A 54,882-nucleotide genomic window follows, 5' to 3' on the forward strand; every position below is an offset into this window, starting at 1 on the left:
TGGCCTAAGCCCCAGACAATGAGGGCATAAGCCTCGAGGTTTAACAATGGCCGAAGCCTCAGAAAACATTGAACATAAGCAAGTATACAACATTGCAAGCATGCCAATATTTCAATCAAATGACAATCAAATTAAACACCTTCATCTCAAACGCAAGCTGTGCAATTAAAGCATGCAAGACTCAAAGACACTCTATACTGAGTTACCCTTACCTTCGTGAGTAGAAGTAGTGCATGAAAGTTACAAGCCTAGAACCAAGAACAAAGTCTCATCAATACAAGCTCCATAAGAAGCAACCAGTCGTAAAACTAAACCTAGTTCATGCATTGTTCCGACCAAGAACATAAAGATATGGTATAGTTCCTATAGTGAAGGGATTGCTATGAGAGAGAATCTAGAGAGGGAATGTGTAACTACCTAGAGAGAGAAAATAACCTCTTAGAGAGAGAGAGTAACTGAATTTAGATTTTGTTATTAAGAAATGAGCTAAGAGTCCCTTACATGTGGTAACTGCTCTCTATTTATAGGTTGAGGGTTGGGCCTTGTGAGTTTACCTACTCCTATTGGGCTGGTTGGGCCTCGCGAGGGAGGCCCAACTCTGAGCCTGTGTGACCGCCACGAGGCGGGCAACCCTGGGCGAGGCCCCTTGGGGAGCTCGCTCAGTCCACAAGACACCGAGCTTGAAGCATGAGAGCTAAGTGAGTCTTTAAGAACGAAGTTACAAATATTAAATAAAAGTTAGCCTAAGTCAAATCTACTAAGGAATATAGTAGGTCGCCAACCTGGCATGAAGCGAATATAAATTTCCCCAAGTCCACAAGTTTACTTGTGGCGATGAAGATAAGCCCTCTCGTCTCATAGCGTGGGTGGGCGCCAGTTAGTTGGGTGTCTCGGCACGTGAGTATCACGCGTGATGTGTCAGTTGAATCGCAAAGGTCATCGAATCTTTCAACCGCCAGAACTCCCCTTGCAAACTTAAACATTTCAAGATCCCAAACACTCCTTAGTATGAGAGTCAGTGAATTGTTCATCCTTCCCAATCCCTCCTTCAGCTCTTTCTCATATCGGCCCGCTCTGCACCTACTGTTCCTCGTACTAGCCAACTGCCCCTGTCTGCTTGCTCTGCCCCGGTCCGGCTCTTGAACGTCCCCTTAAACATCAATTTCGTGACACATGTGACCTGCAACAGCCCCTTTCTTTCCATACAGACTCAAACAATTGTTGTAACATTCTCTTGCTCGCCGCTGATCAACTTCTATCTTTCCTATCATGTCACCGTTTAGCGGGAATTTTACCGCCAGGTGAGCTGTTGAAATCATTGCGCACAGGCGATTTAGTGTGTTCCGACCAATGATGACGTTGTATCACGCCACCACGTGCAAAACCAAATACCTTACTCACAGAACCTTTGCGTTGTCATCAATAGCAAAAATGGTATCCAGATCCAAGTAGTCGCACACCCAAACTTGTTCTCACGAGAATCTCACCAAGGTTCCTGTGTACAACGTCAAATCTTGATCTGTCAGCCCCAGTTTGTCGAACGCGTCGCCGTAGAATATATCTGCCGAGCTGCCCTGATCCAGGAGTATTCGCCTCACGTTGAAACTATTGATCCTTACCATGACCACTATGGGATCATCCTTATGGGTCTTGATCCCTTCAAAATCAGCCGACGACACTACTATATCCGGATGCTGAAAACCAAACATAATCTCTTGTACTGAACTTATCGCTTTGACGTGCCTTCGCCTCGCCGCCTGAGAGTCACCCGCGCCGCCGAAGCCTCCGACGATCGTATTGATGGTTCCAACTGGCGGCTCTAACTCCTTGTTAAAGGTCTCCTCAGCTCCCTTCTTTCCAGTCGCTAATGTATCCTTCCGGTCTCTCGTCGGGGTCAAGCGACGGTTGTCTTGTCGGCGCTCCTCTCGTTGGCGGTTCCCTTGCTGGCGATCACCCTGCTGACGATCGCCTCGATCGTACTGCTGTGAGCGTCCCGCCTTGATCAACCTTCCAATTTCCTTCTTCAAAGTGAAGCAGTCATCATTGTCATGGCCTGCCGAGCGGTGGTACTCGCACCATTTAGTCTTGTCCACCGCCACTCGGGGCGGGCGCGCCTCTTTCTCGACCTCCGCCACTGCATGCATTGCCTTTACCTCGCGAAGCACGTTTGTCAAATGTGCACTCAAGTCCTTGGTTGCTTCCTCTCACTGACGCGACCCCTGTTGCAGCCAAGGGCGACGCCGCTCAAAACTCTCTTTCTTCGGATACAGCTGCTCCTTAGCATATTTCTCCGATGACTTACCTTTCTTCTCCCTTCGCTTGCTGCTTTCACCTTTTTCCCGGCCTTACCCATCCTTTCTCAGTTGTTCCACTTGTCCGCCATCTTTCTCCTTCTTCGCGCACTTTCTTTTGAACGTGTCATCCTCCTCGTCCAAAATGTAGGTGTTTTCCCACACACGACTCGCACGCGTCAGCCTCCTCGATCTTGACAGACGCTGCGTTGTACCTCGCCACATACTACTTCAGAGTCTCTCCTTCCATCTGGCGAACGTTGTACAGGTCATCAATCGTGATTTGCTTGAGCTTGCTCGCATAAAACTGAACAAGAAACTTCAAGGAGAAATCACGGAAATTTGTGATAGATCCACGAGGCAGAGTCGTGAACCACGCCATCATTGTGCCTTTGAACGTTGACAGAAACATTATGCACTTCACCACATCAGAAGTCGGGCTTATCACCATCTTCATGTTGAAATACAAAAGGTGATCCTTCGGATCCGTCTTTCCACTGTAAGATTCCAGGATGAGGTTCTTCATGTTGTCCGAGATTGCTACCTCTCTCACCACCACAGAGAAAGGCTCAAATTCTGCTACAGCCTCCGCCTCTCGCAATCCTTTGTCTTGTTGCTCATGGCGAAAGTAGTCAAGCTGCTCTTGCAAATAGTCATTCCGCTGTCGAATGTTGTCACCGTTACGGATCAAACGCCGCCAATCTCTGCGAGTAACCGGCCTCTGAGGTTGCGGTGATCCATTTTCTGCAAGAATCGGGGAGTTCTTCAGAGTTCCTTGCTGCGAAGGTGAGGATGGCGGAGAAGGTAGCAGAGGCGTTGAAGAAGGAGGAGGAGGTGGTGGAGGTGGAGGAGGTGTCAGTTGCTCAGCCGGCTCGGGACGAACCTCCTCACGACACAGTCTCCCCCTCACACAACGCGGTGGTGAACCACGCCTCTGCTCCTGAGTCTTACTGCGTCGACGACGAGGAGTTTCCATCGAAAATCAACCGTAAGCCAGAAAAGCAAACCGAAAACAAGTAAAACTCAAGGAATTCAACGGAATTCCAAACTTCTCTCGATCGTGCAAGCAATCCACGTAGTCTGGGAATCGAAATTCACCGGTCCTCACAGACGGCACCAAATGTTCCAACCAAGAAAACAAAGATAGGGTATCGTGTCTATAGTGAAGGGATTGCAATGAGAGAGAATATAGAGAGGGAATGTGTAACTACCTAGAGAGAGAAACTAACCGCTTAGAGAGAGAGAGAGTAACTGAATTTAGATTTTGTTATTAAGAAATGAGCTAAGAGTCCCATACATGTGGTAACTGCTCCCTATTTATAGGTTGGGGGCTAGGCCTTGTGAGTTTACCTACTCCTATTGGGCTGGTTGGGCCTCACGAGGGAGGCCCAACTCTGAGCCTGTGTGACAGCCACGAGGCGGGCCGCCCTGGGCGAGGCCCCCTAGGGAGCTCGCCCAGACCATGCATCCTCTATACGGGTTCGAAGAGAAAAAGATTTTCTCCCCCCCTCCCCCACGTTGGTGCTCTCGGTCGTAGCCAAAAAATTAGGTTTTCCGGACTTTTTCTTCGATTTAATTCAATTCCCAGGTAATATCAGGTGATATCTAGGGCAGGGAAACTCTCGGAAAAATTAAAGGACTCGGAATGCGAATTAGGGGTATTTTGGTCAAGATTTCATGCAAAAAACTCAAAGTCAATATTTTTCGAAACAGATTTTGAATAGCGATAAACAAGACCTTTATCAAAAACTAATCTCAAAGGTACTAAGCAAGATTAAGACTTTTTGAATAAAAAATAAAGTCGGGGTAAAAAAAGGTTTTGAGCTCAGATTTCAGATCTACGGCGACTCGATGAAAATCCGAGGGCACATATCATGAATATAGCATGTTGGGTTAGTAAGGAAAATATTTGAAAATAAAAATCAAAGCTATGAGACATTTTGAAATTTTGCTCCAAACTTTGAGCACAGAAAGACATAGAAAAAGACATCAGAACAAGGAAACAGAGGTAAGGATGTTGAAGGTTACCTCTCTGCCGATCCAAAGAAACTGAAATAACGACGATCGACAAGAATTGAAGAAAAGCTCTTCCTCTCTCTCCCTCTAAATCACTCTCAGCCACAACAAGGAGAAATTTAGTTTTTTTCCTTTTTATAGGAGGGAGGAAAATGCGAAAAAGAAAGATTCGCGGGTTCGGGCGTTTTTCTACTTTCATCTGCTGATTTTAAGTAAGTATTCGGCGACATAATTCCAAAACTTAATTCGAGGTTCATTTAATTGAAGAAAAGGATTCAAACGTAGTACGAGTGGAAAAACGCCGAAAAACTACTTTATGCAATCGACGTCGGATGAAGAAACTTCTTTCTGAAAAAAGATCACAAACGTCGAAAGAAATGACGACCCGCGGATGTAAACTTTATTAGAAGCTCCGAATAGAAAAACTATTTATTCAGGATCTTAATTAAAGTCACCAAGAAGATAAAGTCAAGCTTCGACAGACTTCTGGGAAGCAAATTAAAACCTAACGTCTGTATAGTCCAGAGTTCCGTATCGGAATACTGGTCATGGGAAAAATACAATGAGGTTATTATATTTCCTTTAATTCAAAAATTCTTTAAAGCAGTGCTCTAGGAGCGGGAATAACCTTTTTCGAAGACTCTCGACCTTAGTCGGGTGCGAATATGGCTCGTGCTATCACTCAAAATGACTATAGTGTCATCCTTAAGCATACTCTGAACTTTCTTCTTCATAACACTTGTCAAAACATCAAATACATAATCAAGTTCCTCTCACGCTTACACGGAATCCTTTGCGTGAGTTGGAAATTAAGTAATTAATTAATTTCTAAAATCCTAGGTCTTACATTCAACATCGAACCAGAACCCCAAAACCCAGAACCACCACCCACAAAACCAAGAACACAAATCGAAACCCATAACACAGAGAAAATGCAGATTGAAACATAACCATCTTCATCTCAATAGCCGCACCACCATCGATGTTTCGTTTTCAACGAAAAAACAAATCTGAAAATGAAAATGAATCAACGATAACCAATGTGCGAAACCAGTTCCCAGCCCATTGAAACACAACCAAAACCTAGAAACCCCATCCACCGAAACCCAGAACCAAGAACCCCCACTCATCACAACCCCACCCAAAACTGCACCCCCATCGCTCGCAACCCCAACCCCCACCTCCCCACCCCCATCTAACCCCCACCGCTCGCAACCTCCACCCCCACTGCTCGCAAATCTCAACCAATCTCTCACCTCCTAACCTCCATCAAATCAGAAAAGTTAAAACTCCAAACCTAAGAAGATGAAGAAGAAAGAGTTGGAGATTGAGGCTTACCAAGCCTAAAGCTCTAATTTTCAGTCATATACCTTCATCGGCATGGCTCGGATCCAAGTTGTTTCCTCTTCTCTATGGAGTTTTGGGTTGTGGAGGTATTGGATCTTGGAGATCTGAGTTTTTAGGGGTTTAGGTTCAATTTAAAGATGGATAATGAAGAAGAGGAGATGGATGATGAAGAAGAGGAGAGGATGAAGAAAGATTAACAGTTTTGAAGAAGAAGAGATGCAGAACAACGTCATAAAAAAATGATTAAGGAGAGAGGATGAAGAATGAAAAATTGATAGTTAACGTATTTAGGGTTTAGTTTTATGTTTTAATTACAATGAAATTGTTTTTTTTTTAATTAATCATAATCTGGAATTAAAAAAATTAAGGAAAAAAAAGAAAATCCAACTATGCTTTATTAATTGACGTGACACTGCCACATAAGCTTCCCATGACATGTGGCCACGGTTGTCACGCCACCACTCCGGGAGGGATGAAAACCAACTATTTTCCTTATGTTCAAGGGCTAAAATAAGCTTTTACGCCGGCGAGGGACGAAAACCAAATCTCGCTAAAAGTCAAGGGACAAAAAAACATATTTAACCCAAACAATTATGAAAGGATGCATGTACGAACTGTGAACTATGAACGGAATTTCAAGTTCTTTTCGAAATAATAGAGAACTGTTATCTTATGTGATTGTTACTGAATCCTTGTTGGTGGGTGAGTGATCATTGTTTTCTTTCCTGTGGTCCCTATCTTTAATTTAGAGTTTTGACGGTAATTCCTTTAGTTTAGAGTTTACGGTGATGCCTTTGGAGTTTTGATTTATTTGATTTTTATGGTGATATGCATTTAGAGTTTTAATTTATTTGGTCCCTATCTGTTGTGGTTCTTATGGTGATGCTTATAAACTTTTTTTTTTTGAAGAAAACCCTGTATGAATTGTATGAATGCATCAGTAACCTTCTTTTAATTGTAATTATTTTCTTGCACCAGTTCCAGTTAGATAGAAAGTATTCATATTTCAAAACGGATTATTCTTTTAGTCATGTGTTACAAAGCACAGAGAGCATAAGCATTCATTCACTTTTATGAAAATGAAATACTCTTATTTAGAAATATATGGATTCATTCCATGTACATGATCTAAAAGCGGAGGCCAAAGCATTTTTTTCAAACCAAAGCCTCTTTTTATGTACTATTAAATTTCATTAGTACTACATGTTATTCCTTTGTTTACAAATTGTTGAGCCAAGATTACAATCATTTTAGCACCAAGGGATGTACCCCATCAGCCACCATCCTTTGATTCTCACTGTTTACGAAGACCGTCGCCGCCACCTCCATACCATACGCTCCCCTCAGTTCCTTAGTCTCTGCAACTAGCAAGATCTCTAGTCTAAGTCCGACTATGGCTCTGATATCATCCTCGGAGCCTTCGACATCAGAATCTGGACTGACCGCCGGAGCTACTCCGATTTGAATTTGGGTCCTCTTCCTGATCAATTGTGGTGGGAGGTAGAGTGGAGAGGGGGATGATGTTTTACCCATTATAAGAGATAACAAAAGTGTTAAACGATGTTAAGATTATCAAAATTAAATATTGGTGAGGTGTAACTAATAATCCATATGTCACATTTTAATTAGTGAAGACTAAAAATGTACCATGTAAAAGATCAAGGACTTGAACTGGAATAAAGTAGAAACTACAAGGACTGTTCTGTAATAATTAGTTAGTTAGTTTCTAGTTTGTTAGTCAGTTATCTTAGCTGGCATACAGCTGGCAAGTTTGTTAGAGTCTAATCATAGTTTGTTAGACACTAAGCATAGTATAAATAAGAAACTCAGTGTATTATGATGATTGATTGAATACAATTGAACAATCCAGTTTTATCATCATCTTCTTCTTCTCTGAAGCTCTCTGAAGCTCTAAGGAGTTTTCAATTCTTTGATGGTATCAGAGCCTATCCTAGATCCATTTGTTGTTTGTTGTGGGACTTCCCATATTCGGGGCACCCGTTGTTGTTGATCCCACGTTCCAGGTTGTTCAGTCCTGGACGTGAGGGGGTGTGTTAGAAGTCCCACATTGGCTAGAGATAGAGCATAGATAGCCTTTATAAGGGTAGTGCAAACCTCAACTCTTGAGCTAGCTTTTGTGGTTGAGTATAGGCCTCCTAATTTCTAATATGGTATATACTTGTGATGATGTACCGCCTCTCAGTGGCAAGAATTACAACGCTTGGGCGATGTCGATGAAGCGAGCCCTAGTAGCGAAGAACAAGTTCAAGTTCATCAATGGCGAAATTCCAGTCGCAGTACCTGGCGATGCAAACTATGAAGCGTGGGAACGCTGCAACAGCCTAATCCACTCTTGGATTCTCAATTCGGTAACATCCTCAATTGCTAATAGCATAGTTTTTGTGGAAAATGCATGCGATGCTTGGAAAGATTTGCGTGATAGATTCTCTCAAGGAGATTTGGTTCGAATTGCTGAGTTACAAAATGAGATAAGCACTTTGAAGCAGAACACTCTTTTAGTGAATGATTATTACACTGAAATCAAAACTCTTTGGGAAGAGTTGGAGAATTATAGGTCTGTTCCACAGTGCAGGTGTGCAGTGCCTTGTAGGTGTGAGGCCATAACAAGTCAAATTGTTCCGAGAACAAGATAATGCTATAAGATTTCTTCTAGGTCTAAATGAAAATTTCAGTGTTGTGAAGTCACAAATTTTGATGTCAAATCCATTGCCTCCAATAGCAAAAGTGGTTTCCTTAGCTATACAACATGAAAGACAATCTGATGTTGAAGAGAATGAAGAATCAAAGGTTCTAATCAATGCAGTGGAAGGGAAGAAGCCTTATGGAAGAGGAAAAGCTACTAGTTCTAGTTACAAGAATACAGGGAAATTCTGTACTCATTGCAAGAAGCCAGGACACACAGTAGAAGTCTGCTATCGACTTCATGGTTATCCTACCTCTTTCAAGCCTAAATATGGTTCAAATAGTGTGAGTCATGTTAACAATGTTTCTGGAGGATATGATTCTACAGATGATGCAGATGAAGGTTTAATTCCACACAAGGACAGTGAAGATTTATTCACACCTGATCAGTACAAAAGAATTATGACAATGATTCAACAAGCTGGAATATCTCAGAAAATTGCAGATCAAGGAAGTGTTTCTGTGAATCATGTGGTAAAGTCCAGAGTTTGTGAGGCAGATACTGCTCAGATTGGTAAGCATCTAGCTTTAACTTGTTCACAAAGATATGATAGTAAGGACTGGATCATTGATTCAGGAGCTAGCGATCACATTTGTTTTGATAAAATGTGTTTTGCTACACTTAACAAGACAAAACCTATAACTGTCAAGCTCCCTAATGGTATATCTATACAGACTGCTTATGTAGGCACAGTACAAATCACTAATCTGATTTTGTTGCCAAGAGTGTTATTTGTGCCAGAATTTACATATAATTTGCTGTCTGTTCACAAGTTAGCCAAAGGGAACAATTTTGAAGTAATTTTTGGTGAATTCACCTGTTTTGTTCAGGAAATGCAAACCAAGAAGAGGATTGGTTTGGGTAGCCTCAAGGAGGACGAGCTATATCATCTAGAAGTCACTGAACCTTCTAGTACTTGTTTCACTATTAAGAATTTACCTACTGAACCAGTTTTACCTACTGAAATAAATTGCACAGGACAGATTGTACCTCCTAGTGCATTATGGCATTTTAGGTTAGGCCACTTGTCTCAGGATAGGATTCATGTATTGCATGAAACTAATCCTTCTATTGATGTAAGCAAAATGCTTGTATGTGATATTTGCCATTTGGCAAAACAAAAGAAGAAAATGTTTACAGCTAGTTTCAATAATGCTAAAGCATGCTTTGATCTTGTGCATATGGATATTTGGGGTCCTATTTCTATACCTTCTGTACATCATCACAAGTATTTCTTGACTGTTTTGGATGATCATAGTCGTTTTGTATGGACTGTTTTACTTAAGAATAAAGGGGAAGTACAACAGCAGGTCAAGAATTTTGTGGCTTTGATCAAAACACAATTTGGAAAGTCAGTAAAGGTTATAAGAAGTGATAATGGGCCAGAATTTTTTCTGCCTGATTTCTATTCTACTGAGGGTATCATTCATCAAAAGAGTTGTGTTTATACACCTCAGCAGAATAGGAGGGTAGAAAGAAAACATCAACACATACTTAACATAGCTAGGGCCCTACTTTTCTAGTCAAATTTGCCTAAAAGATGTGGTCCTATGCTGTTCTTCATGCTGTTTATCTTATGAATAGAATTCCTAGCAGGGTATTGAGGGATAAATCTCCTCATGAGATACTTTTTGGACAGAAAGCTGACTTAGAAGTGCTTAAGGTTTTTGGCTCTTTATGTTTTGCTAGCACTACAACCTTCAACAGATCTAAGTTAGAACCAAGGGCAAGAAAGTGCATTTTCTTGGGGTTCAAGCAAGGAATGAAAGGTTTTACATTAATGGATCTGGTTTCGCATGATATTTTTGTCTCCAGAGATGTGATCTTTCATGATCATATCTTACCTTACAAGAGTGACAAATCTTCCAGTTGGACATGCCTAGATGTGAAGTCACAAGGTAAATTCTCAGATACAGACATCAGGACAGAATCACAAGGGGCAGATTGTGTGACACAAGGTTCTCTTAGTGGTTCTGAATCAGCAGAGTTGGGTTCTTGTAATCACCATTCTCCTGAAGAGGTTCTTTCTTCTGAAGAGGTGAACTCTACTAAAGAATTGGATGGAGCTTTACATGATCAACCAGCTGCAGATGAATCTACTCTTAGGAAGTCTACAAGAGCTATCAAAAGACCAGCATACTTGCAACATTTCAAATTTGATTCTCTTCCTAGCAGAAGCAGTACAGCTCATAGCATAGCACATCATTATTCACATAATAAATTATCTGCAGCTCATAGTGCATATGTGTTCAACATTACTGCCGATCAAGAACCAACAACCTTTGCAGAAGCTAGTAAGTATTCTTATTGGCAAGAGGCAATGCAAGCAGAAATAGCAGCTCTAGAAAAGAATGGTACTTGGAAATTAGTAGACTTACCAGAAAGAGTAAAACCTATAGGAAGCAAGTGGGTTTTTAGAATCAAAAGAAATGCTGATGGGACCCTTGCTAGATACAAGGCAAGACTTGTTGCCAAAGGATATAATCAGATAGAAGGCCTTGATTATTTTGATACTTTCTCTCCAGTTGCAAAGTTAACTACAGTGAGGATGGTTCTAGCATTAGCTGCAGCAAAGAACTGGAGTTTGCATCAGTTGGATGTAAACAATGCCTTCTTACATGGTACTCTTGATGAAGATGTGTACATGAGTATTCCAGCAGGAGTTAATTCATCCAAGTCTAATCAGGTGTGTAAGTTGCAGAAGTCCTTATATGGGCTTAAACAAGCCAGCAGAAAATGGTATGAGAAACTGTCTATGCATCTCAGGAGTCTTGGTTATCATCAAACAGATTCAGATCATTCATTGTTTGTCAAATTCCAAGATGCTCACTTCACTGGATTACTTGTTTATGTTGATGATGTGATTCTCTTTGGAAATTGGCCAGCAGAATTTCAATTAGTAAAAGACTCTTTACAAGAAGCTTTTGGGATCAAGGATCTAGGCGTCTTAAAGTATTTTCTTGGATTGGAGGTAGCTCATTCCACACAGGGAATCTCACTTTGTCAAAGAAAATATTGTCTGGACCTACTACAAGAATCAGGAACTTTGGGTAGCAAACCTGTTACCACTCCTCTGGATCCTGCTTCTAAATTAGTTTCTGATCAAGGTACACCCTGTGAAAATGCAGCAGCTTATCGAAGACTTGTAGGAAGATTGCTATATCTTACTACCACTAGACCAGATATATCCTATGCTACTCAACAATTGAGTCAATATATGAGCAATCCCATGGATATTCACTATAAGGCTGCATTAAGAGTATTGAAGTTTCTCAAGGCTGCTCCTGGTTTAGGACTTTTCTTTCCTAGAAACACACCTGTCACTATTCAGGGTTACTCAGATGCTGACTGGGCAGGTTGTTTAGATTCTCGCAGGTCCACATCAGGCTATTGCTTCTACTTAGGAGGTTCTCTGATATCCTGGAAGGAAAAGAAACAAACAACAGTTTCCAGGTCCTCTAGTGAAGCAGAATATCGAGCTTTGGCTTATGCTACATGTGAGCTGCAATGGTTATTATATCTTCTCAGAGATTTACAGATTACTTGTGCCAAAACTCCAGTATTATTTTGTGACAATCAAAGTGCATTACACATCGCTGCTAATCCTGTTTTTCATGAGAGAACCAAACATCTGGAAATTGATTGTCATGTTGTGAGAGAGAAATTGCAAGCTGGAGTGCATAAGCTTTTGCCCATCCCTACTGCTCTTCAGGTGGCTGATATTTTCACAAAGGCTCTTCAGCCACGGGTTTTCCAAGGGTTTGTTGCTAAACTTGGCATGGTCAACATCTTTCGCTCTTCAGCTTGAGGGAGGGTGTAAAAGATCAAGGACTTGAACTGGAATAAAGTAGAAACTACAAGGACTGTTCTGTAATAATTAGTTAGTTAGTTTCTAGTTTGTTAGTCAGTTATCTTAGCTGGCATACAGCTGGCAAGTTTGTTAGAGTCTAATCATAGTTTGTTAGACACTAAGTATAGTATAAATAAGAAACTCAGTGTATTATGATGATTGATTGAATACAATTGAACAATCCAGTTTTATCATCATCTTCTTCTTCTTCTCTGAAGCTCTCTGAAGCTCTAAGGAGTTTTCAATTCTTTGATACCAGTGGTACTGCACTGAAGTATTCCCTGTTTTTCTTAACTAACACTATCATTCTTTTATTTGTTGGTCAAAGAGTGTTGTTATCATTCAATTACATGAGATGGTTTTGTTCCCACATAAGCCAACAGCCAACAACCCAACACCCATCTACTTTGGGCTGGGTTGTCGATATTTTACTACATGAATATGCTTTTCCCTCATATGCATGAAACCCGACCTATAAGTATTTCAAAGGAAAGGTTTAGTTTTGGGAGGTAGATTGGCATTCCACAAGAAGTACTCCCACAACATACGAGGTGATGTCACTGTGTAGAAAGACGAGGTCCATTGAGAGAGTTGATTTGTTGTCTACGTTCAATGGTGATTCGTAAACCACTAAAAGGTGTTTAAACACCTATTTTGTGGCTATTTAAAACCGCTATCAAGTGGAAAGCTTGAAATAAAACAAAAAAATATGGGTTGTCGCGGTCTAAAACCACCACAAATGTCGAAGTTCCAAGTGTGTTTTATTGTAGTGTGATTTACCAATCATTTTTTTTCCTTGGTTTGTCTGTACCCAGATTACACGAGCATTGTTCATATATACTTTAGGTATGGCCAATTAAATCAAAAAAATTCTTCTATTCATCAGAAAGGAGATTATAAGATTTTCTCAATCTCAATTGAGGGTCGTTTGTCTCTAATTTTGTTTAGTTTCACAAGAAGAAGGGTTGAATTATATCTTAAATTTATTTGCAAATATTTTAATTTAGCCACAATTTATAAGCAAATATATTTCAATAAAAGCTCTTGTTAATTAAATAACAAGTAAATAAACAATATAAGGGCTTAGAGAAATACATGCATAAATTATCTTCTCCTTCTCCTTCTTCTTTTCCTTCTACTTTTTCTTCCGCCCCTTCCTTTTCCCTTTTCCCGTTCCTCGTTCCCTATTCCTTTTCCCCTTCCCCTTCCCCTACTCTTTCATCTAGTACTCCTACTTTTCCTACTCCTTCTTCCTCTTCCTCCTCCCTCTCCCCTTCCCCCGTTTTATTCTTGCGAACCTTGACCTAAATCCTGAATGGCATTAGGATTTTGTGAACCTTGATCTACCACATTGACTGTCTTGTTTTTTTTTTGGTAAGCCAAAGATAGTATTAAAAGGGAGTACAAAGGGATACTCTAACCCTTAATACAAGAGAGAAAGAAGAATAAAAAACAAAATACAAAGCAATACAAAGGCTAGTAATTTCAAAGAAAAATACAATGACTAAATAATTCTAGAAGACCCCAATACCCAACAATCCTTTGAAAAGCCTAAGGCACCAAGCCATTACGCCAGGGAGCAGACAAGGCACACCGACAGAACCAAAACAAGAGCTCCTCCAAAGAGAATTGATGAATTTTGTAAAGTCTTGCCCAGATAATTAATTCCAATTATCCCAACTCCACCGAAACAGAGAAGTAGAACAAGGCAAGAAGGAGTTACAAAATTCCCAAACAGAGAAGTGGGTTTGTGGTCCAATCATAGCATGAGAATGAGAAATCCTTAATTAAGCCACAACCAGGATCGAAATTGAATTAGCCCCAGAGTTGAATGAAGATCAAATTCCTCATCCGTAAAGATAAGTCTGTTTCTGATTGACCAAATATACCAAATTATGCCCAGCCAAATAAAACTCACTCCATGATCCTTGTCTCTGCCATAGCTACCACCGTAACTATGTAAAAAATGAGATATACCATCCTCTGGTAGCACTGTCTACATCCCTAACCAATCATAGACCAACATCCAAATTCTCCAGGATATAGCAAAAGTAAAAATTAAATGAGATGTTGATTCTTCTACAGCAGAACAGAAAGAGCAACAAGTCTCTGTTTCAGTGTTCAATATGCCCCTTCTTCTTAAGTTCTCCTTAGATTGGATACGGTTAAGTAGGATTTTCCATGCCAAGGATAAAGTATTTGAGGGTGCCTTGAGGGACCACAATTTGTGAAAAACCCTGTCTGCAGGTTCAGTCACCTCTCCTAGAAGAATTTCAAATGCAGATTTTACTGTAAATACCCCTCCCTCCTCCTTGTTCCAAACCCAGTCGTCCCTAGCACCTTCTATTAGTGTAAAATTACACACTTGTTGATGCAACTCATCCACCAGACTCTCCTCTATAGTATGATTTTGCTGAGTTGAGAGGTAGTAAAGTCTCACATATATGTCCCTAAGTGGTCTCGATCCCAGCCAATTGTCATGCCAGAACTTTGTGTCGTTTCCTTCCCCAATTTTCTGACAAAGGCCGTCTTCCATCCACCCCCCTAGCCCTTCATCAAAGCACATAAGATTGAGATCTTTCCACCATGATGAAGCGTCAACAGGGACTGTATTCTTATATTTAGCATGAAGTACCTTGCTCCAGAGATTGTCCTTATCCTTTAATAATCTCCACCTCCATTTACCCAATAAAGCCTTGTTAAACAAACCCCAATCTCGGACACCTAAGCCACCTTCCTCCTTTGGTCTACAAATTTTGCTCCAACTCACCCAAGCCAGTTTGTTCTCATTTTCCTTAGCACCCCAAAGAAATCTTCTCACAATTTTCTTGCTTTCTTTCAAAACACCAGCAGGTGCTTTAAAGGAGAAAAAATACAAAGGGAGGCTAGAGAGGTTGCTTTTAATAAGGCATAGTCTACCTCCAAAGGTAAGGAGCTTTTGCTTCCACTTAGATAGGCGCTTCTTGATTTTCAGAATTATAGAGTCCCAAAACCGTAAGCTCTTTGGGTTACCGCCTAGTGGAATGCCAAGATAAACAAGGGGGAATTTTGAAATTCTACAATGAAGTATGGCAGCCATTCTTCTCACCAACAATTCATCTATAGCAATCTCCACCAAACTACTCTTGGAGAAGTTCACCTTCAATCCTGATGCCAATTCGAAACAATGGAGAATACATTTCAGGATTATGGTATTTTGGATAGTACCATCGCCAATGAATAAGGTGTCATTGGCAAATTGGAGGAGAGAGATACTAATGGGATTTTCATCGCCTACTTTGTACGGCTTGTACTTCTCAAGCGCAACCGCATGTTTTAGCAACCCATTAAGACCTTCTGCCACATTGAGAAAGAGAAAAGGTGCCATCGGATCTCCTTGTCGAAGGCCTTTTTCCATTTTAAACTCCTCCGTTGGGCTTCCATTTACTAGCACCGAAAGAGTAGACGATGAGATACAAACTCGGATCCATCTAATCCACCTTACGTCAAAGTTCATTCTTCTCATCATATAAAGTAAAAAGTTCCAATTGACCGAATCATAGGCTTTCTCATAATCCACTTTAAACACCATAGTAGGAGATCTTCTTTTTGCATCATGAACTACTTCGTTTGCAATAAGAACACTATCAAGAAAATTCCTTCCCCCCAAGAAAGCCGATTGGCTATGATCAATGAGCTAGGGAAGTACACTCTTGAGTCTCTTAGCTAAGATTTTCGAGACCACCTTATACATGCATCCCACCAAGGAGATAGGACAGAATTCCGACAAATTCCTAGGGGAGTCCACCTTAGGCACAAGTGCTAAGAAAGAAGCATTAGTTCCTTTCGGCCACTTACCATTCCTATGGAATTCATCAATCATTCTTTTAAAGTCATCTTGAAGAATGTGCCAGAATGATTTAATGAATGTGAAGTTGTAACCGTCTGGACCCGGACTCTTATCGCCATCACAATCCCAAACTGTTTCCTTCACTTCATCAATGTCAAAGGAGGTGGTTAGAAAAGTATTGTCTGCTTGTGAGAGTTGTCGGAAAGGGACACCATCTAATTTAGGGGAGGCCCACTGCTCCTCTCTAAATTTTTGTGAGAAAAAACCTTTGACTTCATTTTTTATCTCTAGAGGTTCCTCGCTCCATCTCCCATTAATGTGAAGACCCACCAAAGAGTTCTTTGTTCTCCTCCAATTTACCATGGCATGGAAGAATTTTGTATTTGCATCCCCCTCCTTGATCCAACTAAGTCTTGACTTTTGGTGAAGCAAAGACTCATGGAGATTAGAGATTCTCCAATATTCCGCCCCCAAAGCCTTCCTCCTCACAATGTCTTCCGCATTAAGGGTACCCTCATCAGCCATTGTATCTGAAGCATTTAATTCCAACACCACCTCCTTTCTCTTAGTATTTAAATCCCCGAAGATCTCCTTATTCCACCTTTTGATTCCCTCCTTATGTGCCTTTAACTTCTCTTTAAGCACAAAAGCTCCCCACCCTTCGGCTTGAAGTGAGGACCAACTAGTTTCGACGAAGGGTTTGAATCTATGATCATGAATCCAACAGTTAAGGACTGGGAAAGGATAAGGCCCCCAATTATGTCTACCAAGCCTTAACAATACCGGACAATGATCAAATAAATCTCTTTCAAGAACTTCTTGAACACAATCGGGCCAAGATGAGTACCAATCATTGGAGACAAGGAAACGATCAAGTCTACTCATCGCTTGACCATTCGGTCTATACCAAGTGAACTTCTTTCCCGCGGTAGGGATATCTACTAGTTCCGCTTCTTCAATGAAGGTATTAAACTCTTCCATCTCCCTTCTATATTGAGATGATGCTATAGAGGCTCCTCTCCTCTCTTGTATTGCTCGGACCGCATTAAAATCACCCAAAAAGCACCAATTTGGGCTAATATTTGTGTTCCTCCAAGCTAGCAAATCTGCCCAAAGTTGTCTCTTGCCCTCCATATCACATGGTGAGTAAACACTAATAATAGTGCATTGAGTTTCCCCTTCTCCCCAAACTCCTTTCAGCCCAATGAATCTAGGGTCACAAATCTTCTCCTGAATTTTGAACACATCAGCTTTCCACAGTGTCCATAACGAGTTCTGAATGCCATGTTCTGGACATCCTCAATCTAGGTCCTGTTCATGTAGTCCATGAATATAGCAGGTGCGTTTGTCACCCCAAATGGCATTACCAAATATTCATAGTGTCCATAACGAGTTCTGAATGCCGTCTTCTGGACATCCTCAGTCTTTACTCTGATCTGATGGTAACCCGACTTCAGGTCTATCTTTGAGAATATCGCAGCTCCTCGCAGTTGATCCATCAAATCATCAATTCTAGGTAACGGATACCTATTCTTGACGGTTACTTTGTTTAGTTGTCGGTAGTCGACACATAATCTAGATCTTCCATCCTTTTTCTTCACCAATAGGACTGGCGCTCCCCAAGGCGAAACGCTTGGCCGGATAAATCCCTTCGACAGAAGATCCTCTAGTTGAGACTTCAATTCCACTAACTCCGCAGGTGCCATACGATACGGTGGAATCGAAATCGGCCCTGTTCCCGGTATGATGTCAATAGCAAACTCGATGTCGCGTACAGGCGGCAATCCAGGTACATCGCCAGGAAAAACATCGGTGAAGTCCCTCACAACTGGAATATTGTTAACTTCCGGGCCTTTACTCTCTAAGCTTAGCAATACGGAGTACTCTTGAGATCCTTCGTTCAAAGAGACACTAATGTGATTGGCAGATAGATACTCGGAAAGATCCGAGTCAGGAAATACCACTCTCTTTCGGTTGCAATCCAAAAGACAATAATAGTGGGACAACCAATTCATTCCTAGGATAACATCTAGGTTCTTGAGAGTTAGGCATACTAGGTTAGCATGATAGACTCTATCTTTATATGTTACCGGACAATACATACATGCAGCATTAGCAAGTAGAGTTTTGGCATGGGTGGTAACTATAAGATCGAAGCTCAAAGCAGTAATAGGAAGTTTCAATCTGGTCACACATTCTCTAGAGATAAATGAGTGCGTTGCACCGGAATCGAAAAGTACAGTTAGGAGATTACCGTCAATCTCGTAGTTTCCCCTGATCAGACCGTCGACTCCTTCAGCATCTTCACCATCCATGGTGTAGACTCTTGCTTTAGCAGCAGGGCGCTTTCCACGAGCAGTGTTGACGGTTGGTTCCGTCTTGGGTGCCCTGCACTGACCGGCAGTATGCCCCAATTTGTTACAATTAAAGCATTGGGGTCTCGTGTCGGGACAAGCATGGGCATAGTGCCCCGGCTTTTCACACTTGAAGCAGGTCACCTCCCTGTTCAAGGTCTGCTTCCCAGAATCACCAGTAGTACCCGCCATGGGTCTATAAGATCCTGAGGTAAACCCTCTCCCAGCAGGACGTTGATACGGCCTCCTGTTCTGAAATCTCCCCTTGCCTTGATAGTTTTGAGAGCCTGACTTCATTGGCCCTCCAGTTCCAGCACAGTTCAACCTCCTGTTTTTCATTAGCTCCACCTCTGTGGCTTTCTCCACCAACGACTGAAAGCGCATGATTCCTAATGGTCTCACCGAGTCCTCGATATCAGGCCTCAGTCCATTAACAAAACGCTTACACATGTAGCGCTCATCGACATGATCGTTGAAAAATTGGAAATGCTTCGCCAGAGATTCCAACTTGGAAGCAAATTCGGGTACAGACATACCTCCTTGACGGAGTGTCAGAAAATGCGCCTCCCGCTCATCCCGAGCACTGGTTGGAAAATACTTTTCCAAGAATGCAGTTCGAAAGGAGTTCCAGTTGATCTCCTCGTGATTGGCTTCCATGATTCCCCTGGTGCCTCTCCACCAGTACTCAGCATCACCTAGTAGCAAATAAGTTGCCATGCCCACCTTGGAACCTTCAACAGTTTGCAATACACCGAATAACTTCTCCATCTCTTGGATCCAGAGATCCGCTTTGTCCGGGTCAGTACCACCCGAGAACTTTGGTGGATCTTGTCTCCTGAAGTCATTCAGGCCCTTGTTCTGGTCCAAAGTCACTTCTCTCTGACGCTGATGCTGATCACGTGCCTCCTCAGCTGCACGCCTCATAGCATTATCATTTGCCTGTGCAGTCATAGCTTGGGCCATAGTTGCCATCATCTCAGCTAGTTGGTTAGTGTTCACCATGTTCTGTTAAGTTAAACAAACAGTTAGTACTCATCATAAGATAGCATCTAGCATAACTATACAATATGATTAAGCAATAACTTCAATCAATTCTAAGCGAAAAATCGCTTGCAGACAATCAATTTTCACTCTTTACAGAGTCACACAACCTAGCACAGAAGACCTATTCCCCAAAGACTCCCGAAAGACTCGACAAGCTCTGATACCACAATGTAACACCCCGATTTCGGTGGCGTCACTTTAGTAACCAAAAAGAAATTAAAGCGGAAAAACGTGAATATTTTTTTTCGATTTGTTTAAATAATAAAACTAAAGACTTAATGAAATAAAACTCTACAACAAAAGATAACATGACTAATGTACAATATAATTACAACCCCCGCTGTAAGTAGCGAACCACGTCACGAGTATCCTCCAGTGACGGGAAGTAACAGAAAGTAACGCCCGTAGGCAATATGTACAAGCCAAAAAGAAAGGTCAAGTGTCCGCAACACAATCCCTCAAAAATGAGAATAAGTCAGCCCAAACGGCCTAAAACAAGACCCCCTAGTCCAACCAACTCTCTGTGATTTCCGTAGAGAAACCACACAAAAAGCTATCGGTCAGGAAACTACCCTGTCCCCAAATGAAACATGACGGTCAGAGCTATGACTCTACTCCTACACTAATCCTGTCTAGAGGAGCTCACACCAGCACTCACAACTACATGCTAGCATGATCATCGTCCGAATTGGAATCCAGAACGACTAAGTCAATGTACACCATCCTCCCTCCTCTCGCTACCGCGACACGCTCCTGTGCTGGTCTCACGGGTTTAGGGCCCGAGCCATGGTCATCAATGAAAGCAACGGTAGGTGAGCAAGACTCCGCAGAAGTCCCTCCCACAGGCTCCTCCTCCGAGGGGTCCTCATCATCCGAAGATGACAGAGGTGGTGGTGCTCCTACACCGGGTCCGCAGTGCACGCCGGGTGGCAGGTTGAAGCTGACAGTGTATCTCCTCAGCACTCCTTCCCTCAAGTGTCCCAGACGGTCGACACGGTCCTCCATAATCCTCCCCGAGTAAGTCGCTCGGTGGCCAGCAGGGTCGACCACCCATGAGCCGGGGTCATCCTGATCTAGCATCTCAAACCTAGTCCCCCCCGAAGGGTGAACCATCGTGAACTAGTCCGCCATGGACATCTGACAATGGGCGTAGTCCGCCAAAACACACACAGAAGACACGAGGGTCAACTCCAAAGAATTATGTAAGTAATAACTCCAGTAGGTAATGTTAAGGGATAGCTACTTAGGCTTATAAGTTAGTGATGGCATCATAAAGTTGTATATTTCTCAATGAATATAAATGACAATAATAACAATTATCATGCATCAAGTAAGATTAACAAGTATCAATCACACTCGGCAACTAAGTCAGTATGCATGTTGCATGAATGAGATGACGAGGAACAAGATGCTGTCCGGAGGGATGGGCATCAACGAGTCAGCCCTAACACCAGCCACGGTGGGACCATTTCTGCTCGCGTGTCTCTTACACCAAACACAAAAGGTAGTCAGATCAGCAGTGAACCCGAAGGTCTGCCATTCTGTCTGCTACGAAGAATCACCGCAGTGTTCTTATGTGGAAATCCGGGTCTTATGACCATTTTGGAATCCACCGAGGTCCGGTATCCGCGCCGTGTATTAACCCCAGAAATGTGTGCATGAATGCAAAGTGATTAGCCAAACAACGTCTCCGACCTCACTCGACACGTCGCCACGTGTTCTAGCTAACTTATTGTCTCTAAAAAGAATACCCTAAGGCAAAAGTCGATTCTGCGACAAAAGACAATTAATTTTAAAAAGGTATTATCTCATGATGATTTCTCAAAATCATCCGACTCAACTCCATCCGATGGTCAAAAACTGCTCAGTGAGCAAAGAGTATCGACATACTCGGAAACTATCTGTTTCCCGGCTTATCTTTTAGATAGCCAAACAACAAAACTGCTCCTCGAGCAAGTAGTATTAACATACTCAAAACTTATTAGTTTCCCCAAAACTTGGATTCGACGACACTTCTCTTTTTCCAAAACTAATATTCAAATCCTAAGCTTTCATCCGAGATTGTTATCATTATTTAAAGGTTTAGAGGTTGTTTAATGTCTTATGAATTTTCCTTGTAAAATAGTTTCCATTTAGTTTTATCGCAAATCTTATGAGTTTCAAAGATCCCATAATCCCAAGTAACTCCCAGAGAATGTCTCGATCCACTAAAACAATAACAAGGCCCGAATCTTCGTTCGTCCCGTCAAACTTTCCAAAATCTCATAATAAATTTGGCATAACTGCTCGTTATCCTCACTCTGAAGTACAATAGATATATGTGTAATAGCATAGTCAAATTAGCACAGTCCAACAATCATGGCACATATATCAACACATCCTAAATTAACCATTTAGCACTTAACATGTAGCACAATATCACACATCCTAGATTAACCACTTAGAACATAGCATGTGAATCAATCTCAAAAACAGTTCAGAGATGAATAATCATCATTGTCAGCTGAAGCCTCAGAAAACATTTCCCAGTCAAACACAAACAAGTGCATAAACAGTAAATCAAGTCGAATTCGTCGACACCTAAAGCATTAACTAATATTCAGAGAGTAGCCCTCACCTGTAGCTCCTCCAGCGTTATCCTGAAGCGTTCCCTTACAATCTCCGCCTTCCTCTTCTTGAAACTCCTCAAATGAACCTTAGAGCAAAAACCACAGAATTCCATCATAGTCAATCAGAAACTCAGCAACCACTACTTACTAAGGTTACACGAAGTATCATATACTCCGAAGTACGATAATCTAACGCGATCGGACAAGTTTTTGAAAAAGAAATTTTCTTCCTCCCTTAGAGGTGCTCACGGCCACACACATTAATTGTGTGCGCCGACTTTTCTTCGATCAAACTTGGTTCCTAGGCTATCATTAGTCGTAACTAAGGCGAATCTAAACTCGGAAAAATTATCGGATCGAAAACTGTCGCAGGGGTATTTTGGTCAATATTTTTAGCTCAGAATTTCAAAACTGGAAATTCGAAAAACAAATTGGATGGGGACGTCACCAACGAAGTTTATGACAACTAATCCTACTAGCGCTAAGCTAAGTCGAGATTTTTCAGTCCAAAGGATGAAACTTTAGCCAAAAATGGGTATTTGGAGCAGAATTGAAAACCTCGGCGGCAGTTTGGCGAGAATCGGCGAAATGTAATCCGCTAAACATGCTCTTGGGCACGTAGGGAAGAGGTTTAGATAGAAAGATGAAGTTATTTGGATTGTTTTGCAAAAAGCTCAAAACTTTGAGCACAGAAAGACATAGAGAAAAACAACGGAATTGACGATCAGAAGTAAGGATTAGCGTTTATACCTCGATATCTTCAAGTAGCAATTGTCAGAGCAACGATCAAGCAAGAAACGGCGAAAATCTTTTCTTCCTCCTCCTCCTTGAAGCTCGCGGGTTTGGGTTGCAAATGGTGAAGAGTTTTGATTTTTTTCTCCTATTTATAGGGGATGGAAAATGCGGGAAAATGAAAATTTCGCGATTCGATTTTTCCTGTGCCATCCTCCGTGAATTCTAAGGTAGGTTTTGGCGACAGAATCCCAAAACTCAAAAGAGATTTCTTGGAATTAAGGTAAACGATCCAAAGTCGGTGTAAATCTACTTTACCCGAAAAACTACTTTTTGCAGTGGATGTCGGAAGAGAAAACTTCCTTCTGAAGAAAGATTGGAAACATCAAGAGAATTTGGTGTACGCGTGTGGAATCTTCATTTGAAGCTCCGAATAGAAAAAGTCTTCATCGACCGTTTATTTTAGGTTTCTTGAACTATCAGGGCTTTAGTTTCGGTAAACCTCCGAGAATTGGAATCGGACGTTCGTATATCTCAGGGTTTCGCATCGAAACGCTTGTCATGGAAGGATTAAGAGAAGTTCTAGCATTTCTCTGAAGATTTTTGGAATTAGTTTCCATCGTGTCTTTAAGTGCAAATTAGCTATTTACTAGCGCTCTTGCCCTAGGTTTAAGCGAATACTAATCGTGCTATAACTTTTATCGACTTTGATACAATCCTTAGCCTTTTCCTGAACTTTCTCCTTCATAAATTTATTCCATTCGATAATCACTTGTTCAGGTTTTCCTTCACGATACATCAAACCTAATCGTGAATAGGAATTTTATTCTCTTATTCTAAGCTTAAAAACTTGGGTCTCACAGATTGAATAGAATGAGAATGACACTTTTTTTTTTGAGGGAAACAGAAATTCCATTAATCAAGATGAAACCAAATCAGAGGAAAGCACCGTCTCTAAACCGATAGGGTACTCCTCAATCCCAACAAAACAGTAACTAGACAAAGCAAATTTGGCTAAAAAGTCTGCAGCCATATTACTAGCTCGCAACACATGAGCTATAGAAAAGCGATAAAAAGACTGGGAAATAAAAACTGAATCAGAAATCACTAAAGCTAAATAAGAAGCTTGCTGCCTATGTTTCCTCCATGAATCTACCACAAGCTTGCTGTCAAGTCCCACCTCCACATTAAAGAAACCAAGCTCCAAAGAAAGTTGTAAAGCCCACCTCAATGCCATAGCTTCTGCAAGTGCCACTGATGTCGCCATTGGCCACTTTGAAGCTGTAGTTGCTAAAACTTGTCCCAAAGAATTCCTGGCAATATAACCGTAGCCCATCACCGAACCAGCAGGGACCGCAACATCAACATTAATTTTGATCGTTCCCGGGTGTGGAGCACGCCAGCGATTCCTCCGTCCATCCCGCGGTTGGTCTGTACGTGTAGCTCCATTATCCATAACCAACAGACTCACGGTAGCCATAGAAGCAGCTCGACGAAGCACAAAGTCATAAGGATACCACTGCTGATCAAAACACCATCGATTACTCCTCTCCCAAATTGCCCACAGAAGTGTAAGCACAGAATCAATAAACCATTCATCCCCCTCCTTCAAAACTTGAGACAACCATTGTTTCAAGGAGAAGCTTTGTGGAACGTTCCTGAAATCCAATGACAGCGGCGAACTGAACCAAATCGGAGCCACCTCCGTGCAAGCAATGAACGCATGGTTCACAGTTTCACACTCCTCCCCACACAGCGGACAAATTGAATCTTCCACGATCCCACGGTGACACTTATTAGGTCCCACGTTAACCTCCTCCTCTGGGCTTTTAAAATCTTCATAATTAGATGTTGTCTAGACTTGGGGGCTCATTAAGACATTTATTCCCTGTTGGTGATTTAAGGACAGTTGTGCGAAAGGATCTGCACTAGGATCCACACGTGCCTTTGGGCTTTCAAAAGGCCCAACAACGTTGTTGAAGGGGTCAACATTCTCTCCTGTTGCTGTAGTAGGGTTCAAAAGTTTAAAAGGAGTGATGTTGACTTGGTTACCAAAAGACTTGTTCTGTTCCTCTGTCAGGTTAAAAGCAAGTTGTTGGGTCCCTTTCTTTCTATGACTTCTATCCCTCTACTCTTCAATTGGCTCTATGTCTGCATAATTTTCTATCACATTAAATGCCTCCACATGTTGGTTGATGGCCGCCCCCTGACAACCAACAACTATTGACGTAGTTTCAACCGAACTCCCCACGTCTTGCCCACGCTCCGCTGCCGTCCCCGTTGAGGACTGCCGCTCCTTCCGATTAAATTTCAAATCTACTCCCTCTTCCGGTTCAAAGGAGTCAAGAGACTCAATGTCGGTATCACCCTGTGACCAGCAAAGATGTTCTTCTTGGAGTCGGACGCCATACTCCTTACCATTCAGGTTAAGCTTTTTGAACCAAGAAATAGGATTCTCAGAGTTTGTTCGCACCTTGAGCCTAGCAAATTCCAGCCTTTTGAAAGAGCTTGTAGCCTCATCAAGACCAACCAGTGATCCAAACTCTGAGACAAGCAGGTTGAAGCAATCCATTTTCCAAAGGTGAAGAGGGATTCCAGTACATCTTACCCAGGAGATCCTAAAATCAGAGTAGATTTGGGGGCTCCACGGGTTTAGTTCTTCAAACATATCCAGCCTTCCCTATCTTTTAAAATCTCCTTCAGAGCTTCATCATCTTCACTAGTTAGAAGAAGGGTTCATCATCTTCATCATCTTCAGTATTAAAGCTTCCCAAGTCTTTTAACTTCCCTACCCAGCTATTTTCCAGCCATTTTTCCACCTTTCCTTCCACCTTCAGGCCCTTGACTTTCCAACAACGATCTGACCGTAAGAAGGGTTCTCCTTGAGTTTCTTCTAAAGTCTTTGTCTCCATTGTCGACTTGAGGCCTTTGAGAAGTGCCTCTTTGAATGGCATTGGATCATTCTCACCTTGCTGGTTTCTCCTCATGACAGCGCCCTTGGGTCCTGCTCTAGGCCACTCAACAGTTGGTTCAAAGTCCCTTTGAGGTTTCAACACAGGTTGCTTGCTGAAATGTGGAATATTGACGAACAATTTCTTCCCTCCAATGTAAGCTCGATCCAGTTCCTCTGCTAGGAAAGATGGTTCCTTGACATCCTGGAAGTGAACAAACCCAAATCTGTTGCCAAGTTTATCTCTCTTCTTTGGGATAAAGACCTCCCATACCTTACCCCAATCCTCAAAAAACCTCCACATTTCTTGGCGAGGTTAATCCAAGAACCGGAAGAAACGTGGCCCCATAACTCCGGCCAAATATAGAAATAAAGCAGCCAAACAAGATTGAAGCAAATGGAAAGTACTTGAAAAATAAGATAAAATGATAGACGACCACCACCTAAAATCGGAAAGCCACAACGTCTTAGAGAAATCTCGTGCCGAAAGGATAAACTGTACCGCGACACGAAGCATATGGGAATGAGAAGAGAGAAAGTTCCTTAAGGGAACAATGTCTCTCCATTTTATATGCAAATACGGAAGCATGTGAAATGACTCCACCATTGCATATTTAATTTGCACAGTATGAAATAATATGTGGGGGCACAAGAAGGGGAGTTAAACTTTGTCTTACAAATTCAAGTAGTTTTTCAATATCAGCACAGGAAGGGGAGTTGAATTTGATGTGAAGAGCGTGTATGTGCAACTTGAATACCTTTGTGTTTTGTTCTTGTCATTCTTACTTTCTCTTCTCTTCAAGTGTTCTATTTATAATCACGTGGAGAGTATTACTTTAGAGATGTGAGCTTGAGTTCTTCTTTCTTTCCTATTTTCTTGCGAGTCCGATCTCTCTTTGTGACGGCTAGAATTTTTAGTAGCATTAAATGCCAATAGTTGTTCTGATTTCTCACAGAGTATTTGATTTGACACTTTTCTAAAGGAGATGGTACCATAAATAATAAAAAATCAGCTTAGTTTAATGTTCCTTGTGAAGGCTTGAAAATGTCATTGCTCTATATCCTTCGATCTTCTGCTGATATAGGATTACTTTAATTGATTCATTGATGAGTTCACTGTAGCTTCAAAATCTTGTGTTTGTGTTATTTTCTTGAGTCAGACGTTGTCGTTCTTCATCGGATGAAAGCTTGCAACTAGAGTCTTTATACGAATTGAGCTTTGTTGTTATTTAGGATCTTATATGTTCTTTTTTGAATATATAATAGTGCTTATTATAATCATCAAAACCTAGCACGAGAGGTATGTGGAGCATCGTGAAAAATAGAAATGGGGCATGCATCCTCATAAAGCGTGGCTATTTAACACGTGAAACTTTTCCCCCAAGCCTGTTCTTTTCATATCCAAACACCAAGGGCACTACAAAACCGAGAGGTAATGTATAAAATTTGTTTCATTCGGCATCTTCTAAGTTACACTCTTGGAACCACCACTTACCCAAAGTTAGAAGACTACTGTTGTATTACTCAGTAAATGCTACCATGTAATGTGTTAGCTCTCTCAGACCACGATAATTAATAAACATGAATAAAACCACAAAGTCACATGGAACTTGGAACAACTAATACCTTTCGACATCTGCATACATACATACTCAAAGCCAGGAGATTGTTGTTCAAAAACCCACCAAACGTTACTAGATAAATAGGTATCTCTCCCGAACCATGAGAAGCAGTAAACATGGAAAAAACCACAAAGTTCAAGTAGGGCACGAAACCACCTATACATCTCAGCATCCGCATACCCAAAGCTAGGGGACTAGTGTTATGATACACGGAAAACTACCTTTGCCCCCAAACTACGCTGCAATTAGTTACATGGATCCAGCTTCAACCCTTTTGCACGTGCCCCAAGGCGAGGCCCAATCGAATGATAGGTGTTATACTAAGCAATCCAAAGCAATAAGTCGCAAGCGATTGCATCCTACACCCGCTCACATATAAGCTACCTCAGACTAATTGCGTCCATCACAAACCAATCTCATCCTAGCAACCTCCCACCTCGACCGAAGGCATAAATGCGACGTATACTCATCCATGACGTCCCATCCGAAATCAACAACCCTCTGATCAAGGAGTGTGCTCCATGCTAAAAGCCCTTGCTTTGATACACAAATGTAGCATCAACAGTTGGATTGAGCGAAATGTCTGAAGATCTAACAACTCCCCTCATTAGATGTTCGAAGTACTCATCATGACCCTCCAAACCTTGGTGCCTTCAAAATCTAACCTTTTAAAAGGCGGGTCTCATCACAAAAGGGAGACACTCAATTTTCTATCTTCTAAGTCCTGCTTCTCACCCATGACTTGCGCGTTGGAATTTCTTTGCAGGTACCCTATTGACAAAGATCAACAGCTGAAGAGTTTGTGTTCGCTTGGAGAAGCATCGCATCAATTGACAGCTCAATAATCTCCCTTATACTTCGACACTCACCTGAGTGATTTGACTGAACTCATTCGATCAGAAGCCATACATATTAGGAGACTGTTATTAGACCCCCCCTCCCCGCCCACATCTATTCCTAACCCCCATTAAATATGCGCAATGTCCAAAATTCCCTTAATGAAAAAAATGGAAAACCACCCACCCTCATCCTCACATTCTCTCTCCTCTTCCTTCTTCAACATCCATCACCACATACCACCCACACTCATATCCATTTCCATGACCACCTTCTTCCCCTTCAACTTCCCATTTACTATCCTCTCTCCTCCGTCTCCGGCCACCGTACCACCACTGTCGTCGTCCACTGTTGTTGTCGCCGCCGCCTATCACCCCTCTTTACGCAGCAACAATTACCGTAGAAGGTAATGTACTCTCCCCATCGTTTATTTCTTCAAGTGCGACGCTAACGGACCTTAGAGTGTGATAGTGACGCACTCTTAAAGTGTGTTGCATACACACTCTTTTAATGCGTCACTATCGCACTTTAAGGTGCGTTAGCATCGCACTTTGAGGTGTGTTAGCGTGGAACTTTAAGAGTGCGAGAAAATTCAAGTCTGTGACATGCTTGGACAATTAATCAAAGTAGAAGACGTCCCAAATATCCCAGTTATTGTGGACTACACACAGAACTTCAGCACAAATAAGGTACCTTTTTTTCAGTTTACCACCACTTCTAAGAATTTCAGAACTTGTAATGACTAAGATATGTGAATGTGTGTAGGTTTTTGCAACTCAGGATGAGGTTTTGGACTATGTTCGGAATGTAGGAAAGCAATTAGGCTTTGTTGTTGTTATAACAAGGTCTGATAATGGGGGCAACGAGACCAATAAAAGTAGGCAATTGTTGTGTGGTTGTCCTTTTGGGCTAAAAGCGAGACCAAGGTAGCAAGACGAAGGTTGTTGTAGGTTGATTGTTGTACGCAGATACCATAATCATGAGCCATCAGAGACGTTGTTTGGCCATGCATACGTTGGTCACCTTTGAAGTCAAGAAAAGGTCATGATGGATCAAATGGTTGACAATAAGGTAATATATTGGTAGCATTGAAAATTTTCAATCCTCAAAATCTGACGACCATCAGACAATTGTACAATGAACCGATGGCATACATTAAGTCCAAGAGGGGCTCTAACAGAAATTCAGCAGTGGTGAGGATTTTGGAGGAAGACAAGTATACGCACTTGTCCAAGGCTGAAGAGGGTTCCACTATGGTTCGATCTCTATTCTAGGCACGTCCAGTTTCAATCCAGGTTTTTAACCAATTCTCCACTGTTGTGTTGATTGATAGCACTTACAAAACCAACAAGTATATGATACATTTACTGGAGATGGTTGGTATGACATCAATTGGATTCGCATACAATATAACTTTTGGATGCATGTGAAATGAGCGCGATCTGGAAGTGATATGGGCACTGGAAAAAATTGAGAGGGTTGATAATTAGAGAGGAGGATATGTCAAAGGTAATTGTAAGTGAGAAGGATAATGCTTTGTTAAATGCAGTTGCAACCACCTTCCCTACATTTACTCATTTGTTATGCCAATTCCATATTGCTAAGAATGTGAAGGCAAAATGCAACTTTACTATCAAACCCAAGGAGTTGTGGGATGAAGTCGGGTACTCATAGAGTAATGTGATGCATTCGGCATCCGCTGAGTTTGGTGCTAATGTGGACTTCATGCGTTCACTTTGTGGGGAGCAATCTGAGTTCATGCAGTACATCTATACTACTTGGTTGTCGTATAAGCACAAGTTTGTGAAGTATGTCATTGACAGCTATTTGCATTTGGGGAACACAACAACAAACGGCTATTGTCTTATCCCTTCATATTTGCTTCAAACAAGTTTTTGCCTAATTATTAATGTCAGTGATTTGCACAGGGTTGAAGGTGCACACGCAAAACTGAAAGTGTGCCTCAAAGATAGCAAAAGTGACTAGTGCACTGCTTGAAATGCCATACATAGGTGCACACTCCTAAAACATACAAGAATTAATTCATCTTTGAGTCCAGTATATTCACCAGAGAACATAAATTCAAGGATTAATTCATCTTTTCAGTCCAATATATTCATCTAAAACTAGATGGCACGAATAAACTGTACCAACATGTCCTAGAAGCCCTGCATGTTGCTCCAAATGAGATTGCGACAAAAGAAAAGTGGTTGAGCATTCCAGATATGGGCCACCTTGTTGCTTCAGTATATCGGGTTGTGTAGGTGACATTGTCACGTAAGAGGTGCTCTAACTTCTTGCCTCTTACTGGTCCAATGCCACATCTCATGGACCAGAAACTTATCTCTATAAACATGTCAACAACAACCACTGGGTGCAAGTACTTAAATGTCTTTTATTTTAAATACACATTACATGTCATTATTAGTGTGTATTTAACAAAAATATCAATCGTCTTGTAGGTGCACTTGTCTAAAGGATTTCCTATGCCAAATACTAATCCTCAATGGTGTCATCATTGTAATGATCAAGCTCTTGATTGAGGAGTACTGTTCATGGAACGCATGACTAGATTCCAGCATATGGAACAAACCTCACTAAAGAGCGAGTAAATCATAGATCTTACATATGACTAATTTAAGTTTATGCTAATGTTGTAATAATGTAATGTAACCTTGTAGTACTATAATATTGTACTCATGTGGTTGTGATTTTAAGCTATCTTCTATCATATGTTGTGATTGTCATCTTGTATCACTTCTGTTTTTTTATTCAGATATGTTTTGTCTTGTATTCTCTCACATCTTAACGCACTTTACAGTGCGGTATAGTGTGGCACCGTCGCACATTACAGAGCGTTACCGCACATTGCAGAGCAAAAATTACACAGTTTGAAAGTGCGTCACAGTCGCACTTTGAGGTGTTAGTAACGCATGCAGTTTCAAAGTGCGAGTGAAATATGGTCTAAGATGTTTCCGATTTTTACAAATTTTCAATGGTACGAATAGATATGGGAGGATTTGAATAACAATTCCCTACATAATATGTGATTGCCACGAATAAAATGACGCATATGCACAAAACTAAAAAGGTGGCTAACTGATGAAGATGGGGAGGAATGGTAGACCCAATAGGCCATTTAGTAGCAAGCATATCTGTATCTATCTAGCAAACAAAAAACAGACACATCCGCAGGCATTTCGTATTGATCTGGTGCTAGTTTATTTTTATGTTGCTATCAACCTCTTTGCTCAAAAATAGCCATTGAAAAAGCTGAGCTTATCTGACAGTTGTGTTAGAAAAAGACTTGCCACATACCTGAGATAAACAATCAAAATCATTTTTCCGCCAATTCAAGTGGATATATTTATAGCTGGAGATTTGCGAATAACAGATTTATGTGAGCCACCATTTTCGCGTGATCCATTTCAACGTTATCAGTGTTTCAAGTTGAATATTCTTCATCACAAATATAAGCCACCCCCTCCATATCATATTATCATGTGTATTTGAAAGTTATCCATAATTTACATTATCATATAATATTGAATTTAGCATTTTAAATGATATTGTTTTAGAATAAAACCCTAGATGAGAAGATGAGCAGAAGAGACTTAGCCTATTATTTACGTGAAAGAGTTGAATATACCTATGCGGACATCCATGCCCTTGGGGCCTTCCTTATTACACAGTGGGTCGACTAAACAGGAAGACGACGCTGATCGGATGTAGAATTAGCCCGTGCAAGGCACGGGGAATTTAATTTTGGATTTATTTTTTTTAATTTTTGTTAATCAATTAATATCTTTATTTATTTATTCTATATAGGTATTTGGTTTATTTTTCGTTTTTTAAACATTTGTGGTGTAGGTTATTTTTTTTGCAAAGTAATGTGTTTAAGGGTCGAAAGCACATTTAAATTGACGTATGCACGAAAATTTGCAAACATAAAATGATTTATTGAATATTTTAGTAACATGGTCAATATACGAAAAACAAATGTCAAAATGTTTGAAAGTTACCACCGAGGTCAATTTACCAAAAAAAACACATTGTCAACGTGGGTAAAGACATAAAAGTGAAAGTTTAGCACATATATAGGCTCTTTATTTGTAAACAATCTTGAGGAAATGCTACTAATTCTTTGAAAACTTGATATTTTTTAACATTTTTGCATCGTTACTTCCAACAACTTCTGTTATGGATCCATCGTCTGAACGACGTTTAATAAGTGTGTTGGAGTCTTAAATTATAGGTGGAGGTGTGTTTCGTTTAACACTTTTAGTGATTGTCTGCAAAACAAACATATTTTGAAATAGTGATGACCAAAGTCTAAAACAAACCTATTTGACAATAATGATGATCAATACCTCAAACAGAGATTTTATACTTGAATCGGAAATATCAAAATTCATTATGTAGATATAAATAATCATTATTTAGCAATAAGAGTTTAAAATTTTACCTTTGTTTTGAATTTTGAAATTATTTGTGGGTCCTTGCAAATTTTCAAGACGTTAAATACTGATTTAAACCACTTTCCGCATCAATCCTTCCCTTCAACCTTGAAAAGAAATTCCTTGTGCACTAAATCTACAATTTCTTGTGGGGGGGGTCTTCCATGTTCCCGGTCTACATTGAATTTAAATTAAAATGAAAAAATTAATATATTATGAATTAAGTGAGCAATGAAAATGTACCTTTTTTTGACATAACTATGTTTACCTTTTCCATTTTTTCCAATATCTCGTTGCCTTTTTTGTTCATTAGATAACAACCTTCGCGATAAAAAACTGTAAACGTTGCAGATCCAGTATCATCAGCAACATTAAGCAACAATTTGTACCTGATGTAAACATTAATAATTAAATAAACTAAATATTCTACAAATTAATTTATTTATCGAATTTGTAGATTATCGTATGGTAGGAGTGACATGCTTGTTACATTTTTCACAATAATATTGTGCTCCGTCAGAGTATGCTGCTGAGTGACATTCACAGTTATGGTAATACCAATCATTTGTGATCTAAATTTTCTTAATCGTGACATATATAATGAATATTGTACGCTATAGAAATGAATAAAATGCAAAAAAAAATCGTAGTTACAACTGATTGTTAGATGAACAGTGATGATAACATATGCAAATGTAATATGTTTAAATGTAAATACTCAGTAACATGTTTTTTTAAATGAGAAATGATTGTACTTGATTTTGTTGTTATTTTTTTAGATAGTAATTTATTTATAGAAAAAGTAATTAAATTTGTATAGTGTAAACTTTATTATTCTAAAAGGAGGGATTATAGTGTCGACTGTTTTTATAACTCAATATAAAACACACTATTTAAGATCCATTAAATACGTTTATATAGTAACAAAAAAATTTACGTTTATATAAGAGTTTTTATATTTATTAAATGATAATTAAAATACTCGTTAAAAGACATTTAAGTAGTTTTTTTTTTAAATACGGTATTTACTTTTAAAGAATTTTTTTAAATTGATTAAAATTTAAATTTTTTTTAAAAAAATTAAATAAGTGTTCCATCATTTTTTTTACAAAAAAAATTAAAACGTTTTTTTTAAGAATTGAATATAGTAGCTGTTGTTTTAACCGTTGACTATGAATTAATCTTTTTAAAAAATGTTCAAAACGTGTATCAAAATCTTTTTTTCCTATTATAACATTATGAATTTAAAGCAATTAAATTCAATGAAAGAGTATAAGAGTTTATGGTCTAATTAATTGATATTTTATCTCATTATTCATGTGTTATTAATTTCCCATAATAGGTGATTAATAAATTTGTTTAATAAGTATTTAAGTTTGTAGTTAGTGTTTAAAAAACTCTAACCCCATGAATTTTGTATTTAAAATGCATTTTTGTTTAGTATACTAACATTAAATGTTTATTTACTAATTTAATAATTTATTCATTAATACTAAGTTAATAATATAACAAGTAATTGTTTTATTTAATTAAAACATTGAATGAAAATCAATGTCTGTTTTTTTTTAATAACAAAAATGTCTAATAAATTAAATTAAAAGTGATGAGAACATACCGATCTGCAAGTAACCAAATTTTTAATACTTGTGCTTGGGAAAAGCGTCAGGAACTCATCTTTTTCAGTAACATTTAATCTTTCAATCACAACGTTCATTACTTGAGTATGAGCTGCGTCACTCTCAAATAATCTGCGAAGAAACAAAAATTATGTTGTTATTTGTTATCTAAATTTGTTCAAAGTAATATGAAATCCACAGTACCTACATACCTTTCTCTGTAAGACATTGCTTGTGGAATGTCAGGATTGAACATTACTTTAGTGCAGTTTAACCCAACAGTTAGTTTATATTCCCCTTGAAAAAAAATTAGCGATCGATTGTAAGTTTAAGTTTGAACATGTTGATTTATTATATAGAATTTTATGTTTGTTTGTTGCTCAAAATAATCAAATGTACCTTGATGAATTGTTGCAACTCCCAACAATATGATAATAACAACATGTTTGAAATCTTTTGAATTTAGAAGTGCATCCAATTCGTCGACAAATTGGCAGTATAAAAAACATTTAATTTTTTTGCTTGAAAAAAATTGAATAAAAGTTGTTAACTTTCTTCTGTAGGACTTTATAGAAATTAATAATACTAACTTGTTATTGATAAAAGCAAATTTACCCTTGAGATATCCGATGTGCGTTATAATATCCGACGTGCGTTACTTCTCCCACAACATCTGTTTCGTGGTAATGTCAATACATGGAAGTGTTGATGTATTTGAAGTTATTTAAATGAAGGTATTTACATACCAACTAAGAACCGCTCATCAAAGTCAGGATTTAGAATTTCATGCACGTTGTCAAATATCAGATCACGCATAGGAAACACATCTTTATTATATCGAACCATCTTTGTCCTACTTTGCAAGTGTATCTTGTAAATATGTCTAGATGCACTAAGACCTCAGAAATTATGCCATACCCAGAAATATTCAATACGCTATACCAAACCTTCCGTGATTCTGTTGGCAAAACATACATGAAGGTTATGCCTACACTCTGCATGGATTGTTTGACCCTAGAAATGAAGGAGTTACATATGAATTTATGTCCGTGAATTAAATTAGAATACAATTACATATTTAATAATAGCGAAATTGTTTCTGGTTTACATACCTTTCGATCCATCAACAACAGATTATAGAACGAACCGTCGTGTCCTTCCTCATCTTCTTCCCCCTCTTCTTCAGAAAACCACACCCTTATTACTCGAATGACAATAGTCCAATCATGTGCTAAAGGAGTTAGTTGGTCAAGTAGGCTATAGTTCGGATTCATGATGCATGGAAGTTTTGGAGATGAAAACTAACGTCTGTTGATTTTGGCCTGAACTTGTGTATCAAACGAGATGTATACTAAAGTATATATATATATATATATATATATATATATATATATATATATATATATATATAGGCTTATTGCTCTTCTGTGATTCCTAATTGATTTTGTTTTGATTTTTTTTTTGTTGAAGCTCGAATTTTTATTAGTATAAGTTGAAAAATTTTAAAAATTTAAAGCGTTATTCAATTTTTTACTTGATTCCAAATTTTTCATTTATGTATGTAGGTTTTATTTACTTAATTAACACACATAATTTTGTATAATTAATGTATATAATCAAGTAATTGTAATTAAGGAATTATTACTAAGTTGTTGCTTGATTTTTTAAAAATAAATCGATGTAATTAATGTACTTAATTGTGATGGATGAATTTTAAAGTTAAATAATGTTATTAATTTTTTTTAATTCTAATCTAAAAATATTTTTATTCGATTTTCCTAAATAGCAGTCAACGGTTTTAAGGAAAGATATTTTTAAGGAATATTTGTTAAAAATAATTGAATGTAATTAATGCAGTTAGACTATTTTGTTATTTTGAATTTAATGTACTTTGTCACGTTATTAATGCAATAAATTTGGTATATTTTTAATAAATATGGTTTTTTTACGTATTAAAGGTTTAAAAATACCTTTATTTAAGTTTTAATTTTTTAAATGCTAAATATTATAAATGCGCTTGATTATATATTGACTAAAAGTTAATGCAGAAAAAAATCATTAAATCTGTGACTAATAATTTTTTTGTAAACGTAACTTAAAATATATAATTAAATCATTGTAATCAAGGAAATAAAATAAATTTTGTCATGAATTTTTAAAGATAAGTTAACCGAATTAATGAAAAACTTTTACGGATTCATTCTAAAAATAATTGAACGTAATTGGACTGGGCGAGCCCCTAGAGGGGCGACGCCCAGGGTTCGGCCCACCCGAGGGCGAGAGCCTGGCCTTAAGTTGGGCCTCAACTTCAGAGGCCCAATTGGCCCAATAGGTAGTGCCCAAGCTCTATAAATAGGAGGTAGATACCAATTGTAAAGGACTTTTGGCTCATTTTCTAAGATAGCACATGAAATTCAGCACTCTCTCTCTCTCATTCTCTTTCTCTCTCTAGCACATTCTTCCACTCTCTAGGTACTATCTCTTCCTTCAATGTTCATTCCTAGAACATTTGGCGCCGTCTGTGGGGAAGATAAACTTTCTATTCCCATTCACGTGGTCTGATTGTGCAAGAGGCGATCTCTAGTTACGATTCGACGATTCTAAAGTTTTTCTTGGTTTGATTCTGTGATCGGTGCTTGTTTTCCGATCGAGTTTGTGTCATTCCTTGTTTAGATGGAGACTCGACGCAGGAAGCAGCATCATTCGCCGGTGCGACGGCGAACCTCGCCGCCTCGGCGGCCTCAGCGAGTTGTCTTGGATTCTCCGATGAGAACAGCGGGAGTACAGGCTACACGCACTTCCTCGAAGAATTCACCTACTCTGGAGCGACAACCGGCAGTGACGCAGGAGGAATGGCGCCATATGATGCGCAGCATTGGCGACATCCAGCAGCGGAATGAGCATTTACAAGCTCAGTTAGATTCCTACCGCCGCGAGCAACAAGATGATGGAGGCAGGGAAGCGGATTCCGTAGCTGAGTTCCGTCCGTTCTCGGAGGACGTTGAGAATGTGGCGATTCCAGATAATATGAAAACGTTGGTTCTGGATTCTTACAGCGGGGATTCTGATCCGAAGGATCATCTTCTGTATTTCAACACGAAGATGGTGATAATCGCGGCATCAGATGCGGTGAAATGCAGGATGTTTCCATCGACTTTCAAATCGACGGCGATGGCATGGTTCACAACTTTGCCGCGCGGATCGATTTCGAATTTCAGAGACTTCTCATCCAAGTTTCTAGTGCAATTCTCGGCGAATAAGAATCAGCAGGTGACGATCAATGATCTATACAACATTCGCCAACAAGAAGGAGAGTCACTGAAGAAGTACATGGCAAGGTACAGCGCTGCATCTGTCAAGGTAGAGGATGAGGAGCCTCGAGCCTGTGCTCTAGCATTCAAGAATGGTTTGTTACCGGGAAGGTTGAACAGCAAGTTGACACGCAAGCCTGCACGTTCGATGGAAGAGCTGCGTGCTCGCGCTAGCACTTATATTCTTGACGAGGAGGACGATGCTTTCAAAAGAAAGCGCGCGAAACTGGAAAAAGGCGACACGTCACCCAGGCGCGCGAAAAAAGATAAGTATGGCGAAGATAAGGGGGATGGCAAGCGGCAAAGAGAAGATAAAGGAATTCATGTCCAAAGATTTAAGGGATTCCCTGACGATCGGAGTTTTTTAACGAGACGCTCCATCAATAAAACGAAAATTCATGATATTCATGTCCAAAGATTCCAGGGATTCCCTGACGATCGGAATTGCCGATCGATATAAAGAATTACGGCGATCACTAGGTGGGACAAGCTTGATCCCCAAAGGGGCTTGCTGGAACCCTGAAGGTGGCGGCGATTCCACAAATGGCCTTTGACGCCTGGGAATCCCCCCGCCGGAAAGTCTGATGTGATCGCCGGTCCCGTAAACGATGTGCTGGGTAAGTCTCGCCAGAATACGACGAGCGCCATTAACTAGGCAAAAGTCTTGGGACCCCCAAATGGCCATTGGGACCCAAGCACTGTAAGCCCCGAGCGGGCAAAGCTCCGGGCGAAGCCCTCAAGAATGGAGACCATTTATCCCTTTGTGGAAAATGTTTAAAGTCTTGACGGAGAAATGCCAAGCAACAAGCCCTAGTTAAAATTAATGCACGAAATCGTTAGGCGTAATTCAATCACATGACGCGTGAAAAATAGCGCAAGATATAAGGTCGGCGAATGAATAAGGTGGAAGGCGAGTGCTTGGTCACTCAGGATGTTGAGTATTTTATTACTCCGGTGCGTCGGGGCGTTTAACTATGAAATTCATTCTTAAATTTTTTAACAATAAGAATGCGGCGAATTGCGAAGGGGCGTCCAAAAGGATTTGCGGCGAGAGCAATCATTCAACAATCGCCTAAACCTAACAATCATTCAATGAGATTTACAAAGTATACAAAGGCGATGTGAAAGCAATGGCGAAAAGGTTACTTATATATATGAAAATAACAGGAAAGTGCATTACAAAGGGCGGTAAAGGCTAGGTAAAAATTAAAATTACACTATTCATTATTTCTTTCTTCTTCTCTTGTTTCTTCTTCTTCTTCTTCAGTTGCGGTCCAGAGGTGTTGGTCAATCAAAGGAGGATCATCAGGACCAACCAGTCCTTCAGCAGTGATTTCTTTCATTATTCCCATGGCGCTAAAGTCAAAGTCAGGGAACAAGTGTTGAGCCTGGTCCTTGGCGAGGTAAAAGCCACGCTCACGATTGTCATAGGCAATGTCAGCGGCTTGCTCCCTCGCCTCAACGGCTTTGGCTCTCTCCACCGCCAGCTCGCCCTCTAGCTCTTTGATCTTCGCAAGATGGGAAGTAATTTCGGCATCTTTCGCGGCGAGGGCTGCCCCATGAGCCTCGTCCGCCTTCTTGATCTCTTCAGAAGTAGCTCGCATCACCGCCTCCAGATCCGCCTTCGCCGAAGCCAGAGACTCAGCAGATTTTTCCTCCTGCTCCGCCAACGCCTTTTTCGCTGACTCCAGTTCAGCGCGCAACACTTCGAGCTCTGACTCCTTAGCAGCCAGCGCCTCGCCTCTGGCGGCCAAGTCCTTCTCAGCTTGGTATTTTTCCTTTTTGCAAGCTTGGAGACTTGCATCGAGGTCATCCGCTTCTTCCCTCATCAGCTTCAGATGATCCTCCAGTTCGCCGATTTTAATCCCCGCCGTACCAATCAACTTGTCGGCCTGGACTTTTTCTTTGCCCGCTTGGTCCAACAGTTTATCGAAGCGCTTCTTCCAAGCGGCGGCGTCCTCTTGGTGCTTGGCATTCTCAGCCCTCAACCGTTTAGTTTCAGCAACGGCGGCGTTGAAATTGTCAAACGCGTGGGCGAAGATGCACCCAGCGCGTAGAAGACAAGCAAGGGTCTCTTCCTTGGTCTCATTAATACCCCGGCTCAAAACTTCTTTTTCTATGGCGTCACGGTTGAGGCCGGTAAGTAAGAACTCTGAAGGTTCAATGGCGTTGGGAAGCATATTGAAGTAGCTAGAAGAGCCGCCCTCGTTGCCAGGAGCTTGCTCGATCCGGGCTGCTTCAAAGGTAGTGGCGGCATCAGGAGAGGGTCTTTCTTCTTGATGAGGTGGGGGAGACATGGAACGCCCATCATTCGTTGGAGGCGGGCTAGGAGGTGCGACTTGGCGAGGGGGAGACTTGGGGGTTTCTTTTTCTTTTTCTCTTTCTTTCTCCCCAGCGGGAGCATTGGAAGACGCGGCAGCGGCTGTGGCGTTGATGGCAGCAAGCTTCTCAACAGCTGAGGGTTGAGAAGTGTTGGTGGTTGTGCCAGCAGTTGATGACTGGTCAGCAGTTGCGGTTGTGGCGCCTACAGTAGTGGACTTGGCGGCGGCAACGGTGGTTGTATCACCGGTAGCGGAATTGGGAGCTGTGACAGTGGCAGACTCGGTGGCCGTGGCGGCGGAAGCTTTGGCGGAGGCTTTGGCAACATTCTTGCCTTTGGACATAGCGGCAGTGGTGGGTTGAGCGCCGGGGTTGGAGGAGCCGGCGACTGCAGATCCCGGGGCAACTTTAACTAATTTCCTCCTCTTGGGGGGTTGGGCGCCCTCGGTTTGGTTCTCAGCACCGCCCCGTTTTTTCCCATCGCCCTCAGTGTTGAACTTTGGAGAGAAACGGGCCATTTTCCTCTCGCGGGCTTTCAGGAGCTCGGCGTTGGTGAAGTTCATATCTTCTGCAACAATAAATGAAAAAAAGGTCAGTAGCAACATAAAGGGTAAGAAAGAAAATGATGATGATGAAAAAACGAGAGAGAAATGGCGATGATAAAAATAATCTATAAGTGACCTAAGTATTTGGGTGTCCTTGAGAGGCGAGCGCCCTCAAGGACTGTTGAGCAGTCAAGGATAGGAAGCGGGGCGAGGAGATTCAAAAAGGCTTTGTCGTTGACAGACAAAGATTCTTCTGAAGGATCGGTAATCCCATTGGGCTTCTCCGTCCAGTAGAGGGGAAAAAGGGCAGTCCCGTCCCTAAGGGTGAAGGCCTCAGGATAGGCGGGGTGAACCGCCACGCGGAAGTATCTTCGGGCAAAGGAGGACTTTGCGTTACTCTTATGAGGGTTCAAGCACTTACGGCCGGCTCGGGCCTTTAAAGAGATCCATCCTCTATTTTTGATGGACTTGGAGTCAACATCGTAGAGGTAGAAGAAGCTGGTGGGAGATGGGGCGGTGCCAACGGCGGCGCACAAGATTTCAAAGCACCGGATGAAGGCCCAGGCGTTGGGGTGGAGTTGACAAGGAGCCGCGTTGATATCACGGAGAACGGCTTGAACGAAGGGCGAAAAGGGAAGCCTAACTCCAAGCTCGCCAAACATATACTCATATGCAAAGAAAAAATGAGATCTCTTCACATCGCCATCGATCCTATGAAGCCAGGGGCGGTCCTCAGCGCTGCAGGGCCAAATCCTGAGTTTGTCGTTTATTTCATCATCGTCAGACAAACCGCCAAGGTTACTCACGAGTTCCACGATAAGCTCCCTATCCTGGAAAACAGAGGGTTGGTCTATAGCTTGGTGGGAGGGTGCTCTCTGGACGGGAAGGGGCAGGGTCTCGAAAGTTCTCAATCGGTAATGGGGAATCTCCGGGACCTCTAAACGGAGGCCGCCGGCTGCGGTAGAGTCAGGGTCGCTCCCAGAAGAAGAAGAGGTGTGATTAGGGGAGTTAGGGTTTGAGGCCATCTTTGACAATTAAAAGAGGAAAAGGAAAAGACGAGTAGAGATAAGATGCAGAGATAAGGGAACGAGGACTCACCGGGTAAGGATGTGAAGAGTGGGTAGCGGAAGGGGTGAAAGGCGACGGCACCAGAGCGGAAGTTGGAAGAGGGAGCTTGGTAAGCGATAAGAGAAGTAAAGAGAGGTCTGGGAAAGGGATGATTGTAGGGAAGAAGGGTTTTTATAGGCAAAGGGGGTAAGTTGGAAGGGTGACGCGTGTCGGACGCGTGTGGAAGGTTGGAAGTCATTATGGCTTTTGGGAAGTGGGACGCGTGTGATGAGGAGTTACTGCGCATGATTGGACAGTTATGAGAAGTGAGGTGACGGTTGCGGAGAAAGGGGAAACTGACGTAACTAACGTATCACATGGAGCAGTTAGAGATTTGAAAGGTTTTTGAAACAAGGGAAAGCGCGAAAGGCCTCGCCACCATGAAGACTAGATGCCATCGCCTAACAAATGGTGTCGCCAATGAAGTTTAGCCGCCCGCCAAGGGCATCGCCAGCCAACACTTGGATGATCAGTACATGACTAACACCTGTCACCTAGCTCGCCGACGAAAGACGCTCGCCTACTCCAACTAATCGTCAGTACAAAGCGATCGTTCCCGCCGCCTGTGGGCTTGTGGACTTGCCGGTTTGGGTTGCTCGCCAAGACCAGTGGACTGGGCGACTAAAGATGCTTGTTTCCTTTCACTTACGCCATGTCGGCGGCGTAGTTTTCTTCTTTTTTCCCTCAAGCCATGTTGGCAGCTTAGATTCCAGCACACCATAGGATGCATGTAAAAGCATTTAAAAGACACACTTAGCTCTCATACTTCGAGCTCGGTGTCTTGTGGACTAGTGGACTGGGCGAGCCCCTAGAGGGGCGACGCCCAGGGTTCGGCCCACCCGAGGGCGAGAGCCTGGCCTTAAGTTGGGCCTCAACTTCAGAGGCCCAATTGGCCCAATAGGTAGTGCCCAAGCTCTATAAATAGGAGGTAGATACCAATTGTAAAGGACTTTTGGCTCATTTTCTAAGATAGCACATGAAATTCAGCACTCTCTCTCTCATTCTCTTTCTCTCTCTAGCACATTCTTCCACTCTCTAGGTACTATCCCTTCCTTCAATGTTCATTCCTAGAACAGTAATTAATGCAGTTAAACTATTTTGTTATTTTTAATTTATTTTACAATATGTCGTAATTAATGCAATAAATTTGGAATAAATGATGGTTATTACTATTTTACCCATTAAAACTTAATTAAATTATAATTTCTTTGTAGTTAAGTAGTTTTTTTAGTAACAGGGGAGTAACTGCAGTTAAATAAATTTTATTTTATTTTATAAATTTTAATAATCAAATTGTTAAAAAAAAGTCAAGCATTAAATCAAGTTTTTTTTGTACCGATAAAGGTTGAAAAATACCTTTTTTAAAGTTTTAATTTTTAAATGTTAAAAATCATAAATGCGCGTGATTATTAATTGACTAAAAGTTAATGCAGTAAAAAATCATTAAATGCATGACTAACTTCACGTTTAAGCATTAATTAAAGTATATAATTAAATCATTGTGTTTTCAAAAGAGAAAAAATCGAATGGAATCATTGTAATTAAGGAAATAAAATTAATTTTATCATGAATTTTTAAAGATTAGTAACTGAATTAATGATAAACTTTAACGGATTCATTATAAAAATAATTGAACGTAATTAATGCTGTTAAACTATTTTGTTCTTTTGAATTTATTTTAGAATATCTAGTTATTAATGGAATAAATTTGGAATATTTATAATAAGTGATGATTATTCATTTTTTTACGCATTTAAACATTAATTAAATTATAATTTCATTATAGTTATGTAATTTCTTTTTTTTTTGAACATGAGTACGCCTTGGAATGAAATTATAAGTAACTAAAATTTTAGAAATTTTATTTTCTAAAGTTTAGTAATCAAATTGTTAAAAAAAAGTCAAGCATTAAATAATTTTTTTCATACAAATTAAAGTTGAAAAATACGTTTATTTAAATTTTAATTTTTAAATACAAAAACACATAAATGCGCGTGATTATTTAAGGAATAAAAGTAAATGTAGGAAAAAATCATCAAAATGTGTTTATTAATTTGTAATGTGAGAAGTTATGATTTTTAATCACTCCTTTAATTTATTTAATTATTATTAAATTCGCAGTGTAATATGTTTCAATACGATTGTTCAACAATATTTTTGGACAATTAGTAAAGAAGCAAAACGTAAAAAGAAAATCATTAATAACAACAACATAAAATAGAATTGCTAAGCAAATTAAATAATGTCGTCAAAACTAAAATCTGGCAATCACATTTGACTAACTTATGTAAATTTGTGATGCCTCATAAATTTTACAGTCATACAAATTTCATAAAATTCAGAATTATTTAGGTTGTGAATTGGATAACTTCGGAAAAATCAACATCCTAGAAACATGTAAATTCTTTTAGAGACTTCCCATTAGACTGGAGATGCTTGTCAATGTAATTAATTCAATGTAACTACTTAATAATGCAGTAAATTTGTAATATTTGTAACAATGATCGGAATTAATTTTGTTACGCATTAAAACGAACGTCAATTTTTTTTTACAGTTAACGACCTTCTTGAATGTAAGTGAACGTAATTTTTTTCTTACACATTTTTTTTTGAAACTGGTTACAAAATTAATTGTAATGTAATTACAATAATGTTGTTTCCCTTTTTAATAAAAAATAGTAAAAACATTCAAGAATTAGACGGAACCTCACGGCAGGGGCTTATCACTATATATTATTTTCACATTAGGGGCTTATTTCACCCAAAAAATATTGTAGGGGCCTTAACCAAAAGACCCCTATTTTAGAGGGACCTCCAACATATTGAAGCCTTGTTTCTATAAATTAAAGTTTGATAAAGACCTTGATTGAACATTTGAATTTAAAAAATAGGAAATGCATGTTATTATTAATTAACTAAAATTTAATATAGAAAAAAATCATTAAATGCGTGACTATGTATTGTTTTTATAAAAAATGATTGAGCTATACTAATCATTGTTTTTATCAATGTCTAAAAATAAAAAAAAATGAAAAATAGTTCAAGTTCGTGTGATGCAGCCCTTAAGAAACAAAACAGATCGTCATAATAGTACTGACAAAGGAATTAAGTTTATCATAGTGAAGAACAGAAACAAAGTTCATCAAAATTTGACTACAACTCAAATGCTAAATTTGCTGGAATTTATGAAGACAATTGGGTCTTCATTCTATTAAGGTGAAGACAACGATGTGGGAGCGTTACTTCACCATTAAATCTTCTTCAAATAGCTGCTCGATAAAAAATTCTTGTTGGACCAAATATTGCAGCTATATATCTGTCAGTAGTGCCTACATCGGTGAAAACATATATTTTATAAATTAAGAAATAACTAAATAGTAAATTTGAAAACACTAATTTGGCAATGAAAAATTGTACACGCAACATACCTGGGTGCGTCTTTACTTTCCCAAGCGGAATCAAAATCACTGCTACGTGTGCACGACCAGTGGAGACGAAATCAATGTATTCGTCTACAAAGTTCCTTATCAAAGCACATTTTATTTTGGCTCTACAAAATCAAATAATGAAATACATTAGACTTTTCGGTCTAAAAAAAAGATTGAAATTATTTTCAATCAAGGCCAATACGGTTACCCCGGTGCAGAAAGCTCAAATTGAACGATCTTCTCGACATTTCCGTGAACATTGTATTCTTGAACTCTTCCAACTTTAGTTAAAACTCCAATTACATCTATAATTTTTAAAAAACAGAAAAATATAGAATAAAAGTAAACATAGAAGAAAAAAAGAATTAACAAAGTCTCACCGATTAACCAGTTGTAGCCGACATCTAGGTTTAGGACATCGGGTAATCGAATAAAAGAGTAGGGTGAGCGACTTATAGGAAAATCATTAATTTGATGGAACCAAGTATCATCCCGGAAGTTGAGTTAAATTTCATTTAATGTCTTTTATGATTTTATATAAGGAAATTAATATAATTAAGTAATTTATATAAGGAAATTGAAGGAAATAAATAATTAATTTTAAAAATTAATTTCCTTACATAAGACTTAGCTACCGAATTTAAAAAGATTTTAAATATTTTTTTATAATTTAAAATTATTTCACAACCAAGGAAAAGGGGATTCATGTCATTAATTTTTTTATATAAGGAAATCGATTATTTAATAAGTAATTAATTATTTAAATGTTTTTTTTCAAGTTTGAAAATGGAAATTATTTTAAAAGAAAGAAAACGTATTTCACGTAATTAAATTTTTTATATAAGGAAATATAGAAGGTATTAATCAATTAATTTTGAATAATATTTTCCTTAAATAAATAGTCAATACATTAAAATTTATTTAATTATTTTAAATTTCCTTATTTTAAAAAAATAGCATTTATTCCATAAAGCATTTAATGTCTTTTATGATTTTAAATAAGGAAATTAATATAATTAAGTGTTTCATATAAGGAAATAGAAGGAAATAAATAATTTAATTTCGAAAATATTTTCTTAAATAAATAGTCAATGCATTAAAATATATTTAATTATTTTAAATTTCCTTATTTAAAAAAAGACAAAAATAACATTTATTTCATAAAGCATTTAATGTCTTTTATGATTTTAAATAAGGAAATTAATAAAATTAAAGGTTTATATAAGGAAATTGAAGGAAATAAATAATTAATTTCGAAAATATTTTCCATAAATAAATAGTCGATGCATTAAAATTTATTTAATTATTTTAAATTTTCTTATTTAAAAAAAAACGAAAATAACATTTATTTCATAAAACATTTAATGTCTTTTATAATTTTAAGTAAGGAAGTTAATATAATTGAGTGGTATATATAAGGAAATTGAAGAAAATAAATAATTAGTTTTGAAAATATTTTCCTAAAATAAATAGTCCAGGCATTAAAATTTATTTAATTATTTTAAATTTCCTTATTTAAAAAAACAAAAATAGCATTTATTCCATAATGCATTTAATGTCTTTTATGATTTTAAATAAGGAAATTAATATAGTTAAGGGGTTTATATAAGGAAATTGAAGGAAGTAAATAATTAATTTCGAAAATATTTTCCTTAGATAAATAGTCAATGCATTAAAATTTATTTAATTATTTTAAATTTCCTTATTTAAAAAAAACGAAAATAACATTTATTCCATAAAGCATTTAATGTCTTTTATAATTTTAAATAAAGAAATTAATATAATTAAGTGGTTTATATAAGAGAATTGAAGGAAATAAATAAATAATTTCGAAAATATTTGTCTTAAATAAATAGTCAATGCATTAAAATTTATTTAATTATTTTAAATTTCCTTATTTAAAAAAACTGAAAATAGCATTTTTTTCCATAAAGCATTTAATGTGTTTTATGATTTTAAATAAGGAAATTAATATAATTAATGGTTTATATAAGGAAATTGAAGAAAATAAATAATTAATTTCGAAAATATTTTTCTTAAATAAATAGTCAATGCATTAAAATTTATTTAATTATTTTAAATTTTGTTGTTTAAAAAATATGAAAATAGCATTTATTGCATAATACATTTAATGTCTTTTATAATTTTAAATAGGGAAATTAATTTTTTTTTTTGAAAATGGAATAAGTATTATTATAAATAGTCTGAGCAGAATCTCAAAACAGTAACCAAGTACAATCTGAACTGTTTAAAGTAAAAGCACAAGATGACTCCTAACCTGTGCTTAAAACCCACCACCAACCCACAGAATGACTCTGGCGATCCCAGGAAGGAGCCTCATTAAAACCTTACTTGGAAAAACCCAATGGGATAAAAACCAAGCAAGGAAAAAGAGTACTCCAAACCTGGGTAGTCACTCTGCACAAGTACAAAACAATACCACAAGCATTAGATGACCAATGATACACTAGCGGAGTTCAAAGACCCTTAACAACACAATTTTACATAAGGTTCACATAAATCAGCAGCATAACCCGGCCCTTGTCTGTTCGGAACGTAGCAGCAACAAAAAGGGCACCAGCAGCAACAAGAACCAGCAAGGTATAGCATCAGCAAACATTGTCGTAACAGTGTCAGAAACACCAGTAACATCAACCAAATTCGCAGGAAACAGCACACCAGCAGCAGCACCAAAACCAGCAACAACAGCAAACAGCAAAGGAAGACAACAGCGCAACAGCAACAGGAAAACAGCAATCGGCTACAACGGCACCAGCAAACAGCAACAAGGATAACAGCAACAGCGAACCAGACAAGGCATGGAGATAATTTAGAACCATCATCAAACCAAAGTATGCAAAGCTTTATACCTGCTGAGATCAAGGACCATTAACAATCAATTTCATATAAGTTTCACACAAATCAGCAATCATATCCCGGCCCTTGACTGTTCTGAAAATAACAGCAACAAAAATGGCACCAGCAGCAATACATACAGAAAGGTAAAACAGCAGCAAAGACTTTCGTAACAGTGCCAGATACACCAGCACCAGCAACCAATTTCGCAGGAAAACAGCACACCAGCAACAGCACAAAAATCAGCACCAGCAGCAAACAGCAACAATAAACACCAGCGCAGCAGCAACAGGACAGCAGCAAACAGCTATAACAGGACCAGCAAACTAGGAAACAGCATAAGGAATAACAGCAACAGCGGAGAGCCAAACAAGGCATGGAAAGAATTTCGAACCATCATGAAGCCAAGACATGCAACGCTTTATCCTGTGCCAAATACAGAAAACCAAAAACCAAAGAAAACATCATCTGATAACAATGATATTAGAGCTGCGAATAGGACCAAATTGGTTCCACAGAAAAGCACCCTTGTTTTGCCAATTCATCCGCCTCCGCATTCCCTTCCCGCAAAATATGATTTACCCCGAGACACGTCACAAGAGGCATCAAATAATCAATCATATTGAACTCATTTGTAAGCTTCCAGGGTCTCATTTTTTCTCCTCTTACCCACCCCACAACTACTATAGAATCACTTTCAACCTCCACAAAAGACACCATAAATTGTTGACAAAATAAGAGTGAATAAAGAATAGCCAACACTTCCGCCTCATCGGCTCGCTGAACCTCCACCTTTCTGGAAAATTTACCAAGCACATCTCCCGCCCCATTCCTCAAAATACCACCAACTCCGGCACACCCCAATTGAAACGACCCATCCACATTAAATTTTAAAGTCCTACCTGTAGGAGGCTTCCAAGGCACAACTGGGCGAACAATCGCCCTCTCCTGTACATTTATTCTGGTGAACCCCCGGGCAAATTGATCCGCTCCATATGGACACTCCTTCCACCAGGCCTTTATCCATGTAAATAGCATAAACATATGTGATTCCCATACTTCGTCTACAACAAAAGTTAATTCATTAAAAATCACATTATTCCGAGTTGACCACACCACCCAGCATAAAGCATATGGAATCAAATCCCACAGAATTGTTGTAGTGACTCTACGAAGTGATCCCCATTCAGCCAAACACCCCTGGATTGTTTCAGGTACCCCCCAACACACACCTTCTCTACATAGGACCTTTACCCATAACTGCCAAACCTTTGGACAGTGTAGAAATAGATGGGAAACCGTCTCAGGTTCAACTAAACACAACACACAAGCCACCCCATCTTCCAATGCCACACCGCGTCGCCTCAAATTTTGCTTAGTAGCGACCCTGTTCTTCTGAACCTGCCAAAGAAAAAGAGCAATTTTTGAAGGCAAAATAGGCTTTAATAATTTGGGAACCGACCAGCCATCTTCCGTGAACCACCTTGCCTCAGCAACTGCACATAAGGATTTCACACTAAACATGCCCATATTATCATGTTTCCATACCAGACAATCCACCGCCGCATGCAACCCCTGTTTAGGAACCAAATGATGGAGAACAGCCAGAAAGTCATCATATTGTTGCCTTTCCCATCCCAAAAACTCTCTCACAAAAGAAATATCCCATATCCACTTTTGGCCATCCACCACACCACATTCCTTGACTGTTGCTCTCTTATGTGTTGCAAGAGCAAAAACCCTTGGAAAGACAAACCGAAAAGGACCCGGACCAGCCCAATGATCTAACCAGAACAAAACCCCACTTCCCCTCCCCACTTGGCAAGCTATTCCATCCCTAAATACATTACCAACCAGCCCACTCTCACGCCAGATGGCCAAAACATCAGCAAGCAGTGTAGATAAATTTTTAGTAATCACTAAATCCAAACTGAAGGATATATGCTCCCGTTGTAAACCATATTTGCCACAAATAACTTCCCTCCACAACGCATTTTTTTCCCTCCCAAACCGCCAAATCCATTTCAACAACATTGCCTTATTTTTTCACTCAATAAAACCCACCCCCAAGCCGCCATACCTAGACCCTTTGCACACATCCTCCCAAGCCACCCACATGATTTTATTTCCACCTTGTACACCCCCCCCACAAAAATCGTCGCATAATTCTCTCCATTTTCAAAATAATCCCCTTTGGTGCTCTATAAAGAGCCATGTAGTATAATGGAATTGCATTTAAAACAGATTTAACAAGAACTAACCTCCCGCTTAAAGATAAAAAGCGAGAACTCCATGTACCCAATTTTGCTATCAGACGCTCCAAGACTGGATTCCAAAACGATAACCTTCTGGGATTGCCTCCAAGAGGAGAGCCAAGGTAAATGAATGGTAATGAACCCACCTTGAAATTCCACCAATTCGCCGCTTCCTGGACCACCACCAATGGCGCATTCACACCAAATACTTCTGATTTGCTGAAATTAATTTTTAAGCCTGAGGCAAACAGAAAGGTTTCCACCACCAAAGCCAAGGTCTCATACTGAGTCTGATCACAATCTGAAAATAATAAAGAGTCATCAGCAAACTGCAAATGATTTAAATAAATGCCCGGAGCCACTTCCACCCCGCATGGATTAGCCTGGTCTAACAACTGATTCAACATACAAGACATGCCATTTGCCACTATATTAAAAAGAAGATGAGATAATGGATCACCCTGTCTTAACCCCTTTTCGATAGAAAAGAAGTCAGACGGCGACCCATTAACCAAAACTGCCAAAGTAGCTGAAGAAATACAGCACTGCATCCACTTAATCCATTTTTCGCCAAAGCCCATCTCCTGCAAGAGCTCCAAAAGAAAACCCCATTCAACACTATCATAAGCCTTTGCAAAATCAATTTTAAAAAGCAAACCTCCCTGTGGCCTTGCGGACATGGAATGGACAATTTCATATGCAATCAACGAACAGTCAGCAATCTGTCTCCCTGCTGTGAAGGCAAATTGATTCTGAGTTAGCAACCTTGGAAGCACCAGACTCAGTCGAACTGATAACACCTTGGATAATAGTTTGTACACACTGCCAATCAAACTTATGCGCCTAAAATCAGATATCTCAGTCTGCTGACCTCCTTTAGGAATAAGCGCAATAAAAGTAGAGTTTAGGCCCTTCACCAGTCGACCTGTGTGGTAGAAATCATCAAAGAAATTAAATAAATCATCCTTCACTAGGTTCCAAAATTTTTTAAAAAAATCCATACTAAACCCATCAGGACCAGGTGCTCTATTTCCATCAAAATTTTTAACAACTTCCCAAATCTCCTCCTGTGAAAAAACTGCTTCTAATAATTGATTTTCAGATTCAGACACCCTCTGCAGCTTCTCATTATGAAACCAAGGCCTAGGTACGTCAGCAGCCTTGAAAAAGTTCTGGAAGTGATTCCGCATAGCCATTTTAATCTCAGCTGGAGCCGTCAACTCTCTATCCTGATATTTTAATTGAGAGATGTTCTTTCTCACTGCTCGCGCCTTACAGATGCGGTGAAAGTACTTTGTGTTCCTATCACCCTCCTTTAACCAACGTACTCTTGATTTCTGCCTCCAGGTACGTTCCTCTTCACGATATGCTCTCCATAAATCCTCCAAAATATCCCTTCTCTTCTTTGATACCTCATTCGACCCCCTCTGAACTTCCATGACCCCCATCACCTCTTGCAATTGTCCCTCTAGAGATACTATTTTTTTCGCCCCCCATACCCCCCCTCCCCCTACGCCACTCTCTAATTTCTCTTCTCAAACCCTTCAATTTTTGTTGTAATACATACCCCGACCACCCTTGGTAAACTGCAGAACGCCACCATGACTCCACAATCTCATTGAAGCCATCCTCCTCCACCCAGTGATTGAAATAATGGAAAGGCTTTGGGCCAGCATCAGGAACACCAAACAACAGAGAAACTGCCCGATGATCAGATACATTCCATGCCATAGCAGATTGAGAAATATTTGCGAAAGATACCATCACCTCATCAGACACCAACCATCTATCCAGGCGACTCCATAAGCCTTCATTTCGACTTGAGAACCAAGTATACTTCCCATTAAGAAGTGGCAAGTCCATTAAGTTGGTTTCCAGTACAAATTGTTGGAAAACAGAATCTCCTGCATCAGGAAGACCACCTGATGATCGTTCTGCAGCCAGCAAAATGGCATTAAAATCACCCCCAAGGAAAACCATGCCGACATGACCCAATACATGCGTCTTCAATGCCTCAAAGAAAACTCTACGCTCTGCCAACGTATGTGGTCCATAAACATTGCCCACCAGCACTGATTGATCATAATTCGGGAACTTCAGTTTCAATAGAATAAAGCTAGTATCAGACACCACTGTCAATACTTGGAAACTATTCTCCTTCCACAAGCACAAGAGGCCACCTGCAGCACCAACTGAATGAACCACTGCATGACTCATCTGCATACTCTGCGCCCATGTTGCTATTATTTGCTGCCGCTGTTCATTTATTTTCGTTTCCTGAATAAAAAGTAATTCTGGCTTCAGTTGCTGGACTGATTTTTTTACAATCTCTCGCTTCGTTGTTCCTCCAAGCCCACGAACGTTCCATGTGAGCCAAGGTCCCGACATATCAATTCAGATGGGGATGGTTCACACGGATTTGAGCTTCCAGGCTTCTCAACATCAATGCTTCAGAACCACGTGGTCTTAAACCAAGCTGTTGTCCAATCAACCAAGCTCGTTGTGCGCGAGTTGTCACACCATCTTCTCCCGGCACTGGCTCTAAATAGTCATATGGCAAATCAATGGGTTTGTTTTTTCTGCCCTTAGGCCGTCCCCGCTGAGAGCTTTTCTTGGATGAGTTCGTGTTAGGGGAATTATAAGGTGTTGGTGTTGATAGCTCCGATGTCTCAAACAACCCTTTCAGAGGCGTCTGTTGTTGTTTTCCAGCACATGATTGAGGCGTCTGTTGCACTTGTGTAACGCACGGTTGAGGCTGGGTTGTGGTGACAGGAGTGGATTGCCTTACTATTTGATGGGGCGAAATTCTGATATAATTTTCCTGAGTAGGTACCGTGTTTGCATGTAACGCAGAAGATGAAGATGAAGCCAAATAAGCTGTAAGCCACAAAAACTGTTTATTTTTTTGAAAACCCTGAGGCAAACACGGCTTTAGCAAGGCTTGAACTTGAAACGGGTCCCAGTAAGTTGAGAATAGTGGTCAGCTATATTTGTGAGAAATATCCTGTGAATTGAAAGAATATCCTGTAACAGAAAACTGATTATTGGAAATTAAATCAGGATTTTTAAAATCAAAAGGGAAGATATGATTTTGAATTATCTTTATATCATCAGTTTTTATATTCCTCTTCCAAGCCTCAATTTCCTCCACCGTATAACCCGTTTCTTCCAAGACTTGTAACTGTTCCATGAATTCCTCTCCTGTACTGATGGCTGCATTGAAGACGTTGCAATTTGAAATTTTTTGCTGCTCACGTTTCTGGGTTTGTACCTGCCGTTCATGGGTTGTCACCGCCTCCGGCGAAGCGTTCGCTTCATCTTCTGGGTCTGTTTCACGTTCCATGCCCAAAAAAACCCCTCCTGCAGTCTCACTTGAAGCAGACTCAGAATGAGAACCTGCTAACTTTTCCCTTGTCTGTAGACCTTCTAATTTTTCATTCCTGAAGACTTCATCCTCTTCCCTTGAATCTACTTCGACAGCAACATCATGATCATTCTTGAAATTATGGAGTGTGCCAACTTCATCCACAAAGTTGATATTATCATTATTGTCCGCGTCATCACCAAAATCAGTAGCATCTTCAGAGTTATAAATCTTCACCGGCGTAGAGGGCATACTTTCCACCATGCCATAGTCATAAGCATGCTCATCTTTCTCTACCAAAATCACGTAAGTCGTGCCCTCTAAATCTACTGACATAGTAAAGCATTGGAGTAGCGGGTGGTGCATACGGACAAGTATGCGAGCAAAATCAGCCCGATGACGTTGTTTTGTTGCTTCATCTTGGTTCACAAATCTGCCTAGTCTATTCCCAACGGCCGTGAAAAAAGAGTCCGACCACAAACCCATTGGAACCTGCCATAAACGAATCCACACAAAATGTGCAATCCCGAAAGTTAACGGCGTGCACGGATTCAAGTCCGTTAATTTCTGTTCCAGAAAGAATCTGCATTCGGCTAGAGTATCCTCCATCTCTTGTTTACTTTCGAATTCCAATAATACCTCCTCTGCCCCAAGTGGAATGAATCGAAAATTATACATGCCAATCCAAGCAAGCTCATCCTGTATAACATCTACTGGCTTAGCTTCAAGAGTGCGCGCCCGAGCACACCGCTGATACCACAGATGATCCAAATCTTGGCCTGAGAAGCGCAGGTGTCCCACCCCTGGCTGTCTTGTATCCTCATGTTGCTGTACAGGTTCGTTTACCTTTATGTGCTCCACTTTTTTGTCAAGGGAAGTAGAGAAACATTGAACCTTTGGTCGCCATATTTTTCCAGTGACCTGGCTTTGAGTTGATTTTCTCGCCGGAGTTCCTCTCTTCTCCTTTGTGCCACTTTGTCTGATGTTTGCCTGTTTTACCACCAGATAATTGCCCTCCAACCGCATCCCATTGAACATCCGAATTGCCTGCCATGCCTCATCATCATTCTAAAATCGAACAAAGCCATAACGGAAGCGTCGCTGGAATTTCTTTTTGAATTGGACAAAGACATCTTTTACTCTCCCTGCCTGTTCAAAGACTGATTTCAACTTCAACAAGGTGATTCTATCACTCAATCCATCAACATAAACCGAAAAAGACACCCCCTGTGTTTTCAAATTCTGTTGATTACGAGCGTTCTGTTCACGTTGTTGATTTACACCATCCCAAGCTACCGACCTGCCCTGTTGTTTCCGCTGTTCATATTGATCGCGTCTTGGCCAAGACCTCTGCTCACGGTTTGATCTGCCGGTCTCCCTCCTCCATCGCGGTGGCCAAGCTGGTCGGGGAAGCTTCGTTGGATTTGAATTCCGCTGCT

The 54,882-nt window shown here is 39.9% G+C and overlaps 1 protein-coding gene across 1 annotated transcript; it reads right to left on the bottom strand.

The window, feature by feature from the left end:
- Positions 1–14,204: 14,204 nt before the first annotated feature.
- Positions 14,205–18,775, bottom strand: LOC130735191 (uncharacterized). Its single transcript, XM_057587276.1, has 3 exons — positions 18,536–18,775; positions 16,046–17,267; positions 14,205–15,808 (listed from the first exon to the last, which is right to left on the bottom strand). The coding sequence occupies exons 1-3, from the start codon at positions 18,773–18,775 to the stop codon at positions 14,205–14,207; spliced, it is 3,066 nt and encodes a 1,021-aa protein (XP_057443259.1).
- Between the last annotated feature and the right edge of the window lie 36,107 nt (positions 18,776–54,882).

Source organism: Lotus japonicus, chromosome 2 (assembly GCF_012489685.1).
Source record: "Lotus japonicus ecotype B-129 chromosome 2, LjGifu_v1.2".
NCBI classification, from domain to species: Eukaryota; Viridiplantae; Streptophyta; class Magnoliopsida; order Fabales; family Fabaceae; genus Lotus; species Lotus japonicus.

Coding starts and splice junctions, on each gene's coding strand:
- LOC130735191 (XM_057587276.1), bottom strand. CDS start 18,775: ATGCGCTTTCAGTCGTTGGTGGAGAAAGCCACAGAGGTGGAGCTAATG. Junction 17,268..18,535: donor AGCAGACCTTGAACAGGGAG/GTGACCTGCTTC, acceptor TTCAAAATTCAG/GAGAAGATTTGTGACCCTAG. Junction 15,809..16,045: donor TGATGAATTCCATAGGAATG/GTAAGTGGCCGA, acceptor CAAACGAAGTAG/TTCATGATGCAAAAAGAAGA.